This window comes from Scyliorhinus canicula, chromosome 13 (genome assembly GCF_902713615.1).
Source record: "Scyliorhinus canicula chromosome 13, sScyCan1.1, whole genome shotgun sequence".
In the NCBI taxonomy this organism is placed as follows: Eukaryota; Metazoa; Chordata; class Chondrichthyes; order Carcharhiniformes; family Scyliorhinidae; genus Scyliorhinus; species Scyliorhinus canicula.
This window is the reverse complement of record NC_052158.1, coordinates 2,343,308-2,414,752: the sequence shown is the minus strand read 5'-3', so window position 1 is coordinate 2,414,752 and position 71,445 is coordinate 2,343,308. Positions and strand designations below refer to the sequence as shown.

General features: G+C 48.1%; 3 protein-coding genes and 1 long non-coding RNA gene across 4 annotated transcripts in view; 2 read left to right on the top strand and 2 right to left on the bottom strand.

Annotated features, from left to right (window-relative positions):
* Nucleotides 1-346, bottom strand: part of LOC119975959 (histone H2B-like) — a 586-nt gene extending 240 nt beyond the window's left edge. Inside the window, exon 1 of the mRNA XM_038815941.1 lies at nucleotides 1-346. This exon is cut by the window's left edge and continues 240 nt beyond it. Within this exon, the coding sequence (XP_038671869.1) occupies nucleotides 1-338 (338 nt within the window). The 5' untranslated portion in view covers nucleotides 339-346.
* A 25,627-nt stretch (nucleotides 347-25,973) lies between these two features.
* Nucleotides 25,974-32,661, top strand: LOC119976421 (dapper homolog 3-like). Its single transcript, XM_038816947.1, has 4 exons — nucleotides 25,974-27,018; nucleotides 28,799-29,486; nucleotides 31,285-31,336; nucleotides 31,919-32,661. The coding sequence occupies exons 1-4, from the start codon at nucleotides 26,171-26,173 to the stop codon at nucleotides 32,593-32,595; spliced, it is 2,265 nt and encodes a 754-aa protein (XP_038672875.1). The 5' UTR covers nucleotides 25,974-26,170; the 3' UTR covers nucleotides 32,596-32,661.
* An 8,745-nt stretch (nucleotides 32,662-41,406) lies between these two features.
* On the bottom strand, nucleotides 41,407-44,713 carry LOC119975962. Its single transcript, XR_005462839.1, has 2 exons — nucleotides 44,538-44,713; nucleotides 41,407-41,572 (listed from the first exon to the last, which is right to left on the bottom strand). It is a non-coding gene; the product is annotated as an uncharacterized LOC119975962 (long non-coding RNA).
* Nucleotides 44,714-65,183: 20,470 nt separating this feature from the next.
* Nucleotides 65,184-71,445, top strand: part of vars1 (valyl-tRNA synthetase 1) — a 71,642-nt gene continuing 65,380 nt past the window's right edge. Inside the window, exons 1-2 of the mRNA XM_038816946.1 lie at nucleotides 65,184-65,326; nucleotides 69,043-69,434. Coding sequence (XP_038672874.1) covers nucleotides 69,072-69,434 — 363 coding nt within the window. The 5' untranslated portion in view covers nucleotides 65,184-65,326; nucleotides 69,043-69,071. The remainder of the gene's footprint in view (nucleotides 65,327-69,042; nucleotides 69,435-71,445) is intronic.

The following is a 71,445-nucleotide window of genomic DNA, read 5'->3' as shown; positions in this document are numbered from 1 at the left end:
TCGGAGACGGCGTGCTTGGCCAGCTCGCCGGGCAGCATGAGGCGGACGGCGCTCTGGATCTCCCGGGAGGAGATAGTGTGCCGCTTGTTGTAGTGGATAAGATGCGAGGCTTCGGAGGCGATGCGCTCGAAGATGTCGATCACGAAGGAGTTCATGACGCTCATGGCCTTGGAGGAGATCCGGGTGGACGGGTGGACCTGGGTCAGCACCCGGTACACGTAGATGGAGTAGCTCTGCTTGCGGGCTTTCCTTCGCCGCTTGGGCGGCTTCTTGGTAACTTTGCTCAGGGACTGCTTGGACGCCTTGCGGGAGACCCCGCCCTTCACCACCTCCGGCATTCCTGCTCCACTCGAACAGACTGACTGAACAGCCGCTCTCCCCCGCTCTCCTATATATAGGGACCGTATGCTAATAAGGGATTGGGAGGAGAGGCTTTCCTATTGGCCGGGATTCCGCTTCCCACTTCCTCGCGCGGCAGATTGGACCAATCAGAAGAGCACTTCCGGTCGGCCCCGGCGGCACGTGCGGTGAAGGTCTTTTGGTCTTGTTGCATCTTTTGGTCGGAGCAGAAAACGGAGAAATTCTGATGGTGCAGGAGACCCGGAGGGAGAGAGGTCCATTTTAGAATTTAAAGCCTAATCTCTCGCCCCTGTGTGCATCATCAATTCTTAAAAAATCTTACGTGTGTGCAAGTCATTAATTGTATCAGAAATTTGCTGGAAATGCTCATCAGCCGTCTGTAGTACAAAACTGAATGGCAGCAGGGTTTCTTTTATTGCTTCTTTACCAGGACCCACTTATGGCCTGACTTGATTTAGACACTACACCCCTGTATGCTTCACTCGATGCTGGTGTTTCTGCAATTATATTGTGTACCTTATTTCGCCCTATTATGTATTTTTTCTTTTCATGAACTTAACTGTTCAGCTGCTTGCAGAAAAATACTTTTCACTGTATTTTGATACACGTGATAATGAACATCCAATCCAAACGTTCTGCGTTAAATTAAACTTTGTGTAAGAGGTGCTTCTTCGAAGAATTTTTCCTGTTATTTATGTTGCCCCCCCCCTTAAAAAAACAAAATAAGCACAAGATCTGCAGCCAAAGTAAGGAGCATCAGCCTACATTTTATTAGTGACCCATTTAAAAGTAAACCTTCGGACATTACACACACGTTCATCTTTCCTAAGTAAAAACTGGTCACGGAATGTTAATAAATAACTACATTCATTTGACACAATTCCGCTCCATTCGACGTCTTTCAGCTAATTCTTTGTGGAAATGCAAGTGGTTCTGAAGAGAGCCTTTTTTTTAGTTTTGCTTGATTCTGTTAAGTTTTCTCCGCTCCCGGTGCCTCTCTACCTCCTCTTCCCCGCCACCAGCTTACGGCCAAAGGGCCTGGATGCCAGCGGCCGCTTGGGGACTTTTTTCCTCGCCTTGAACGAAGACGTTTTGAGGGTTTTCGGCCCCTTCAAATTTTGAAGCGCTCGCCTGGCCCGCTTCTGGGAAAGCATGCTGGGCCGTCCCCTCTTCGGGCTCTGCTGCAGAGCGGACGACGCTGCCGCCCTCACGGCCGAGTAGCGGCCGTTGTTGGGCCGGCCGCCGTCCAGCTCGTAGCCGGCGGCCGAGACGGTTTTCCGCCTGGCGGCCCAAGTTGCCCGCGGCGCCTGGCGCTCCTTAGTGGCGGCCACCGCCTCCAGGATGTGCTCGGCCACCGTGGCGACGGCGGCCTCTTTCTGCGGGCAACAGGCGCTCTTCTTGGCGGCAACGGGTGGTGTGGGGAGAAGCCGGGGCGCTGGGTCGGAGGACTCAGGGGCGGAGGACTCAGGGGCGGAGCAGGGTGCGAGAGGGGGGCTGGAGGTGCCGCCATCGGTAACTGGCAGCGGCGGTGTCGCCGTGAGCAGGTCCACTTGATCAACGATAGCAGCCTCAGCCATCACCAGCGGCCAGGTCGTCGCAACAATGAGCCTGAGCCACCGCGGCGGCGCTTTATATAGGTGTGAGGAGGACGCGGTGGAGACAACCCGCTGCGCAGTCGCAGTTGCCGCTCCCCTTGACTCCGCCCCCCGCTGTCATCATGTTACCCTCCCTGACCATTAGAGGGACCATTTCCTTTCCCCAACCAGGCGCCCCACAGCCATACAACTCTCCTCCTTGCAATAAGAGGCATTAAATGAATACTTTGCACCTGTCTTTAAAAATAAAAGAAATAAAATAAATAACCTTTATTGTCACAAATAGGCTTATATTAAAACTGCAATGAAGTTACTGTGAAAAGCCCCTAGTCGCCACATTCCCTACATGCCTAATAAGCCTGGCTTGAGACAATTCGCACCTCTTTATCCTGTGGTTATCCCTTTCTGCAGTCGCTCTGTCTCGACCTGTAATGACTTAATTAACTGCAAAGACTCGCATTCAAAGTATCCTCTTGCATCTTTGACTTTGTCTATATATGTGTTTCTGGAACCCATCTCTTCATTCACCTGAGGAAGGAGCTGTGCTCTGAAATCTAGTGATTCGAAACAAGCCTGTTGGACTTTAACCTGGTGTTGTCAGACTTCTTACTGTGCTCACCCCAGTCCAACACTGATTAAAGTCATAGCTGATGGGATAGATGGAACAGGAGCAACCTCGATACAAAACTGGCTGAATAATATGAAGCAGAGATTAAATGTTAATGGATATTTTGGGGGCTGGAGGAAGGTTTGTAATGGAGTTCCCCATGCATTCTTGATTTTTTTCATGTTTGTTAATGATCAAAATCTTGGTGTGTAGCGGATAATTTCAAAGTCTGCTCTGCAGAAAAGTTTTCACAAAACCTGTAATAAATATACATTGTAAAGAGGACAATGTAGTACTTCAAAAGACAGGTTGGTGGAGTGGGCAGATAAATGACAATGTTTAATGTGGAGAAGTGTAATGACTGGAAGACTTTAAGGCTTTTAATCATTGGGCAATTTAAGGGTTTAAAGCCAGAGGTGAAATGAAAATCGCTTATTGTCACCAGTAGGCTTCAATGAAGTTACTGTGAAAAGCCCCTAGTCGCCATATTCCGGTGCCTGTCCGGGGAGGCTGGTACGGGAATCGAACCATGCTGCTGGCCTACTTGGTCTGCTTTAAAAGCCAGTGATTTAGCTCAGTGAGCTAAACCAGCCCCTGGTTGGAGCGTGTTTGAATGCAATGGCCATTTTAAAAGATAATTCCGTTTTGCAGTGTGTTTTCCTGGGTGTTTTAAGCAGCCAGAAGATGAAATTGACACTGGAATGTGTTTTTGTCTGGGCTAATAGACTATGGTTTGACAGGGGAAGTCCCTGGAGAGTTAACTAGCTTTGCAGCCTGCACAGATAATTCGTTTTCAACTTGGGGAAATTAGGTCATTTCTGGATGGAGCCGAGGAATGCAGAGGCATTTTGAAAGCATTAGAGAGGCAGTTTGTGGAGAAACGTTGGAGAGAAGTTGAATTCTAATCTGCCTGATGTTGAGTCCACAATTGTCCCATAGTAACATAGACTGAGATGCATTTTTCTTTCGTCTTAATAATCTTCTTAATAATCTTAATATTTATTATTATTGTCACAAGTTGGCTTCCATTAACACTGCAATGAAGTAACTGTGAAAAGCCCCTAGTCGCCACACTCCGGCACCTGTTCAGGTACACAAAGGGAGAATTCAAAATGTCCAATTCACCTAACAAGCTCGTCTTTCAGGACTTGTGGGAGGAAATCAGAGCACCTGGAGGAAACTCACACAGACATGGGGAGAACTGACAGTGATCCAAGCGGGAATCAAACCCGGGACCCTGGTGCTGTGAAGCAACAATACTGACCAATAAACAGTTGTTGCAGTTCCTCCATGCATTCTTTGAATGTTTGCCATTGCTTATCCACTGTCACCCTTGAAGTAACTCTCCCCAATCTATCACTGCCAACTCACTCCTCATATCTTCATAGTTTCCTTTATTAAGATTCAGCACCCTCATTTCTGAATCAACTACTTCACTCTCCATCTTGCAAAAAAATTATTTCATATTATGATCGCTCATCCCCAAAGGGTCTCACACAACTAGATTGGTATTGGTTCCCTTCTCATTACATAGTACCCAGTCTAAGATGGCCTGCACTCCAGTTGGTTCCTCCACATAGCAGTCAAGAAAACCATCCTGTATGCACTCCAGGAATTCCTCGTCTACATTACTGTGGCTAATTTTATTTGCACAATCTATGTGCACATTAAAATTACCCATGATCACAGATAGTCTCTTATCACACGCATCTCTAATTTCCTGTTTTATACCATTCCCAACATCACCACTGTAGTTTGGGGCTCTATATATGACACCCACTAATGTTTTTTTGCCCTTGGTATTTCTCAACTCTACCCATACAGACTCCACATTGTCAGAGCTAATATCCTTTCTGACTATTGTATCCATCTTCTCTTTAACCAGCAATGCTGCTCCACCGCCTTTTCCTTTTTGCCTGTCCTTCCTAAATACTGAATACCCCTGGGACATTGCAATCCCTGGTCACCCTGAAGCCATATCTCCAATTATATCGTACCCTTTAAATCTATCTGTGTGATTAGGATATCCACTTTATTGCAAATGCTCCGTGTATTAAGGCACAACGCCTTTAAGTTTGTCTTTTTAACATTGTCTTGCTCCCAATATTTTTGCGCTACAGCCTTATTTGAATTTTGTCCTTGGTTTCTCTGCCTATGACTTTTATTATTCATCTGTTTACCTTTCGTTTTTTGTCCTTTCTCCCTCCTTCTCTAACTCCTTACATAGGTTCCCATCCCCATGGCATATTAGTTTAAACCCTCCTCAACCACTCTAGCAAACACTCTCCCGAGGACATCAGTCCCAATCCTGTAATTCATCCACATCCCCCAGAACCGGTTCCAATGCCCCTAGAATATGAAACCCTCCCCCTCACATCATCTCTTCAGCCACGTATTTATTCGATATATCCTGTCATTTCTGCTCTGACTAGCACATGGCACTGGTAGTAATCCTGAGATCACTACTTTGGAGGTCCGATTTATTAACTTCCTTCCTAGCTCCCTGTATTCTGCTTTTAAGACCTCATCCCTTTCGTAACCTATGTCGTTTGTACCGATGTGTACCATGACCACTGGCTGTTCACCCTCCCCCTCCAGCATGTCCTGTAACTGCTCCGAGACATCCTTGACCCTAGCACCAGGGAGGCAACATACCATCCTGGAGTCTCGTTTGCGGCCACAGAAACGCCTGTCTATTCCCCTTACAATTGAATCCCCTATAACTTTTGCACTGTCACACTTACCACCTCTCCCCCCTGCAGCAAAACCAACAATGCTGCAATTAATTTGGCTGCTGCTGATTTTCCCTGAGAGGCCATTCCCCTCAACAGTATCCAAAGCTGTCTATCTGTTTTGCCACAGGAGATGCCTTCACTTCCTGCCTATCTCTCATTCCCTTCCTGCCTGCAGTGTGACCACCTCTCTATTTCTGCTATCCACGGTACTCTGCCTCGCGGATGCTCCACAGTGAGTGTCCTCAGCTGACGCTCCAAATCTGAAACTCCAGCTTCCGGTAGTTGTATCTGGAACTACTTCCCGCTGACTAGGAGAACCGGAACTGTCCTCGACTTGCCGCATGGAGCAAGAGGAGCAGACCAAGACTTTGAGCTCTCCTGCCATGGTTAACCTCTTTAAATTAAATTAAACCTCGAAGAGTACTTTATATTAGATTAAATGCAGTTCTCTATCCCCCTTCTTTCCTTGTACTACCCTTACAGATAGGAAACCAAGGAAGTATTATAAGCGTTGGAAGTTAAGGACTTGCCTTCCTTACCTGCTGCTAACCAATCAGCTCTCTCTCTTGTAGTCACCTGCAGCAGGGCAAGGCTACTCACTTGAGATGAACAAATCAAGGGGTAAAAAGCACCTCCTCCCACCCCGTTTCAAACTCCCAGCTCCCAAATTCCAAACTCATCTTTCATTGTGCCTCAGTTTGGAGGTGTCCTCTCCGTATCACTGGGAGTGAGCTTCAAATCATCTTAAATAGGTCTGAGGTGGGCTGGGATGAAAGTATCTAATAATTTGTGGTGACCCAAAGGAGGTGAGCAAAATATTGCACATTTGATGCAACACTAGATAACACTCTTCATGACAGGCTGGTATGTGGACTCTGCAACAAAGCTGCTTATGGACTCTTAAGTTGACTTAAGAGTCTTTAGGACTCTTAAGTCAACAGTACAAATTGCCACATCAATGGAGCTAGCAGCAAAAGATTCTTCACAGATGGAATCTGGAGCGAAGCTGCACAAGGTGGAGATCGCCATAAACAAGTCTGCAAGAATACAACCTTGGCATTGATGTGCACCAGTTGGATACATGGTGGGGGAATGCTGGAGTTGGGAAAATGTGTGCAAAAAGGGCCATATTTCCAAAGCATGCTGGGCACAGCAAACTTCACCAACACCTAACACGTGGAAGAAAAAGAAAACATCTAAGCATTCTATTCAAGTCTACCAGATTTTTAAAAATTCACCCTTGGAATGTTGGAGTCACTGTCTGGCCGATAAAAACTTCTGAAAAAGTATAAAAAGGTGCTTGAAGACTCACTGGGCTCAATGTCAAGTGTTGATGCCCACCTCAAAATTAAGCCAGAAAGTACACCAAAATGTCTTAAAGCTAGAACTGTACTATACGCCATCAGCCCAAAAGTCAAAGAAAAACTTGAAAGACTAATCCAAACAGGAGTCATGGAACCAGTTACTACTAGTGATTGGGCGACCCCAATAGTTCCTGTATTAAAACGCGATGACTCGGTAAGGATATGTGGAGATTTTAAAACAAGTATAAACTCAATATTGTGCGCAGATCACTATCCACGGCCGCTGATTGAAGACTTGCTTGTTGGACTTTCTGGAGGGCAGAATTCAGTAAAATAGGTCCATCGCAGGTGTATTTACAAATGAATGTGGCTGCAGAATCACAACCGTTACTCACTATCATGGCGCACAAAGGACTGTTCCGCTACAGGAGACTATCTGCACCTTCTCTTTTTCAGAGGCCCATGGGTCAAATTCTGCAGGGGTGGATGGTCGACGATGTTATCTAGATGACATTCTCATCACCGGCTCAAGTGGACAAGAACACTTGAAGAACGTGGAATCTGCACAACCATGTCTGGAATTCTCCATCCGTTTACGCTGGTGGGAGTCTCTGGTCCCATTGGGAACAGAATTCCCCATTCTCGCTGGCAGCAAAGGCAGGGAAAATTCAGAAGGGAGAATCCTGACCCATAATCTCAGAGTTAAAAAGGAAAAGTGTAACTTTTTTAAGACATTCCTAAAGTACCTGGGTCACATCATTGATAAAGATGCCTTGCAGATGATAGAAATCTTAGGAGAGCCATGTCCTCAAAATGTGATGCAACTGAGGTCATTTCTGGGATTAATAAACTTTTGTGGTAAATGCGTTGCAAATTTATAAATGCTATTGAAGCCATTAGGGCAGCACGGTAGCATGGTGGTTAGCATAAATGCTTCACAGCTCCAGGGTCCCAGGTTCGGTTCCCGGCTGGGTCACTGTCTGTGCGGAGTCTGAACGTCTTCCCCGTGTGTGCGTGGGTTTCCCCCGGGTGCTCCGGTTTCCTCCCAGTCCAAAGATGTGCGGGTTAGGTGGATTGGCCATGCTAAATTGCCCGTAGTGTCCTTAAAAGTAAGGTTAAGGGGGGGGGGGGGGGTTGTTGGGTTACGGGTATAGGGTGGATATGTGGGTTTGAGTAGGGTGATCATTGCTCGGCACAACATCGAGGGCCGAAGGGCCTGTTCTGTGCTTTACTGTTCTATGTTCTATTACACACCTTGTTATGTGCCAAATAGGTTGGATTGGATTGGAGATGTTTATTGTCACGTGTACCGAGGTACAATGAAACGTACTGTTCTGCATACAGACAGATCATTCCATTCCTGAAAAAAATACATCGGGCAAACATAATATACACAATGTAAATACATAGTTACCTGCATCGGGTGATGTATACAGGAGTTTAGTATTAATCAGGTCAGTCTATAAGAGGATCATTTAGGAATCTGGTAACAGCGGAGAAGAAGCTATTTTTGAATCTGTTCATGCATGTTCTCAGACTTTTCCTGCCCGATGGGAAGAAGTTGGAAGAGAGAATAACCCAGGTGGGAGGGGTCTTTGATTATGCTGGCTGCTTTCCCAAGGCAGCAGGAAGTGTAGACGGAGTCAATGAATGGGAGGCGGGTTCGTGCGATGGACTGGGCTATGTTCACGACTCTCTTTAGTTTCTTATGGTCTTCGGCCGAGCAGTTGTGATGCAGCCAGACAGGATGCTTTCTATGGTGCATCTATAAAAATAGTTAAGAATCAGTGTGGACATGCAGAATTTCCTTAATTTTCAGAGAAAGTAGAAGTTGCTGTTGTGCTTTCTTGGTGGTAGCGTTGACATTGGTGGACCAGGACAGATTGTTGGTGATGTGCCTTTATGGACGTCATTTTACACTTTTGACAGATCACTGACCCTTGACGACAATCTTCGGGCCGTATGAAGGTGTTCCTTCTTTAGCATCTAGTGGGTTACAGAGATGGTCTTTGATATTATCGGTGCAGACTTATGATATTCACACATGAGAATGCTGATGCTTTGTCATTACAAATCAAGCACAAATCTGAAGAAAACATCATCAACATCCTGTCTTTCTCACACATGGATAATGTACCTGTGACTTCACCTCAAAACCAGAGATACACAAGAACCGATCTTAATAGGAAGGTTATGGAAATGGCTGTAAATGGAACGATGACAGACGTACATCGTAAAAATCCGGACCTCAAGCCTAAACCTCGAGAAGACTTGAGTTGACAGTCCAGTGGACTTTTACTATGAGGAATCCGACTGATTGTTCCTCTATGCTTATGTAAAATAATCCTTGATCAGCTAGATGAGGGACTTCCTGGTGAGGTGAGGATGAAAGAGCTGGCACACAGTTATTTTTGGTGCTCAAATCAAAGGGAAAATGCACTAAACTAAGAAACACTTTGCCATTACAACCATTACATCAATGGGACCAGCCATGGCAGAGATTACATAGACTACACTGCCCCAACTGAGGGACGCATGTTCTAGTAATTATGGATGCACATTCTAAATGGCCTAAAGTAGCGATTATAACATCCACGATGGCAGAACAAACCATTGAGAAGTTGGATTAAATGTTTGCGAGATTTGGTGGACTGGAGCAAAGAGAGTAAGTGACAATGGACCTCAGTTCACTTCCAAGGAGTTTGAAGACTACGTAAAAGGAAATGGTCGGGGCAGCACGGTGATTCTGTGGTTAGCACTGCTGCCTCACGGCGCCCAGGTCCCGGGTCCGATCCCGGCTCTGGGTCACTGTCCGTGTGGAGTTTGCACGTTCTCCCCGTGCCTGCGTGGGTTTCACCCCCACAACCCAAAGATGTGCGGGTTAGGTGGATTGGCCACGTTAAATTGCCCCTTAATTGGAAAAAACGAATTGGGTACTCTAAATTTTAAAAAGAAAAGAAAAGGAAATGGTCTACAGGGAATGAAGTCAGCTCCATACCATCCTTCAACAAATGGATTGCCGAGCGATTCATACAGTCACTTCAACATTCCATCAAGGCATCAAAGGTACATGGTCAAGACAAGTAAATACCTTATTTAAAAAAAAATGTATTTTATTACAAACATGTATCAAAACAGGTTACAGTAAATAAACACCCCGGGAAACATTCCCAACAATCAACTATACAGTCTGTCCAGATTTCTTCCCTTTTCCACCACCGCCCCCCCCCCCCCTCCCCCCACGACGAACGGCTCCTCAAACACAGGCACAAGCATCCGCCACCTTTCTTCAAACTCCCCTGCTGAGCCCCTTAACCCATACTTTATCTTCTCTAATCGCAGGAAGTCGTACAGGTCACCCAAACAGGCCGCTACCCCTGGTGGCGATGCCGACTGCTACTCCAGCAAAACTCGCCGCCGTGAAACCACCTTCTTGATACCATACTGAAACAGCGTACACACAGCAACACAGATTTCACCAGCACTGCTGCTTTTCAAAAGAAAAGTAAGAACAAAGTTTGGCCTTTTGATATAACCTGATTGTTCCGAGATTGTCAAACGACAACAACAAGCACGAGTTGCTAGCAGGGAACAAAACGCGAAATAGAGATTATGTACTCAAGGAGAGGGGGTACTAGCAAGAAGCTACACGACAAATGATAAAAGGGTATCTGCAGTTTTTCCAGAGGAAACAGATCTAATATCATGCACTGTACAGACAGATGAGAACGTTTGGCGATGTCATACTGACTGACTACTCGCTTCACAAAGTGAAATCGCTGAAACTTCCCAGGAAGTATTTCCATCGGAAAATCTAAGCAGTGACGCGTCTGAGCAGAGACCAAAGCCTGGGACAAATTCAGATCCTGTTTCTGAAGAAACCTCAACACCAATGGAGACAGACCCTGAAATACCTTCACAGGGAGTGTTGCCAACAGAAGGAAAAGAAGACACTTCAAAGGTCGAGAGTAGCCAGATTCCAGAATGGTGAATACAACTCAAAGAAATAGACGTCCACCTGAGAGATGGTCTTATTAAATTATATATATGTAAAAAGGAACGTTGCAAAGTAATGTATCCGATGTTTATTGGGGTCAATTTTTCAAACATTAAGAAAAGTTGTCATTAAAAGTAAAGGGGGAGGGGTGTTATGTATTTAAGTAGTACATCCCTGCTGGTGGAGTGTCACGTCGTCTGTAGAGACATCAGTAGTGTTTGCCTGGGCTTCGATTTCTCCTCTCAGACTTGTATGATCAACATCTCATGAATAAACCTTGTATTGTGTTTTCAAGAAACCCAAGTGTGTGGCACCTCCATACTTTTTCTCTTTGCGGTGATTTAAGAATATATCACACACCGTTTGCTTGATGCACCTGCCTCTCCACTTTCATTGACTGGTGTACAAGGTCACCCAGATCCCTTTGTACATCCACACTTCCCAATTTATCAGCATTTAAATAATCCTTTTCCTCTCTGTTTTTCACACCGCAGTGAATAACTTCACATTTAGCCACGTTGTACTGCATCTGCCATGCGTTTGTCCACTCACTCAACTTGTCTTAAATCACCTTGAAGCCTCCTTGCATCCTCCCCACAATTCACCATCCCCCACCCCAGTTTGTGTCATCAACAAACTTGGAAATGTTACATTTGGTTCCCTCATCCAGGTCGTTTATATATATCGTGAACAGCTGCGGCCCAAACACTGACCGCTGTGGAACCTCACTAGTCACTGCTTGACACTCAGAAAAAGACCCATTTATTCCCACTCTCTGTTTCCTGTCTGTCAACCAATTCTCCATCCATGTCAATACATTACCCACAATCCCATGTGCTGTAATTTTGTCCACTAACCTTTTATGAGGGACCTAATCAAAAGCCTTCTGAAAGTCCAAATATATCACATCTACTCGTTAGCCCTTATCTATTCTACTAGTTACATCCTCAAAAAGCTCCAGTAGATTTGTTAAGCATGATTTGCCTCTCATAAACACATGCGGGCTTTGCACAATCTCAATAATTCTTTCCAAATGTTCTGTTGTCCCATCTTAATTTTAATAGACTCGAGAATCTTTCACGCTACTGATGTCAGACTAACTGATCTGTGATTCCCCCCTGTTTTAAATCTCCCTCCCTTTTGAAGAAGGTTAAGAGGAGATTGAATTCAATATCATGAGGGGTTGGACGGACTTGATGGGGGGAAACTGTTCCTGCCTGTAAAAGGATCGAGAATGTGAGGATGCAGATTGAAGGTGCTTTGCAAATTAAGACAGCGAGTGGTTGGGGTGTGGAAAACGGGGCCTGGAAATGAGATGGAAGCAGATTCAATTGAGACAATCAAGAAGGGATTAACATGTAAGGGTTTGGGGAAAAATGCAGGGGAATGGCACTAAGTCACGATGCTCGATGGGAGAGTCGAGGCAGACATGAAAACGAAATGAAATGAAAGTCGTTTATTGTCACGAGTAGGCTTCAATGAAGTTACTGTGAAAAGCCCCTAGTCGCCACATTCCGGTGCCTGTTCGGGGAGGGTGGTACGGGAATCGAACCGTGCTGCTGGCCTGCTTGGTCTGCTTTAAAAGCCAGCGATTTATCCCAGTGAGCTAAACCAGCCCCTCATGATGGGCCGAGCGGCCTCCTTCTGCGCCCTAACAAGTCTGTGATTCTGTGACTCCAATAAAGGGCAAGTTTGTTTTCCTGCTGCCCAGGTGAACCACCAGACCAGGAAAACTGACTTGATATCGTTGCGCTTCGATCATGAGCATTGAAAGATTCTTGACAAGAGCTCATGTGATGGCCCACAATCTCCTGCCCAACCCTGAGGCAGATGCTTCCCCTGGTTAAGCCCATGCAAAGTGACACATGTGCCTCAACGGGTCGGGTGCAGAAAATTGCTGCGCACACCCACAAACGCTAACACGCAGTTAGCAGTGAATCCCTGCTCTGTACTCAACCACTTTGAGACATGGAGTAGCGATGGGCTTGCTTGAGACTGGTGGCATGAACATTGATGATTGGTCAGAAGTAATTGAAGGTTACATCCATGTTAATGCTCTGCCACCATGATGCCACCAACTCGCCCTGTCATTCATAGAATTTACAGTGCAGAAGGAGGCCATTCGGCCCATTGAGTCTGCACTGGCTCTTGGAAAGAGCACCCTACCCAAGGTCAACACCTCCACCCTATCCCCATAGCCCAGTAACCCCACCTAACACTAAGGGCAATTTGGACCCTGAGGGCAATTTAGCCTGGCCAATTCACCTAACCTGCACATCTTTGGACTGTGGGAGTAAACCGGAGCACCCGGAGGAAACCCACGCACACACGGGGAGAACGTGCAGACTCCACACAGACAGTGACCCAGCCGGGAATCGAACCTGGGACCCTGGAGCTGTGAAGCATTTGTGCTAACCACTATGCTACCGTGCTGCCTCTTGTGTTGCACCCGCCCAAATAATTTGGAGGTTGAGCCTTGCACGGTGAACGGTTTGACATTGGGCCTCTATCATCTCCCAATCACTGTGGCCCATCATTTTTTTTTAACCTAAAATCAAATCGGTGCTTTTGAAATTCGGATCTATCATGTGGAGCTGCCGGATACCCACCCTGTCAGGGATGGGCAAATTACAGAGTATTCATGCAACCGGACAATCCAGCAGGCAATTGGCAACAGGACATGCATCATGTAACATACAAGCCTGTGTTCTCCATTTTGATTTTATGTGGCGGCCACGGTAGCACAGTGGTTAGCACTGTGGTTTCAGAGCGCCAGGGGCCCAGGTTCGGGGCAGACATGATGGGCCAAATGGCCTCCTTCTGCACCCTAATAAGTTTGCGTGGGTTTCCTCCGGGTGCTCCGGTTTCCCCCCACAAGTCCCAAAAGACGTGCTTGTGAGGTGAATTGGCCATTCTGAATTCTCCCTCCATGTACCCAAACAGGAGCCGGAATGTGGCGACGAGGGGCTTTTCACAGTAACTTCACTGCAGTGTTAATGTCAGCCGACGTGTGAAAATAATAATGATGATTATTTTTATTACAAAGAAAATATTTGCTACGGTGACCATCAAGTTGTAGCTGCAGTTTGATGAATTGTATCGATAACGTTAATAGAAGTACATGGCGTAAGTTTGATTTTGACATTGCATGAATGCAGGATAGTTCAAATGCTTTCACTACCGTACGTGACGTTCTGAGGTGCCTCACTCCATTTACGAAGACAGGTCATGGTCAGAATGTACATTTCACGTTAGTCATACACCAAGTGGGTTTTAGATCGGTCCAAGCAGACTATGGAAAAAAGGAGAGCTTCGGAAAATGTGTTCCTTTCCCCTATTTTGCCTTTGCCACACATCTCAGTACACAATCCTGGATCTTGGAATGTGCCAGTCTGCCACACTTGGCCGTGGAAAGCTCCTTGCACTGGAAGATCAGCAGGTTTTAGGCAGACTGAAAAGTGTGCTTCATCGAGTTGATATTTTTCTGCAGTGGGATGTTTGCATATGAGTCCTGGGTGTCCTACACTTCAAGTTTCCTTGCTAATTGACAAACCCTAAATGAAATGGTATCACTGGCTGTGCAGTTATGTTTAATTTGATTGTTCCACTTCATTCCCGTTGCTTTGAGCGATGATGATTGACAGGTATAAATTGAGGTTCAGGCCTTCATTGACCACATGTTTCACTGATCTGAAAGAATACATAGAATACACAGAATAAACAGATTCATAGAATGGCAACAGTGCACAAGGAGGCCATTCGGCCCATCGAGTCTGCACCGACGCTCCAAAATAATGCCACCCCCAGGCATGTGGAGGTCAGCCGTTTCCAGACACACATAATAGGTTGAGGATAGTTATTCAGGATAAATATTAAGCCCCAGTTTTATCCATTTTAAATTGTTGATTTCAACACTCTCATAACCCCAGGTCATCTCAAAACATAACACCTTACAAAACAGCATAACACAGCATCATTCAATTTACTAGATTAAAACAAACCCTTCAACTGAATTAATGAATACATTTTTCTAGACAGTGCCCAAAGTCAGGGCAGGATCTATAGCAACAGCATGGCGCTACAAGGTAACATGAAGGCTCTATTGTTATAGCAGCTAAGTCAGCAAAAGGCCAGTTCAAACTGGCCTTGATAACAGCACAATATCGCATTCTTTAACATACGCAACTATGCAGATGTGAAACAATTAGAATTAATGTTGCATATTAAGGATGGATGGCTTGCCATCAAATCAGATGTGTTTGAATCTAACCCAAACCAATTAGGATTATATTGGGGTGTAATTAGATGGCTTAAGACAGATATGAAACAGTATTATATCTTTGTTCGGCCATTTTTTGAAGTTGAAGCTGGAGCTGGGCTGGATGATTAGCTGGATTTCTTTCTCTCTCTCTTTTCCATGAATCATCTATACTTTGATCTGAGTTATTCACTGCCTCCCTGTATTCATATTTCATTTTCAGACTTTGACTTTTAAAGTTATTGCAAGCTGTTTGTCTAAGCAAGAAGATCATTTCTGTGATTCTTTGAAAGCTTCACATTGTCTATGAATTGCCTTTTAAATGACTTTCAAATTGTTAATCAATAGAAGACAAATAAAACAATTCTTATTTGCACCTGAGAAGTTTTAACTTAAATTTCTACTGAGTTCCAGTAATCGCAAAGTGCTGCTGAAACCGAATGGTAGATCTGTCACCCACTCCCCCACCCTTTCCCCGCAACCCCATATTACCATTGGACACTAAGCAGCAATTTATCATGGCCAATCCACCTAACCTGCACATCTTTGGACAGAGGGAGGAAACCGGAGCACCCGGAGGAAACCCACGCTGACACGGGGAGAATGTGCAGGCTCCGCACACAGTCGCCCGAGGTCGGAATCGAACCCAGATTGTGAGGAAGCACTGCTAACCGCTGTGCTGCCCCTCGATGTAGGATGAAAAAAGGGACCAGGCTCCAACAGGAATCTAACAGAGCTGAGACTTGCTGAGGGGGAGATGAACAGCTCTTAGAGGAATCGAAAAAGCAACCGTGACTTGAATCGTAGCCGAGACGTCCGGGTGTCAAAGTCATCATGTTTCCAGTGGTTGCCATGGGAATGCTGACTCCCTCTGCAGGTACCAGAGACAGAGCATGGCAAGCCAATTGTTTGAAAGCTTGACGTGGCTTGGGTGGACACTGTTGTTTCAATCACAGGTTTTGTGTTTGGTCCATTCAAGTGTTAGCTCGGCAAAGATTGGACCAAATCAGTCTCCGGTCTTCGGTAAGTAAAAAGTGCAAAAAGGGATTCCCTGAGCACAGGGATGTGTCGAGTGCACTGACTGGTGCAATGACATCCGGAGCAGACCAGGGGGTGTTCATGTGGAAATCACACTTCTATTGTTACGACCCCCTGTGCTCGTGCACTGCCAATCCCAGCCCCACTTAGCCTAGAGTCGCAACACAAGATGGTTGGGCCTAGGGCACTACCCTGAGGAACTCATTGTTGGCCGGTATGGTAGTTGCAATATTTCCAATTGAGTGTGTGGCCTTCAGCCAACTATAACTTGCCACTCTTCCCCATGGAATACAACGCAGCACGGTAGCATGGTGGTTAACACAATTGCTTCACAGCTCCATGGTCCCAGGTTCGATTCCCGGCTTGGGTCACTGTCTGTGCGGAGTCTGCACGTTCTCCCCGTGTCTGCGCGGGTTTCCTCCGGGTGCTCCGGTTTCCTCCCACAGTCCAAAGATATGCAGATTAGGTGGATTGGCCATGCTAAATTGCCCTTAGTGTCCAAAATTGCCTTTAGTGTTGGGTCGGGTTACTGGATTATGGGGATAGGGTGGAGGTGTGAGCTTGGGTACTGTGGTCTTTCAAAGAGCCGGTGCAGACTTGATGGGCCGAATGGCCTCCTTCTGCACTGTAAATTCTATGATTCTTTCATTGCAGGCACCTGGATAACCGGCTCCTACGCTAATGACCCAATAAAGGTAAAATATTGTGGAAAACGAGGCCTAGATAGAGTGGGCGTGAAGAGGATGTTTCCACTTCTAGGAAAAACTAGAACCAGAGGACACAATCTCAGACTAAAGGGACAATCCTTTAAAACAGAGATGAGGAGGAATTTTTTTCAGCCAGAGGGTGGTGAATCTGTGGAACTCTTTGCCGCAGAAGGCTGTGGAGGCCAAATCACTGAGTGTCTTTAAGACAGAGATAGATAGGTTCTTGATCAATAAGGGGATCAGGGGTTATGGGGAGAAGGCAGGAGAATGGGAATGGAAAAAATATCAGCCATGTCTGTGCGGAGTCTGCACGTTCTCCCCGTGGCTGTGTGGGTTTCCTCCGGGTGCTCCGGTTTCCTCCCACAGTCCAAAGACGTGCAGGTTAGGTGGATTGGCCATGCTAAATTGCCCTTTGTGTCTAAAAAGGTTAGGAGGGGTTATTGGGTTATGAGGATAGGGTGGAAATGAGGGCTTAAGTGGGTTGGTTCAGACTCGATGGGCCGAATGGCCTCCTTCTGCACTGTATGTTCTATGTTCTACCCTGATTCAGGGTAGATCCTGTTAGAATTTTGTAAGATTCTCTGAGATCCCCTCTCACTCTTCTAAACGCCAATGAATATAATCCTCTCCGATTTAGTCTGTCCTCATATGTCAGTCCCGCCATCCCAGGAATCAGCTTAGTAAATCTTTGCTGCACTCCCTCCATGGCAAGAACATCCTTCCTCAGATAAGGACAGCAAGACTGTACACAATACTCCAGGTGTGGCCTCACAATGCCCTATACAATTCCAATAAAACATCTCTATTCCTATACTCAAATCCTCTCACTATGAAGGCAAACATATAATTTGCCTTCTTTATTGTACCTGCTGTACCTGCGCGCTTACTTTCAGCAAACGATGCACGAGGACACCAAGGTCTCACTGAGTATCCACCTCTCTCAATTTGCACCCATTCAAATAATAATCTGCCTTCCTACTTTTGCTACCGAAATGGACAACCTCACATTTATCCACATCTGCCATGCATGTGCCCACTCACTCAGCCTGTCCAAATCCCACTGAAGCATCTCTGCATCCTCCTCACAGCTCACCCTCCCACCCAACTTTGTGTCATCTGCAAATTTGGAGCTGATACATTTAATTCCCTTGTCCATATCATTAATATATAATGTGAACAGTTGGGGGTCCAAGCACAGATTCCTGTGGTATCCCACTGTCTCCGAATCAGAAAAAGATCCATTTATTCCAACTTTTTGCTTCCTGTCTGCTAACCAGCTTTCTATCCATCTCAAGACACCGCCCGTAATCCCATTTGCTTTAACTTTACTTATTAATCTGCTATGTGAGTCTAAATGAACCACATCCACCAGTTCTCCCTGATCAACTCTACTAGTTACAGCTTCAAAGAATTCTAGAAGATCTGACAAGCATGATATTCCTTTCATAAATCTATGGTGACTTTGTCTGATTACACCACTGTTTAACAAATGCTGTGCTATGAAATCCTTGAGAATGAACTCCATCAGCTTCCCTACTTTTGACATTAGGTTCACTGGTCTATAGTTCCCTGCTTTCTCTCTACCTCATTTTTTGAATAGCGGGGTTACATTCGCTACCCTCCAATATGCAGGAACCATTCCAAAGTCCAAAGAATTTGGGAAAATGACCGCCAATGGATCCACTATTTCTCGGGCCACTTCCTTAAGTACTCTCGGGTGATGATTATCCGGCCCTGGATATTTGTCCGCCTTCAATTCCATTAATTTCCCCAAAACCATTTCTCCACCAATACTAATTTCCTTCAGCTTTTCGCTGAAACTTGTGTTTCTCACACCTTCCGGTACATTATTCATGTCTTCCTTTGTGAAAACAGAAGCAAAGTACGAATTTAGTTCCTCAGCCAATTCTTTGTTCCCCGTTATGAATTCCCCCGTTTTTGACTGTAAGGAGCTTTCATTAGTTTTTATTAATCTTTTTCTCTTTACATACCTACAGAAACTTTTACAGTCAGTTTTTATATTCCCCGCTAGTTTACTTCCAAATTGTATTTTCCCCTTCTTAATCAATCCCTTGGTCTGCCTTTGCTGAACTTTAAACTGTTCCAAATCCTCAGGTCTATTGCTTTTTCTTGCTAATTTGTACGCCTCTTCTTTGAATCTAATACTATCTCTAATTTCCCTTGTAAGACTGGTAACTCTCTTTCGCTCTCCGTCGATGCTGCCAGACCTGCAGAGTTCATAGTTCATCCCCCCCCCCCCCCCCCCCCCCCCCACACTACTTTATGTTTCTTGTTATGGAAGGAAGGATGTGAACACGTTGGAGAGAGAGCAGGAGAGATTTACAAAAATGGTTCCAGGGATGAGAAACGTCAGTGATGAGGAGAGATTGGAGAGGTTGGGAATGTTCTCCTGGGAGAGAAGACTGAGAGGAGATTCGGTCGAGGTGTGCAGAAACCTGAGGAGATATTCTTCGCCGCTCGTAAAAGGATCGAGAACGGGAGGGGCACAGATTTTAAAATAGAAGTTGATACACAGGACACAGTTTACAAAAGGAGCAAATGTGATGTGAGAACAAACAGAGCGAGTGGTTGGGGTCTGGAATGCACGGCCTGGAAGTGAGGTGGAGGCAGGTTCAATCGAGACATTAAAGAGGGCGTTAGATGATTATTTCATTGGGAACAATTTGGAAGGGTTCGGAAAAAGGCAGGGGAACGGCATTAAGTCACGATGTTTCTTCTGGAGAGCTGATGCGGTCCTCAAAATTGTCCAGCATTTTCTGTTTTATTTCAGATCCCAGCATCAGCAGTATTTGGCTTTCATTACCGCTACTTTTCTGATGCTTCATTTCTCCCCATTTATGTCTAATCTCCAGCCAGTCATTGTAACATCAATATAAAGGGTTCCTTGACGTCTTTTATATGCTTGGTCATAGGTGCGCAGAGCTGCGAAAAGTCATTTGCAATTTGTCCCTGCCACCCATGGAGGCAAATGCCCACATTGAACAGTCTAACCTCCGTTGCCTGTTACACCCATTCCCCACCCTGTAGTCAGTTTCACCTCATTGGATCGGATGTCTCCAACAGAGATGTCACTAGCTGAACCTCTACCCCATGCAACCTAATCGTTCCAAGAACATGAAGACTTGCCACAAAGTTTTCAGTTTTAAATTGTTACTCATTACTTTTTAAATTTCCTGTTTAAAGGGTTAAAATCCGACCGAGGCAGCTGGTGTTTGGATACCGGACCAGACTCTGGACGAGAAACCCCAACAGTTTTGCAATTTGTGAGGAAAGGATATTTGACTCCCAAGAATAACTCCACTGACACAAGGGGATTTTTTTTATTACAACAAACTTTATTCTTAACACAGGACCAACTATATTAACATTAACGGTTGACCAATTCTTAATGATAAGAGGAAACACTTTAACTTCTAAATTATACCGTCTCTATCTCCAAATGAACAAAGCCCACTACAGGTCAAAAGCCACTTATAAATAAAGTTAGCAAACATAGGGATTTTGCTGTCCTTTCAGCTGCAAGTCCTTCTGTGTAGAGAGTGCTTTCAGCAAAGGAGAAAGATCATTTCAGACCAAAAGCTGAACTGCCTGCGACAGACCTGTCTCCTCCCATCAATTACATCATCTCTATGCCACTCAGATCTTAGGCGAACCCAAGCCTAAACACAACCCCTCAATTATCCCTGTGGAGAGCACCATACATTTGTGCTCTCCCATACCTTGTACCCTTTGGTTCCAGTAGAGATGTTCCATTTCTTTGGACATTGGCACGGCTGGGTACAGGAATTAACTATACCTGAGGCTGTCCCCATCTGAACTGGGCTGTAACCAGGGTTGAAATGGAAAGGATAGATTAAGTGAATGTGCAAAACTGGGTTGGATCTTCAAAGGACAGAACAGGTTACTCACACCCACCTTCAGCTGCTTCATCAATGACATTCCTTCCATCATAAGGTCAGAAGTGGGGATCTGTTCACCACAACTCACGACTCCTCAGATAGGGAAGGAACCCATGTCTGAACGCTTGATAAGTGATAAGAACATCCACATAAGTGCTAGGCAATGACCCTCTCAATCAAGATATAATCTACAGATCACTCCTTGACATTCAATGGGTGGCACGGTAGTTAGCACTGTTGCTTCACAGCTCCAGGGTCCCAGGTTCAATTCCCGCTTGGGTCACTGTCTGTGTGGAGTCTGCCCGTTCTCCCCGGTTTCCTCCGGGCTCCTCCGACAGTCCAAAGATGTGCAGGTTAGGTGGATTGGCCATGTTAAATTGCTCTTGGTGTCCAAAGAGGTTAGGTGGTGTTACTGGGTGAGGGGGATAGGGTGGAGGTATGGGCTTGGGCAGGGTGCTATTTCCAAGGGCCGATGCAGACTCGATGGGCTGAATGGCCTCCTTCTGCACTGTAAATTCGATGATATGTACCCGACTATTACTGAATCCACCATTATCAACATTGTGGAAGTTACCATTGGCTAGAAACTGAACTGGACCCAGATTATATAACTAGCGTGCCTACAAGAGGAGGTCAGAGACTGGGAATCCTGTGGAAAGTAATTCACCTCCTGACACTCCAAAGTTTGCTCCAAGACACAGGTCGGGAGTGTGATGGAAGCTTCTCCGCTTGCCTGGATGCTGCATGTCCACCAACACTCAGGAAACCACTGTCTGGCAGCATCTGAAAAGTGAAGGGAGCAGAGTTAACGTTTGAAGCCCTTTTGGCTCTTGGTCAGAAATGGACTGAGACTGCATTAGATTTCGACTCATTTGGAAAATTATGACCAATTGCTTTATTGGATTGGATTGGATTTGTTTATTATCACGTGTACCGAGGTACAGTGAAAAGTGTTTTTCTGCAAGCAGCTCAACAGATCATTCAGTACATGGGAAGAAAAGGGAATTAAACAGAATTCAAGAAAATACATGAGAATACATAATAGGGCAACACAAGATATACAATGTAACTACATAAGCATTGGCATCGGATGAAGCATACAGGGTGTAGTGTTAATGAGGTCAGTCCATAAGAGGGTCATTTAGGAGTCTAGTGACAGTGGGGAAGAAGCTGTTTTTGAGTCTGTTTGTGCGTGTTCTCAGACTTCTGAATCTCCTGCCCGATGGAAGAAGTTGGAAAAGTGAGTAAGCCGGGTGGGAGGGATCCTTGATTATGCTGCCCGCTTTCCCCCGGCAGCGGGAGGTGTAGATGGAATCAATGGATGGGAGGCAGGTTTGTGTGATGGACTGGGCGGTATTCATGACTCTCTGAAGTTCCTTGCGGTCCTGGGCCGAGCAGTTGCCATACCAGGCTGTGATGCAGCCCGATAGGATGCTCTCTATACTGCATCTGTAAAAGTTGGTAAGGGTTAATGTGGACATGCCGAATTTCCTTAGTTTCCTGAGGAAGTATAGGCGCTGTTGTGCTTTCTTGGTGATAGCGTCGACGTGAGTGGACCAGGATAGATTTTTGGTGATGTGCACCCCTAGGAATTTGAAACTGCTCACCATCTCCACCTCGGCTCCGTTGATGCTGACAGGGGTGTGTACAGTACTTTGCTTCCTGAAGTCGATGACCAGCTCTTTAGTTTTGCTGGCATTGAGGGAGAGATTGTTGTCGTTACACCACTCCACTAGGTTCTCTATCTCCCTCCTGTATTCGGACTCGTCGTTATTCGAGATCCGGCCCACTATGGTCGTATCGTCAGCAAACTTGTAGATGGAGTTGGAACCAAGTTTTGCCATGCAGTCGTGTGTGTACAGGGAGTAGAGTAGGGGGCTAAGTACGCAGCCTTGCGGGGCACCGGTATTGAGGACTATTGTGGAGGAGGTGTTGGTGTTCATTCTTACTGACTGTGGTCTGTTGGTCAGAAAGTCAAGGATACCTCTGCCAGCTGGTATGCGCAGGCTCTGAGTGCACGACCAGGGATCCCGTCCGGGCCCATCGCCTTCCGTGGGTTCACTTTCAGGAAGGCCGATCTGACTTCGGAAACTGTGATGGTGGGTATGGGTGAATTATGGGTTGCTGGGGCACTCGACAGCGGATTGTTGGTTACCTGCTCAAACCGAGCATAGAATGCATTAAGTTCATCGGGGAGGGGTGCGCTGCTGCCAGAGATACTGCTCGGCTTCGCTTTGTAGCCCGTTATGTTGTTTAGTCCTTGCCACAACCGCCGAGAGTCTGTCTGTGACTCTAGCTTAGTTTGATATTCTCTCTTGGCATCTCGGATGGCTTTGCGGAGGTCGTACCTGGATTTCTTGTATAGGACAGGGTCGTCTGCCTTGAACGCCTCAGATCTGTCCTTCAGTAGGGAGTCAATCTTGCGGTTGAGCCATGGTTTCCGGTTGGGGAACGTACGTACTGCTTTCTTTGGCATGCAGTCGTCCACACATTTGCTGATGAAGTCTGTAACGGTGGTGGCATACTCATTTAAGTTAGTCGCTGAGTTCTTAAATATGGACCAGTCCACTGTCTCTAAGCAGTCACGTAAGAGCTCTTCTGTCTCCTCGGACCAGCACTGCACAACCTTCTTAGCTGGATTCTCCCGCTTGAGTTTCTGCTTGTAAGCCGGGAGAAGGAGCACTGTCTTATGGTCTGATTTCCCAAAGTGCGGTCGGGGGATGGAACGGTAGGCGCCCTTGATTTTTGGGTAGCAGTGGTCAAGAGTGTTGTCGCCCCTGGTGGGACAGGAGATGTGCTGGTGGAATTTTGGCAGTACACTCTTGAGGTTGGCTTTGTTGAAGTCTCGGGCCACAATGATCAAGGCCTCCGGGTGTTCTGTTTCATAGTTGTTTATGACTGTGTACAGTTCATCCAGCGCCTTCCTCACTTCTGCCTGGGGTGGGATGTAGACTGCTGTGATAATGGCTGAAGTGAACTCACGAACTCACGTTAAGTAATCCAAGTCTGGTTGTTCAATTGGTATGTGTGTGTATATGTATATATATAGAGAGAGAGAAAGACTTGAAATCCATATATTTTAATCACTGGATCATTACTATATTGTTGGCGAACCCTCAGGTTTTGCAGTGTCGCTGGTGAATTAAAAGGATTGTGAAGCTGTTTCTCATGTCGACATGTGTCCTGTGTGTGTGTGGGACAGTGTGTGTGTTGAAACAGACGCGGGACTATTTCATTCAGTCCATTTGGGTAATAACCTACGAAGGAATCGGTCGGTTATTAATTAGATTGGACGGTGATTTTGAAACGTAACTGCCATTAAAAAGAAAGAAAATAAGACCCGGGTTTACTGGCGCCTTCAGGACGCCCTGAAGCCCTTCGCAGTCAAAGGGATGTTTTCCTTTCAAGTTATGATGGGGAGATGCCGGCGTTGGACTGGGGTGAGCACAGTGAGAAGTTTTACAACAGCAGGTTAAAGTCCAACAAGTTTGTTTCGATTCATTAGCTTTCGGAGCACTGCTCCTTCTTCAGGTGAATGCCTGCGGAATGCCATTTACCTGAGGAAGGAGCAGTACTCCGAAAGCTAATGAATCGAAACAACCTGCTGGACTTTAACCTGGTGTTGTCAGAATTCTTACTGTTCCTTTAAAGTGTAATGGCCAAGTGAGCCGCCTATAAATCCAGATTGACTACCTATTCCAACCATTGAAAAGTTCGATGGAGAATGTTTAATTCCGATCTTCACGTCGAGCCTATTAATCCCCCCCCCCCCCCCCCTATTTCCATGTGTTTCTCATTTGGTGAATTTCCTGCAGCCTTTTAGCCTTGAAATGCACATTTTTATGGGATTTTATCGCAAATGACACACTCAATATTGATTTCGCGCATTCGTGATTGAAATTAACCTTCTTGGCGAGAATCGTCCTTAATATCATTGTATCATTCCCATCGTTCAAATGTTACTAGGTCGACTAGAAATTGCCTTCAAATTTCCAGGCACAAGCCGTGCCCAGAAAGATCAAGGAAATGGGTGGATACAAATCTCGCCAAATAAGCAGGTGGGTGGCGTAAAACCCGGGTAATAATTGATGATGCAGCGACACGGGAATGTGATGCGTTACAGCGTAAAAAAAAAAGCTCCCTTGGCGACCAGGCTGAGTTTCAAAAGCCAGACTAGCTGGTCCGCAAACATCTTTCAAATTCACTCATTGCTCACTGGTCGAAATTCGAAGGGAGCAACAGTTGACACACAGTTTAAAGGACCCAGCACGGGCCTCTGAAAATGGGGTGAGGGGAAGGGTCCTCCATGTTCAATAACGGAAAGTAGTCAGGTCATTTCTGACAAATAAAAAGTAATAAATTAAACTTTTCTGCCTTACCAATAGCAGCAAAGGCTGAGGGGCATAGACGGGCAGATGGGAAGGAACTTTTCCCCTGAATTAGAGGGGGTCGATAACCAGGAGGGGGTACATAGATTTAAGGTCAAGGGCAGGAGATTTCGAAGGGATGTGAGGAAACCCCCTTTTTCACCCAGAGGGTGGTGGGAATCTGGAATTCGCTGTCCCAAAGGGTGGTTAGAGGTGGGAACCCTCACCGCATTGAAGAAGCATTTAGATGAACACTTGGCCACAAGGCTGCACACCAAACGCTGGAAGATGGGATTAGAACTACAGACACAATGGGTCGAAAGGCCTCGTTTTTAAGCTACAAAAATTCTATGAATACAAGATATCAGTCGTTCTTGGACAATAATTTAAAGAAAAAAATGGGTCTGACATTTATGGAAGTATCCAGTTTATTCCCCACCCCGCCCCAATATCTCAGGAAGTCAAACATGTTCCAGGTCAGACACATGTCTATATCACATTGATACATTGACATGGATACATCACATTGATACAGGGCCAGGCATTGAGCTGTTCAAGCGATCCCATTGGCTCTGTGCAGTTTGGCGCCATGCGGCCCCGCTTTGCCGACGACCTGTGTTACTGCGGCCACGCTCGGCAGCACATTTCGGGGCCGGGCGAGCCTCCCGACCGCGGCTTCTGGCCGCCCGGCCGACGCCGGCCACCCCGCCGAGGCGTGGGGCCCCTCCAATCCGGCCCCGCCCGGCGCCTTGCCCCCCGTCGCCCGGGAGGAAGGGCGAAAAGGCGGGCGGAGGGCGGCGTTCCGGGCCCCCGGACCCCCTTCCCAGGGGCAGTGCGGGCGCCGGTGGGCCGGGGGCGCGGGTGGCTGGCCGCCCGGGGGTTGGAGGCTGGCGGGGGGGCGGTTCCGGGGGCTGGCCGGGTGGGCTGGGGTCGGGGAGGAGGGGGTCGAGGAGACGGGAGAAACACAAAATAACACGAATGTGGAGGAGGTGGTTGGGGGGGGGGGGAGGGGCGGGCAGGAGGGGGCGGAGTTAGGGGAGAGGTTGTCACCTCTCCGTCCGCATTGACCCTATAAAAGCGGCTGCCTGGAGCCGGCGCGTCTTCAGTTTCAGCCGCCTTTGGTAGCGGAGGCTGAAGCTGAAAGAGCTGTAACCACAACCCTCTCATTACCGCCTCTGTGCCCGCTCACCCACCCAAATCCGACCCCTTTACCCGTTACAAGACCCTGACCCACCTCCTTATCCTGTCTCCCTCCCTCCCTTTCCATCTGACCTCCACGGCCATGGCTGACACCCAGAAGTTGGAAGATGTGGGCGACTTCACCGTGGAGAAGGCGATCGCTAAGAAGCGGAAACAGCACCACGTGGCGCGCTCTTCGCCACAGCACCGCCGGATCAAGAAGGCGGTCGGCCCGACCGTCACCCAGCGCATCCTGCAGCTGGCAGCCGCCACCAAGGAGCGGCGGGGCATCTCGCTGGCCGCCCTCAAGAAGGCGCTTTCGGCCAAGGGCTACGACGTGAACCGCAACAACACTCGGGTCAACCGCACCGTCAAGCAGCTGGTGCGCAACGGCTCCCTGGTGCAGACCTCCGGGGTGGGCGCCTCGGGCTCCTTCCGCTTCAACCGCTCTCAGACCCGGCCCGACACCCCGGCCGTGGGCATCGGAGGAGGAGGGCTGGCGGCGGCGATCGCAGCGGCCTCGCTGCCCTCGGCGCCGTCCGCCGGGGCGCCGCTCAAGGACGACGGCGGGGCGCCGAAGAAGAAAACGTCGCTCGGAAAAACCGGGCCGGCTTCGTCCAAGAGGTCGCAGGCCAAGGTCTCCGCCCCCGCCGCCAGGAAGGGCCGAGGAGGCGCCGCCGCCAGGCGCAAAGGCGGGGCCGCCAAGCCCCGGAAGGCCACCGCCCGCCGCAAACTCAAAGGCGCCCGGCGACCTTTGGCCGGCGGCCGTGGCAAGGCGGGCGGACCGCGGCCCTACGGCAAGAAGAAGCCACTGCGGGGCGGCGTGAGGAAGGTGGCGGTCGGGGGAGGCATCCGCCGCCGGCGGCCGCCCGCTTCCAAACCCAAGAGGCCGGTGGGGCGCCCGAAGAAATACCCGCCTTTCGGTCTCAAGAAAGGAAACTACGCCCGTAGGTAAAGGGCCGGGACTTCCTCCCCCCTCATCACCCAACCCCCTCCCAGTGGAAAGAGAATTAACATAAATCCCTCTAATGCAAAACAAAAACAACGGCTCTTTTCAGAGCCACCGAATTTTAGCAAAAGGGACCGAAACTTGCAATGAGTTGCTCGGTATGGTTTTGCTGATGTATTGTTGGCACGGTTGTCTGGAAGATTAAAAAAAGATATACGATGTTTCCGCATTTGTTGAAAGCGACAGGTCAAGAAATAAAAGTCACTGAGTAAAAGTCATCCTTTCCGGGGGCAATTTTCTTTTTAATTGTTAAAGGGAATTCAAAAACAAGGGGTTCGAGTCAGGTTCCGCTTGCACCCCGCGGCGTATTTCTCCCACGGTTATCGGCTCGGCTGCCCATCGAACCCCCCCCCCCCCCCCCCTTGCCGCCGAGGTTATGCAGCATTAGGGTCCCCAACATGTATGTTCACCAACAAGTGGCATTGACATGATGGCTTAAATCGAACAGGTCACTCCCACAATTTACTGCCTTTCGCTGGTAAATACACTCCAGATACTGTCAACCACTGAGTGACTCGGGTTGGCTCAATTTCTATGATGGGCAAATATCAGTCGATACATTCAATCACCCTCCTTAAAAGGCTGGGGGCTGACATAATCATACGTGTTTGTATTTGACAGTCAAGGCTATTGAGACGCAACCAGAGCCATAAACCCCCCTGAGGGGGCTGGTCTGAGAGGCTCTTTCGGCCTGTGAGCCATGACACTGGGGGAGAGAGGCAGCCTGAAATCGCCCTGGGGGGGGGGGGGGGGGGCAGTGTGGTCTGCCTCGCCCCTGCCGCCGAAGCTCAGAAACAGGCGAGGGGAAAGAAAGCTCAGGCCGTGTCCAGCAAAGCAATGTAATCCCACCCAACAGGACACCGAATGTGTCCCCCACACACACACTTACAAAAAACACATACACACACCAATGAACAGAATACTAATACCCTATGTCTGCTAAGCTGGCTAGAGAGGTCAACATATTCCCCAAGTCAACTCAATTCTTTCCATTCAAACTGGGCACAAACTGAGTGCTGCTCTGCCGGAGGGGCTGCTACCTCTCGCCTGAGGTATCAAAATTCGAGAGCCCCCACCCATCCCGTCTGGGCTCCTGGAGAGTTGGTCTGGGCTCCTGGAGAGTTGGTCTGGTCTCCTGGAGAGTTGGTCTGGTCTCCTGGAGTTGGCCTGGGCTCCTGGAGAGTTGGTCTGTGCTCCTGGAGTTGGCCTGGGCTCCTGGAGTTGGTCTGGGCTCCTGGAGTTGGTCTGGGCTCCTGGAGAGTTGGTCTGGGCTCCTTGAGTTGGTCTGGGCTCCTGGAGAGTTGGTCTGGGCTCCTGGAGTTGGTCTTTGCTCCTGGAGAGTTGGTCTGGGCTCCTGGAGAGTTGGTCTGAGCTCCTGGAGTTGGTCTGGGCTCCTGGAGAGTTGGTCTGGGCTCCTGGAGTTGGTCTGGGCTCCTGGAGTTGGTCTGGGATCCTGGAGTTGGTCTGAGCTCCTGGAGAGTTGGTCTGGGCTCCTGGAGAGTTGGTCTGGGCTCCTGGAGAGTTGGTCTGGGCTCCTGGAGAGTTGGTCTGGGCTCCTGGAGTTGGTCTGGGATCCTGGAGTTGGTCTGGGCTCCTGGAGAGTTGGTCTGGGCTCTTGGAGAGTTGGTCTGGGCTCCTGGAGTTGGTCTTTGCCTCTACAGCGTCCGCTCCGCTGGCTTAAATAGCGGCGGCGGCGGCTGGATCCCCTTCAGTTCCCTCCAGCGGGACAGACAGACCGACCTTCGACCGAGTCAGAGATTCCCCGGGAGCCCCAGTGATGGCCGAAACCGTGGCGGCCCGCAAGAAGGTGGGGGACAGGAAGCCCAAAGCGCCGCCTCCGCCGCCACCCCCGCCGGCAGCGGCCAAGGTGGGCGGCGGCGGCAGCACCTCGGCCACGGTGACCGAGCGCATCCTCCACGCGGTGGCCGCCGGCAAGGCGGGGCGCCGCGGCCTGTCGCTGGCCGCTCTCAAGAAGATGCTGTCGGCCAACGGCTACGACGTGGCCTCCAACAAGTGGCGGCTGCGGCAGGCGGTGCGGAGCCTGGTGACCAAAGGCTCCCTGGTGCAGACCTCGGGCAGCGGCGCCTCGGGCTCCTTCAAGCTGGCCGCCAAGGAGCCCAGGGAGGAGGCGGCCCGGGTCCAGAAGAAGCCGAGGAAGGAGCCGCCCGCCGCCCCCTACACCATCACCAGCCGGGACCGCAAACCCCTCGCCGCCCGGCGGCCGGCTGCCCGACGGCCTGCCGCCGCCAAGCGCCCCAAGAGGCGCGTCGCCCCCCGCAAGGTGAGGCGGGGCGCCGCCGCCGGCGGCTCCAGGAAGGCGGCCAAGGGCGGCCGCAGGGTCAGGAGCCCCCTGAAGGGCATCAGGACAACGGTGCCCAACAGCAGGAAGCAGCGGGCCAAGCGCAGGAGAGTAGCCAAGCCCCCCAGGGTGCAGGTGGAGGAGGACGAGGAGGAGGAAGGGGGAGAAGAGGAGGTGGAGAGCGAAGCCCCGGCTGAGGAAGCCTCCGCCTCGGAGAAAACCAGCCAGGCCTGCTCCGAGATCCAGGGCAGCACCTGAGGGACGGCGGGGTCCCATTGACCTTTTAAAACATTTCTCAAAAAAAGGCTCTTTTCAGAGCCACAAACAAGATCCTTAAAGAGTTGTGATGGGAGTCATTGGCTTCAGATTTGGGATAAAGTTAGTGGAGCCCCGGGGATGTGTGTGAATGTTTAGGGCGGGAAGATTGCTCACGGCTGCAAACCCGCAGTGCACTCCTAGCTTGTTCTATTTCAGATTCGGGGGATATTATTGCCTCAAACCTGCTCTGCCAGAGGAAATATCCTGAAAGTTAGTGTCAGGTCGAGCCTGGATGGAGTAGGGGGAGGGAGGGTTACGTTTCCAGGAGAGATTACCCAAATTTGACCCGTTTTCGCTTCAATTTAGAGATGATCTTATCGATATTAACAGGGATCAGGGGATATGGGGGAAGGGGTGGAGATCCAGATAACTAACCGGCAAAGATGTGCTGGTTAGGTGGATTGGCCATGCTGAATTGTCCCTTAGGTGGGTTTACTGGGTTACGCGGATAATAATAATCACTTATGTCACAAATCGGCTTCAATGAAGTTACCGTGAAAAGGGTAGGCTGCAGGTGTGGATTTGAGGAAGGTGCTCTTTCCAAGGGCAGGAACAGACTCGATGGGACGAATTGCCTAATTTCTGCTCCCGTCTTTTGGCCCTGTGGAAAGACAGGGCAGTTGGAAGATAAACTATTTCCACCGGTTGGAGATTCTAAAACTAGGGGGCATAGTTTACAAATTATAGCCGGGCTGTTCAGAAGAGACGTGAGGAAGAACTTTGTCACTCAAAGGGTGGCAGAGATTTGGAACTCTCTCCCCATAAACAGCAGTTGCAGCAACAACAGTTGTTCATTTTAAATCTGAGGCAGATGGGATAGACGTTTGTCAAGCAAAAATATTAAGGGATGTGTGCCACATGCGGGTATATAGATCAGCCACGATCTCACTGAATGGCGGGACAGACTCGAGGGGCTGAATGGCCTACTCCTGTTTGTAGGTTTTGGCGGGGAAATCAAGGTTATTGATACTTATTTTTTGCCTCAATTGCAACATGGGAGAGGCGAAGCAGGGGATTGACCGAGGCCGGAGTTAACCTGGTAACCTCCCCCCCCCCCCCCCCCAACCCCCAGGGCTGCTTCTATCGAGTCGGCATTGCGCCTTGAACTGTTGTATTTTAATTTTGTCTTGAGAAGGGTGATTACTGAATGTGTCAATTAAAATTCCCAGCAGGTTCGACCCAATGTCTAAATTGCTCAGACCCAGTTTTTTGGGATGGGGTTCTGAATGCAGGACAGCAGCAGCTACCCCGACCTCACCTGGAAGCAAGAGGCGAGGATGACACAGCTCAGCCTCCCAGGGCGAAACCTTTCTTTATCCTATTCAACAGGAGGGAAGGAGACCTTGGAAGTGACCAATCCAAGTCGGAAATCCGTAACACCAAAAGTACAAACTGACACTTCGGCAATAAGCCACTCACGCCAGGAGCACTGAGAAAAAAAATAGAGCTTCCAGAAAAGCTAAAATTTTTTTTTAAAGTAAGTGACCTGAAGGGATGAAAAAGTCAAATTAAAATCCAGGCCAGAAGGTTATTTTCAGAGTCACACAACACAATGTCTCCAGAGGCGTGAAATCTCCATTTCAATTCGCAGTTGGAAAGGAAGTTTCCATTATGCATATGTGAAACACTACCTGCGTCGCCAGGTAGTGCTCAAGAGGAGTCTAGGTGTTTTTTTGGATTGAACGGAATTGAAATCTGTGTATGATTTTAGAACTTAGAGAGATCAGTTGACTCAGGGTAATAGTTTTCAGCGACCATGTGCATCATATCGAGAGGGCTAGAATACAAGAGCAGGGATGTACTTCTTAGGCTGTATAAGGCTCTGGTCAGACCCCATTTGGAGTATTGTGAGCAGTTTTGGGCCCGTATCTAAGGAAGGATGTGCTGAGCTTGGAAAGGGTCCAGAGGAGGTTCATAAGAATGATCCCTGGAATGAAGAGCTTGTCATACGAGGAACTGCAGAAGTGGCCAAGGCTGGTGGGCGTGGCCAGGGTGGGGGCGTGGCCAGAGTGGGCGGGGACTAGAGAATGGGACGGGGACAATGCCAGTGGGCGGGGACGAGGAGAGTGGGCGGGGTTGGTGAAGGAGGCGGGGTCTAACGATAGCTGGCGGAATGTAACGAGAATTCCCGAGGGCTCCAGTGGGGGGTGGGGCCAGTTCGCTGGTGGGCGGGGCTCAGTGACACATGCCAGGCGGCCGCGTGCCGAGTCCCTGACCAATGGTAGATGGTGGGCGGGGTCGAGCTGCAGGTTGCCTCCATCCCGTCCGCTTTCCCTCCTTATATAGAATGTCGCCGCCGCAGTTGAGCCATATGTGTGAGGGCGACGCGTGCCGACTGAGTGGGATCCGTCTGATGGCCGAGACCCTCCCAGCCAAAGCGGATGTCCCCGCGGCCGTCGCTCCTCCAGATGCCGCCGTCCGGAAGAAGGCCGCCTGCCGGCCCCAGAAAGGCGGCGGTGGCACGACGGCCGTGGCCGAGCAGATCCTGGAGGCCGTGGCCGCCACCAAGGAGCGTCAGGCGGCCAAGCTGGGCGCCGCCGCCCTGAAGAAGACCATCTCGGCCTCGGGCTACGAGCTGGAGAAGGGCGGCGCCAACCGGCCCACTGCGCCGCCGCTCAGCACCTCGGCCAACAAGGTGTCCTCCGTCCCGGGCGAGAGCGGCGCCGGCACCTCCTCGTCCTCCGTCCACCCGGAGCAGCCGGAGGAGGGGCGGCCGGAGGCAGAGGGCGAGGACGGCGCCAAGGGAGGAGCCGAGAGGAAAGCGGCCCCCAAGAGAGCGGCGGCCAAACGGGCCAAGAAGGAAGCGGCCACCAAGAGCCCCCGGAAGGGGACGGCGGCCAAGCGGAGGAAAACCCCCAAGCGGCCGGTGGGGCGCAAGCGGGCGGCGGGGAAGAGGAGGTAGAGGCACCGGGAGCGGAGACGACCTGTAACAAATACACAACACAAAGGCTCTTTTCAGAGCCACTCACACATGGCCTTAAAAACCGAGCTAAAATCATGGGGCGGGGGATCTGAATTTTCTCCTCAAACCACTATCAAACTGCCGGCTGTGTCTTAATTATAAAGTTAATAAAATACATATAATTTGAGGAAGGGTTCCAGAGACTGAAAAAATTCTGATCTCTTACACGGGCGGCCCCTTATTGTCTAGATTGAACCACAAGAGGAAACATAATCTCCACATCCACCCCATCGACAAACCTCAGGATCTTTAAAGGTTTCAATCAAGTCGTGTCTTACCCTTCCAAACTTCAGACACAAGCCTAACCTCCAATTCCCCTCAATAACAGCTACCCTAATCACTACCTCTGTGATTCATGGTAAGAAGTCTAACAACACCAGGTTAAAGTCCAACAGGTTTGTTTCAAACACAAGCTTTCGGAGCACAGCTCCTTCCTCAGGTGAATCCTCTGTGATTTATGCACTCGGACACCCAGATCCCTCTGCACCCCAGAGCTCTGCAATCTCACCATTTAGATATTTATTCTTCCTGCCAAAATGGTCAATTTCACATTTGCCCAAATTACACTCCATTTGTCATATTTGACCGCTAACTCAACCTATCGATATCCCTTTCTGGTAGGAACAATAGAAAAGCTGCATTTTATTTGAACTAGGTGGCACCACTCCAGGGACCTGGGTTCGCATCTGGCTTCGTTCGGGTGACTGAAGTTTACATTTTCTCCCCGTGTCTGGGTTTCCTCCGGGTGCTCCGGTTTCCTCCCATAGTCCAAAGATGTGCAGGTTATGTGGATTGGCCACGCTAAATTGCCCTATTGGGGGACTGGGCATAGGTCAGTGTGGATTCAATGGGCTGAATGGCCTCCTCCACTAGGGATTCAATGATCTGGGAGTCCTGGCAGGTGAATCAGGTAACGTTAGGCAGTAGGTACAGCAAGTGATTAGGAAGGCAAATAGAATAATTCTGTTTATTGCAAGGGGAATGGAATATAAAGGTAATGACATTTTGCTGCAGATGTGCAGGGCCTTGACGAGACCATGGGCTGGATTCTCTGGCTGTGCTGTTCACTGGCAATGGCCGGAGAATTCCCGAGTGCTGTGCACAGTTTTGCTTCCAGGCAGGGCTCTCTCTTACGGGGGGCTACCAGTCAGGGGTGTCTCTTATGTAAGTCTTCCAGGGGTGATGTGAGGGTTTGGTAAGGGTGGGGCGGACAGGAACTGCCTTGTGGGGGGGCGGGGGGGGTGGGGGAATGGTGACTCTCCGAAGGACTTTGGAGGCAACATCCTTAAAGAGTTACCCCCTTGGTCCACCACATCAGGGCCACATTTGCAAATACCTGCACCAATTCTTGCCATTCGATTCCCGGCCCAGAGGACCAGGGAATCACTCGGGCAAGGAAAACATGGTGCCCGGCTTGTTAATAGGATGAAAATGGGTCCTAATGATTCATTTGCATCTTCCCTTTGGTGTGGGGCGCGAACCTCGATACTGCCATCAGTAGGAGACTGGAGCATCGGAATGGGAAAAGTGTCACATGCCAATCCCGTTTTTTTGCCCGATGCTGGATTCTCTGCCTGATTGCGAATCTCCCTTCCAGCATAACGAAACAGAGAATCCAGCCCATTTTGCTGAAGCATGTTCTCTTGGCACTCATCAGGCCAATCGCAAGAATACTTTGTCGGGGAAACTCCAGTGTTACACTTTATGAGAAGAGAGTGCTGATTGGTTGGCAAGTGGGCTCTGATTGGCAGAGGCGTTGCCTTGAAGAATGCAATAGTTGATGGTGATTGACAGAGCATTGTTTGAAAATGTAAACCCGGCAACTTGACTAGATTTCTCATCTTCCCTGTGGGCTCCACATCTGAGGGAGTCAGTAATCTGGACATTGCGTGGACGTTGCAGAGGCTGGTTTAGCATAGTGGGCTAAACAGCTGGTTTGTAATGCCAAACAAGGCCAGCAGCACGGGTTCAATTCCTGTACCAGCCTCCTCGAACAGGCGCCGGAATATGGCGACTAGTGGCTTTTCACAGTAACTTAATTTGAAGCCTACTTGTGACAATAGACGATTTTCATTTTTTCATTCAATCTCTGTTTAAAGAAATTTCTCCTCATCTCTGTCCGAAGTGGTCTACCCCGTATCCTCAGACTGTGACCCCTGGTTCTGGACCCACCCACCATCTGGAACATCCTTCCTGCATCTACCCTGTCCAGTCCTGTTAGAATTTTATAGGTTTCTTCTGAACTCTAGCAAATACAAACCTAATCGACTCAATCTCTCCTCGTACAGCAATCCCACCATCCCAGGAATCAGTCTGGTAAACCTTTGCTGTACTCCCTTCGAGAGGTAGAACATCCTTTCTGAAATAAGGAGACAAAAACAATATTCCAGGTGTGGCCTCGCCAAGGCCCTGTAGAATTGCAGCAAGACATCCCTACTCCTGTACGCAAATCCTCTCACTATTGTTATGGGCCAGGGTTTAGAGAACCCCAAACTGTATCATGGAGTTCACCTGACCCACAACATTTACTAGATTGTGGTATGGGGGGGGGGGGGGGCACACGGCCCACTCTACAGGTGTGGGTACAGCAGAAATGGAAAAGTATTTATTAAAGCAAAACAGTGTCTATTCTATGTACTCAAGTTAACCTTTTTAAAACATACAGTGAACATCTTAGTGACCATCAATTCAGATACAACCCCCAAAGAAAACAACACTAAGTAACCCTTAAGCTTTCCTTTTAACATCCATAAGACGTAATAACACTTTTAACAGAAGCACATCAGGTTTTAATTCACTACTGAGAAAAGTTATCACTCTAAATTCACCAAATGATCAAGAGATAGTCTTTACATGGCAGAGAGATCAACATTACACCTCCTCTGGCTGACTGCAGCTCCAACACTGAATCGAAACCAAAAAAAAACACAGACGCACCCAAGCTTTTTCTGAAAGTGAAATGAAAAGCTGACAGACAGCCCAGCTCCGCCCACACTCTGACATCACTGCAGTAATAAACACCCATTTCTTAAAGGTACTCTTACATGACACTATGAATGCCAGTAGACCATTTACCTTCTTTTCCCCCTGCTGTATGTGCATGCTTACCTTCAGTGACTGGTGTACAAGAACACAGGTCTTATAGCACATTCCCCTCTCCTAATTTATGGCCATTCAGATAATAGTCTGCCTTCTTGTTTTTGATACCAGTGATGACCTCACATTTATCCACATTATACTGAATGTGCCATTCATTTGCCCACTCACTCAACTTGTCCAAATCACACTGAAGGATCTCTGCATCCTCCTCACAGCTCACCCTCCCACCCAGCTTTGTGTCATCTGCAAATTTGGAGATATGACATTTCATTACCTCATCTAAATCATTAATCTATATTGTGAATAGCTGGGGTCCCAGCACCATCCCTGATGTACCCCACTAGTTACTGCCTCCAATTTGAAAAAGACCCGTTAATTCCTACTCTCTGTTTCCTGTCTGCCAATCAGTTTTCTACCCATCTCAATACACTACCCCCAATCACAAGCTCTTTAATTTTACACGCTAATCTTTTATGTGGGACTTTGTCAAACACCTTCTGAAAGTCTAAATATACCACATCCACTGGCTCCCCTTGTCAAGTCTACAAGTTACATCCTCGTAGAATTCCAGTAGATTTGTCAAGAATGATTTCCCTTTCATAAATCCATGCTGACTCTGTCCGATCCTGTCACTGCTTTCTAACTGCAGTGCTATAAAATCTTTGATAATGGATTCTAGACGTCAGGCTTACTGGTCTATAATTCCCTGCTTACTCTCTACGTCCCTTTTTAAATAGTTTTTTTTACATTAGCTACCCTCAAATCTGCAGGAATTGTTCCGCAGTCTATAGAATCCTGGAAGATGACCACCAATGCATCCACTATTTCCAGGGCCACCACCTTCATCACCCTGGGATGTAGATTATCAGGCCCTTGGGATTTATCAGCCTTCAATCTAATCAATTTCCCCAACACCATTTCCCTACTGATATTGATCTCCTTCAGTTCCTCCCTCTCACTAAACTCTGCGTTCCCCAACATTTCTGGTATCTTATTTGTGTCTTCATTTGTGAAGACAGACCCAAAATATGTATTTAGTTTCTCAGCCATTTTTTTTTCATCTATTATACATTGCCCTGTTAATCACTCTCCACACATTTGTCTTCACGTACCTATAGAGACGTTTGCAGTCAGTTTTTATGTTCCCTGCAATCTTACTTTCCTACTCTATTTTCCCTTTCTTAATCAATCCCTTGGTCCTTCTTTGCTGAATTCTAAACTGCTCCCAATCCTCAGACCTGTTGTTTATCTTGGCCAATTCGTATGCTACTTCCTTGGATCGAATACTATCCCTAATTTCCCTTGTCAGCCATGGATTGGCCGCCTTTCCCCTTTTTACTTTAGTGCCAGAGAGGAATAAACAATTGTTGCAGTTCCTCCATGTGCTCTTAGAATGTTTGCCATTGCCTATCCACTGTCATACCTTTAAGTAACATTCCCCAATTCATCATACCAAACTCATGCCCCACTTCATCACAGTTGTCTTTGTTAATATTCAGGGCCCTAGTCTCAGAGTCAACTACTTCAATCTCCACCTTGATGAAATATTCTAACATATTATGGTCACTCTTCCCCAAGGGGTCTCGCACAACTAGATTGCCAATGATTCCATTCTCAATACACAGTGCCCAATCTAGGATGGACTGCTCTCTACTTGGCTCCTCAATGTATCGCTCCAGAAAACCATCCCGCATACACTCCAGGAATTCCTCCTCTATGGTATTGTGGCTAATTTGAATTGCCCAATCTATATGCAGGTTAAAATGACCCATAATTACAGTTGTTCCATTATCATATGCATCTCTACTTTCCTGTTTGATTCCATTCCCAATAGTTTGGGGGTCAGTATATGACGGCGACTAACGTTTTTTGCCCCTTGGCATTTCTCAACTCTACCCATACAGATTCCGCATTGTCGGAGCTAATATCCTTCGTCGCAATTGCGTTAATTTCCTCCTTGACCGGAAAGGCAACCCCACCACCCTTTCCTTTTTGTCTGAATACCCCTGGACATTCATTTCCCATCCCTGGTCACCCTGCAGCCGCGTCTCTGTAATCCCGACTACATCACATCCATTCATGTCTATTTGTGCGGTTATTTCATCCACTTTATTGCGAATGCTCCGCGCGTTAAGGCACAAAGCCTTGCAGCTCGTCTTTTTAACATTACTCGTCTCGCTCCTAATATTTTTCACTGTGGCCCTGTTTGAATCTGTCTCTTGTTTATCTGCCTATCATGTTTCTTATTCCCCTTTCTATCTTTTTTTTTTTGGTCCTTATTTCCACCTCCTCGGACTCCTATGCCCCGGCCATATTAGTTTAAACCCTTGCCAACAACTCCAGCAAATACTTCCCCTGGGACATCAATCCCGGTCCTGCCCATTTGTACTGGCCCCACCTCCCCCTGAACCGACCAATGCCGCCTCCCCTCCCCCTCACACCATCTCTTCAACCATGTATTCCTCCAATGTATCCTGCCATTTCTACTCTGACTGGCACGTGGCACTGGTAGGAACCTTGAGATCACTACTTTAAAGATCCGTCTTCTCAACTTTCTTCCCAACTGCCTATCTATTACCCTTACAATTGAGTCCCCTACAATGATTACACTGGCACACTTTTTACCCCTCCCCTCTGCAGCAGAACCAACCGTGGTGCCACGAGTTTGGCTGTTGCTGTTTTCCCCTGAGAGGCCATCCCCCTCAACAGTATCCAAAGCGGTATATCTGTTGTGCAGGGGAATGGCCACAGGAGATTCCTCCACTACCTGCCTGGCTCTCGTGCTCTGCCTGGTGGTCACCCATTCCCTTGCTGCCTGTGGAATCTGAGCCTATGGTGTGGCCACCTCTCTGTGCTATCCTCTACACTCACTGCCTCCTGCATCCTAACAGTGATCCCAGACACTTGATTTAAAAAGTCTAATTCCTACTTGATCCCAATACTCTGTAACCACACCTAACTTTAAAAAAAATAAATTTAGTATACCCAATTAATTTTTTCCAATTAAGTGTTGTATCTTTTGATTTTGTAGTTTATTCAATTTACGGTTGCCGGTTGTTGTTGAGACATTGCTGAAACTCAGTAGAAATTCAAGTTAAAAACTTGTCAGGTGCAAATAAGAATTGTTTTATTTGAAGTTCATTGGTTACAACTTGAAAATGATTTAAAAGGTTTGTAGACAATTTAATTTTCTTCAAAGAATCACAGGAATTATCTTCTGAGACAATAGCCTGAACACAACTTTAAAAGTCAAAGGCTGAAGTCAAAGTATGAAAATGAAATAGGAATACAGAACTCTTTTCTAATTCTCTTCCTTTACTTTCTCTCTCTCTCTCTCTCTCTCTCTCTCTCTCTGTCTTTCTTCTCTTTGTCTCTTTCCTGTCTCTTTCTCTCTGTCCCTTTCTGTCTTTCTGTCTCTTCTATCTAAAATGGTGGCCAAATCATCCATGGATCTGTACTACTTCATATCTGTCTTAAGCAATCCGATCACACCCCAATATAATCCTAATTGGTTTAAGCTATATTCAAAACACATTTGATTTGATAACAAGCCGTCCATCCTCACGATGCAACGCCACTTCCAATTGTTGCTTATCTGCAACAATTAAGACGTTATGTCATCTCATCATAAACTGTTTTTTGACACAGTCTAAAATGTTTCGGCTTGCATACGTTATGGAATGTGGTTCAGGCTGTTATCACAAGTGGCCTGAAATCAGAACAATGGAGCCTTTAATAATTCCACCTTACAGCCCATGGGATTCAGCCCATGCCCTTGAAAGAATTTGATGTTTTTATCAGTGGTTCTGTTTTTCCCAAACTCATGTCTGAGTTTGGAAGTTGTATGTTTCTTTCATTTTAAAACTGGGATTTAATATTTATGCTTTAAACAGCCCTCTTACCTATATTAAGTGTATTTAAAATACCTGACTTCTACAGTCGCCCCTTTGATAAATCGAAAGATCAAGTGAGATATATCAGAATAAGATAAAAGATATCATTAAAGCGATAGGATAGGTAAAAGCGCAAAGAATAATTCATTCATATTGTCATTGCAGATTTAAACAATAGAATGGAAACTTAGCATTGCAACAAGTATTTCAACAATAATCATTAAAATTCTTAAAGAATCATTATTACAAAATAACAATTAATGAATTAGTCAAATTTGATGCTACAGATTCAGTATTAATAGATTATACAAATAATTGATTGATATTACGGTTAACATTTCAACAAAAGTATTTCACCTCAAATTCATCAATTGGGGGTGCAGTAAGGTTAGTGTGAATCATTCTGACAGTTGGCCCCCTGCGCTTAGCGAATAGTTCTTTGATGCACGTAGCACATTGGTATGTCATATAAATGATGAATCCAGCTGCACAGGAGAATAGGATTATTCTCATTATGGACATTCCTGTGTGTCCAAACCACCCGCAAATTCTATCCCAGAGAGAGAGAACTTGGGATGGATCAAGTTTTTTGATTTCTTTTTGGATATGTAATACCAAATCTTTAACTTCTTCAGAGTTATCAGGAATGAAAGTGCAACATTCTGCACCAATCAGGGCGCACGTCCCACCGTTTTCGGCTAGCACATAGTCAAGTGCCATTTGATTTTGCAATACCACGGTTCGAATTGTTCGCATTTCGTCAGAGATTTTATCTAGGGCCGTGGCAGTGTATTCTGCCACATTTTGTATGATGGTTGTTATTTTATTTAACTCATTCTCCATCCTTACTTCCCAATAGAAAGGAATGAATCTAGCAAAAATTGCATCTCTAAAGGTGATAGAACGTTTTTTTCTTTGAACAGTCATTTCTGAAATATGCAGGAGATCAGTCACATGACGAATGCCAGGTACCATGTATCCTAAATAGCAAGATCCTGACCAGGATCTTGGGAGCCAGGGATATGCTTTATCATCACAAATAAAATAAGTTCCATTATAAGCAGAATATGAGTAAATATATTCTAAGAGCCATTGGTCTTCGAATGTTTTATTATTTCTGAGGTTAGGTATGCCTGTTATCCTTGAGGACCGCATAACTCTTTCTAAGCGGTTGTTAGTACATTTAAAAGCTGTGTTAACATCTACATAGTTAGTACAATTACTATTACCCATTGGTATCCCTTTAGGGTCCTTACTGATGAGGCAAATTGATCCTTTTTGTTTAATATTAGTTGGGAGGTTAAGATGTTGAGGTTTTTTGTCAGGGTTAAATTGAAGTTGGTGCCATCCTGAAAAGGTGTTTAGTGGATAGCCTGCAGATTTCCATAAGTTAATAGATTTTTGGATGTCAACCTGGTACCTCCCATTTTCACATGTATATGCTCCAGAACGGGTCACCACAGAGCGAGGGACACTTTGATAGATGTACCATTCTGCTGTTTCTGAAGCATTAAAGGGAATAGTTAGAAAGGGAATACCCTCCCCTGAGTTAGTAGGGGTTGCAATGCATACCCAACAATTAGAAATGTTAAAGTTTTCAGCATATATCTTAGCTGTGTAAAGGAATGTGTTCTTATTCATTTCTGATACAACATTCACAAAGTCAATCAAATAACTGAAAATTAAAATTGCGGCAAACATTTTACTTGTACGCGCGCTTCACGTGCGATGCGTGAATCCAACTTTTCTTTCCTTTTAACTTAACAGCGGATTGGGTGGTGAGAAGGATTACGAAAGGACCTTCCCACTTTGATCCCAAAGGTTCCTTTTGCAGCTTTTTGACGTACACTTCTTCACCGGGCACCAGGTCGTGTCCACCCTCCGGAGGATCGCCCCACGCAGCCAACACCTGTTGAGAAGCAGAGCTAACAGCATTTGTTAGATTTTGACAGTAAGACAGCAAAGCATCACTCATTAAATGACAGTCTGCTTTCCTCAAGTCAATAGTTCCTGGCAGAGACATTGGTCTGCCTGTGATGATTTCAAAAGGGCTCAGGCCTGTTGTTCTATTTGGTGTTGCTCTAATGCTGCATAATACTATTGGCAAAGCTTGGACCCAATTCATGCCTTCCTGGCTGTATTTAGACAGTCTTTCTTTCAAAGTTCGATTCATACGTTCCACTTGTCCTGATGATTGTGGATGATAAGGACAGTGTAAATTCCAGTTAATGTTTAGTAGTTTACAGACTTCCCTACAAACAGCTCCTGTAAAGTGGGTTCCATTGTCTGAGTCAATGCTAGCTGGTACTCCCCATCTGGGAATAAAGTCTTTGCATAGCACTTTGGCTGTATGGGCAGCTGTCCCTCTTCTAGCTGGAGCAGCTTCCACCCATCTGGAGAATTTATCCACTATTACAAGGACGTCATTGTACTGTTGACATTTAGGAAGAGTGATGTAATCTACTTGTAAGTCCTGGAATGGACTTGCAGGAGCAGGAGCTCTTAATTGAGGCATTGATGTTATAGGACCCAAGTTATTCTTTTGACAGGTTACACATCGGTTTGCTACCAATTGTGCATGTTTTTTGAATCCTTTACCACACCAACTTCTATGGAATCGATCCATCATTTGTTGAGGTGATATGTGTCCCCATGAATGAATTTGTTGAGCTAAGAAGGGCATTAGTGATTGCGGTGCGGCTGGTTTACAAGTTTGAACTTCTCTCCAAATTTCATCATCATACGGTTGAATACCTGATTCTAACCATTTCCATTTTTCTTCCTTTGTACAATCATTCTGCATTTCACGTAAATCATGTAATAAGGTGGTTACTCCCAATTTGTAAATGTGACTAGATTCCTGATGCCAATGAGAGGCACAAAGGGAGGCAGCTTCCCTTGCTGCTTGGCCCGCAAGAGCATTTCCTCTTGCTTCCATAGTGTCCTCATGAGTATGGGCTTTACATTTTAGAACTGATACTTCTTTGGGCAAGGTCATAGCTTCTAGAAGATCTCGTACTTCCTTTCCATTTCGGATAGGTGTACCTGCTGTTGTGAGAAATCCTCTTTTTCTCCACAGTTGGCCAAAATCATGTGCTACTCCAAAACCATATCTGGAGTCAGTATAGATGTTAGCAGTTTTATCTCTTGCCACATGACATGCTTCTGTAAGTGCCTTTAATTCGGCCTGCTGAGCTGATGTAGCTGGGGGCAAACTTCCTTCAGCTAATACTTCGTATGGGCTTGTGACTGCCCACCCAGCTTTCCTGATACCCTTGTCAATAAAAGAGGAACCATCTGTGAATAGGATTAAATCTGGGTTCTGTAGTGGCTCTTCTTCTACTAAGCGTACTTCTTCCATTTCCTCTATTATTTTCACACAGTCATGCACTTCTCTCTCTCCCTTCCCTTGTTACTCGGGAAGCGGGAGCAAGGATGATGGGTTTACAGGACTGGCTTTGTGAAAATATAGGTTGGGAGCTTCCAAAACTGCTGTCCATCTAGTCCATCTAGCTGATGTAACTTGTGACACTCTGTTCATGGATAGTAGAGAATGGACTGAATGTGGACATTTAATGATTAACTTTTGGTCTAGAACAAGTCCAGATGTAATCATTACAGCTCGACATGTAGCTTCCATGGCTCGTAAGCAACTGCCAAATGCTAGTGCCACATTGTCAAGTTTAAGGGAATAGTACCCAACTGGTCTTAACTGATCACCATGTTCTTGAGCTAGTACTGCAGTCATGTAACCATCTCTTTCATGAACAAACATGGTAAAAGGTTTTCCGTTGTTTGGAATACCTAAGGCTGGCGCTGAACACAGGACCTTTTTCAAATTCAGAAATGATTGTTTTTGTTCAGAATTGAGTTTAACTCGATCTTTTGATTTTATGTTTCCTTTTAGAAGATCATTCAATGGCTGGCATAACTGAGTATAAGAATCAATCCAATTTCTGTTAAAATTACAGAGTCCCAAGAAAGATCTGACTTCCTGTACAGTTGAGGGTTCTTTAGCTGCTTTGATGGCAGCTGTTCTGTTCTGAGTAAGTTCCCTTTTGCCTTTGGAAATTTTCTGTCCCAAGTAAACAACTTCTTCCTGGTAATTTGTGCTTTTGCAAAGCTAGCTTTGTGACCATTTGCACTGAGGTGGTTCAAGACCACCCGTAAGTCCTTTTCATGGTCATCTTTATTGATGGAGGCTAACAGAACATCATCTACATACTGAATAATGGTTGAAGGCAGATCAGGCAGTTCCCTGATGTGATTCTGCAGAGCCATGTGGTAAACAGTTGGGCTATTGTGAAAACCTTGAGGTAGTCTAGTCCATGTGTACTGTTGCTGATTAACTGTAAAAGCAAACCATGGTTGTACTTGTTTAGCTAATGGTACTGACCAGAAGCCATTTGCCATATCAATGACTGAAAACCACTGAAGGTCAGGAGTTAAAGAGTTAAAAATTGTAGACGGATCTGCCACTAAAGGAGCTTTTCTGACAATGAATTGATTTGCCTTTCTGTAGTCAATAGTAAGGCGCCATGTACCATTAGCCTTTTTCACAGGCCATACAGGGCTGTTTGATGAACTGTGAATACGCACTAAAATATCCCTTTCTTCAAGTTGTTTTATTATAGGTAGAATACCTTGAATTGACGTTTTGCTAATGGGGTATTGTTTGGTACAAGGTGGAGCTGATCCCATGAAAGTAACTGGGTCCATTTTCAAAAGACCACAATCATTTTTGTCAATTGCCCAAATTGGATGATGTTGTATTTCATCTTTTTTTATGTGTCTAATGGACCAGGTAATTTTCCCATTATTGAAATTGAGTGAAGAATTTAGTTGTGATAAGATGTCCATACCTAGAAGTGCTTGTGTTACCGGACCTACCCATATTGACGCTATCAGTTGATGTGGTCCAAATTCTAAGAGCAGTGGTATAGTCTTCCGAAGAGGGACAGAGTCTCCTCCTGCAGCCAAAGCTTCAATTTTCTCTGAAGTCAGGGGAAAGAAAGCAGCATTCTGTTCAGTAACACAGGTAAGTTCAGCTCCAGTATCAAATAGAAAATCAATATCAATACCTTCCACTCTTAATGAAATATATAATCCATCATTTTTCTGCTGCAAAAGTGCATGTAGAGAGAAATGGAGAGAATCATCAAGAGTGGGGTCTAACAGTTTTTTGAATTATCACACAGAGGACGTCTTTGAGCTGGAGGACAGCTGTTTAACATTTCATTCATAGCATTGTTATCATCGTGTAGAATCCTACGTGGGTACGGTTCGTCCCCATGTGGGTAAGATTTCTCCCTACATGGGTAAGATTCCTCCCTACGTGGGTAAGGTTCCTCCCTACGTGGGTAAGGTTCCTCCCTATGTGGATAAGGTTCCTCCCTACGTGGATAAGGTTCCTCCCCACATGGATAAGGTTGGGAGGTTTTAGAATCCCTGTACGTAAGTCTGGGTCTGTCTTGTTGGAACGTTACCCTAGGTGCATCTTGTTTGTGCGCATTACGTGGTTGACCACGAGGTGGAAATGTATTGTAGTGAAAATTGTCAACCTCATTATCATCTCTCGAATCCATCCGTGGTTTAAGATAGCATTTTGCCATCCAGTGTCCTACTTTACCGCAGTAAAGACATTGTGGTATATTTTCCTTACGTGATTTTAATGGAGCCAGGGTACATGTTTGCCCTGAATCTTGTGGTGGTGTTTTAGTCACTGCTGATGAGCTTGTCCGATTGCGTAAACCGCAATCTATCTGAATGCACCGGTCAACTATGTCTCGGTATGTGCCAGTTTTGGCCCAAGCTGGTAAAACCAAATTCAAGGCATCAGAAACTTCAGGTTTAACACCGGCTACAAAAGCCGTTTTTAATGGATTTAAATTGCTTGCATCCCATGTGTCAGTTTCGTCTGTAAGTGTCATTCCCGAATATTCCATCCAAGTCTGTAAAAATCTGTCCTCAAAATCCTGAATATCTTCATTACTTTTTTGAATGCAAGATGTGATCTTAGACCAATCGGTCCTCGGGGGGCGATATGTTAATAGCCAATCCCTGATTGCTAGCCAACCAGCGTCTAAATTTTGCAAATCGTCTCCAAGGGCAAATTCCACCTCAGTTCTAAGGGTTGAAATTACGCGAGTCCCGAGCATGATAGTTAGAACTTGTACTCCATCAAATGGGTGGAGACTGTAAATGGATTTTAATCTGTTAATTCCATTCCATGTGGACATACCACCCTTTTTAGGATGTGGGAGGTTTTTGGACCATTCGTCAATTTGTGCAGGCTCTGCTGGTTCCTGAGTCCATTGATGATCAAATATGTTTCTAGAGATAGTCTCACCTTCTTCCTCTATTTTTTTGCTTCCAACTCTAACCCGTTTGCGTTTTAAAGGGGCTAGTTGAATTAATTTAGTATTACGCTTTGTAGGAACACTATCTTCGTCTGATTCATTTGGCAGAGGAATTAATTTATTCATGACACTTGATTTCGGCTGTGCATTTGCCAATTGTGCCACTAGGTGGGCTGCTTGTTGAGTTTGTGTTACTTCAGCTGCTGTTTGAATCCAGTCTTTTAGGACCTTGCCGTTTTCAGTGGCATTGTTAAATCTTTTTTTAAAACATATCTTTCTTCGATTAACTTGCAATTATCATATTCAATTCACTCAGTTTTTGATTGCAACCTTTGATATCTTGACTCTACTTCAAAAATTTGATCTTGTAATTCTGCTGTTTGAATAGATAACTTCTGGAGTTTAGAGGTTTTGTTTTGCAATTCTGTTCCAATTTCATCATAATGTTCAAGTTTAGATTCTGCATCTTGCAGTTCTCTTTCTAAAACACATTTTTGTTCCATTACCTTGTACTTTTCAAGTTCAATTCTCTCAGTTTTGATTGCAACTTTTGGTATTTTGACTCCACTGTAAAAATTTGATTTTGTAATTCTGCTATTTGAGAAGATAACTGCTGGAGTTTAGAAGTTTTGTTTTGCAATTCTGTTCCAATTTCATCATAATGTTCAAGTTTTGCTTTTGTATCTTGCAATTCTTTTTCTAAAACACATTTTACTTCAATTAACTTGGAATTTTCAAGTTCAGTTTGATCAGTTTTTCATTGCAACTGTTTGTATTTTGACTCTACGTCAAAAATTTGATCTTGGAACTCTATTTGAACAGATAACTGCTGGAGTTTAGAAGTTTTGTTTTGCAATTCTGTTCTAAGTTCATCGTCCTGTTCAAATTTGGATTTTACATCTCGCAATTCTCTTTCTAAAACACAGTTTTCTTCAATTAACTTGTACTTTTCAAGTTCAATTTGCTCAGTTTTTGCTTGCAGCTTTTGGTTTTTTGATTCCACTTCAAAAATTTGATTTTGGAATTCTGCTAATAGAACAGATAACTGTTGGAATTTGGCATCATCCTGTTCAAAACTGAATTCTGCATCTCGCAATTCTTTTTCTAAAACACATTTTTCTTCAATTAACTTGTACTTTTCAAGTTCAATTTGCTCAGTTTTTGATTGCAGCTGTTGGTTTTTTGATTCCACTTCAAAAATTTGATTTTGTACTTCTGCTATTTGAACAGGCAACTGCTGGAGTTCAGAGATTTTGTTTTCCAAATCAGTTCTAATTTCATCGTCAGATTCAAGTTTTGCTTTTGCATCTTGCAATTCTTCAACAACTGCAATTAGTTGGTCTTTAGTGGTCCTATACTCATGATCAGTTTTATTTTTAGTAATTATCTCTTGCTGTCTGCGTAATTGTCCCATAATTGCCAGGGACCATTTAACACGTTCTGCACTGTGCAATCGTGTGCTTTTTCCCCATGCTCTCTTGATATTATCAAAGGACCACTGTCCTCTGCGGATATTATACTTTGATTCAATTTTTCTTGAGGTTTCACATAGGTCAAATTGTTTACGAAAGAAAGACCCAAAATCCCCCAACATATTTTCAATGGAAACATCTGGTATCCCAGTTCCTCCTTTTACCGTCGTAGGGAGTAAATTTCTGCCTTTTAAAGGGTCTAAATCTATACTTTCAACTGGATCAGCCATAAATTCAACCTTTCACTTAACTTTTTGTGTGTAGGCTGCGTCAACAACCGGCAGCTGATTGATTTAATACAGTCTATAAAAATGTCCTTTTCAGGGGTCGAAGCACTGATTGATGCGGCTTTAAGACTTTTAATGGGTGAAAAAGATATTTCTTACCCCAGTCTAGCCGTGGATTCCGACTGTCTTCCGATCTCTTCCGATTATTCCCGAAGCTTCCGTCGTCGCCTGGTCCTCCTCCGATTTCTCACAAAGCTTTCCGAACCTCTCCGAAGGTCGTATCAGAACTCCTCCCCCGCTGCCTGACTACGCCAAGTGTTGTATCTTAGGATTTGATCCAGTTTTGTTTAATTTACGGTTGCCGGTTGTTGGTGAGACATTGCTGAAACTCAGTAGAAATTCAAGTTAAAAACTTGTCAGGTGCAAATAAGAATTGTTTTATTTGAAGTTCATTGGTTACAACTTGAAAATGATTTAAAAGGTAGTTTGTAGACAATTTGATTTTCTTCAAAGAATCACAGGAATTATCTTCTGAGACAATAGCCTGAACACAACTTTAAAAGTCAAAGGCTGAAGTCAAAGTATGAAAATGAAATAGGAATACAGAACTCTTTTCTAATTCTCTTCCTTTACTTTCTCTCTCTCTCTCTTTCTGTCTTGTTCTCTTTGTCTCTTTCCTGTCTCTTTCTCTCTGTCTCTTTCTTTCTGTCTCTTTCTGTCTTTCTGTCTTTCTGTCTAAAATGGTGGCCAAATCATCCATGGATATACTATTTCATATCTGTCTTAAGCGATCCGATCACACCCCAATATAATCCTAATTGGTTTAAGCTATATTCAAAACACATTTGATTTGATAACAAGCCGTCCATCCTCACGATGCAACGCCACTTCCAATTGTTGCTTATCTGCAACAATTAAGACGTTATGTCATCTCATCATAAACTGTTTTTTGACACAGTCTAAAATGTTTCGGCTTGCATACGTTATGGAATGTGGTTCAGGCTGTTATCACAAGTGGCCTGAAATCAGAACAATGGAGCCTTTAATTATTCCACCTTACAGCCCATGGGATTTAGCCCATGCCCTTGAAAGAATGTGATGTTTTTATCAGTGGTTCTGTGTTTCCCAAACACATGTCTGAGTTTGGAAGTTGTATGTTTCTTTCATTTTAAAACTGGGATTTAATATTTCCTTCTTAAACAGCCTTCTTACCTATATTAAGTGTATTTAAAATACGTGACTTCTACACTGACCCAGCCCCTCCCCCCTGCCTGAGAGCCCTCGATGATGCTCAACGTGCCTGGTCCTCCTAGATCTACCACTACACCTTGGTGTTTGCCCAGGATGCACATCTGAGGTGGGGGCGGTCAGCTATTTACCTCGCCCGTGACCTCCGATGCCCCTGGTAGGCGTCCTTGAAGGGGCTCTGAGGGCGGAGAGCCCCGGCTCACTTGACGATGGCACATGCCCCGCCATGCCGCCCTGTCCCGTGTGCTGACCCCGAGCTGCGGCCTCAACAGAGGGGTGGACCACTTGAGTTCTAGTGGCCACCGTGGTCGCCCCATGGGACGGGTCCGGGTTGGCATTCAGTGCCCCCTCCTTCCCATAGGGTTCACATTGGGACTGAGGAGCAGCTGGTTCAGGACCCGGCTGCCCCTGCATCGTTTGGCTCTGCCAGCAATGGCGGTTCCCCATGGTCCGCACCATCATGTCGATGCCCTCAGTGACTGGGTCACATCCCCTAGTGAACGGCCTATGCTCTGTAGTGACTCAGCCATCCTCACCTGCGACTGGGACAGGCTCTGCAATGCCTCGGCCATTTCCGTCTGAGAGCGGGACATGTCCCGCAGAACCTCATAAAGGTCAGCCTGGTACAGGGTGACATGCCCCAGTGAGCAGACATATTGCCCAGACCCTCAGCCATGGCCGTCACTGACTTCACAACGCCTTGGACCCCATCACTGATGGTGCTGACGTGCACCAGGCTCTCCAACTGTGGTCGCCACCCTGGCAGTGTTGGTCTCTGTGTCTCTCATCGCCGGCTCCACCTCTGTTCTAAGGAAAACAACCCCGGCCTCTCCAATCTCTCCTCATAGCTGCACTTTCCCAGCCCTGGCAACATTCTTGTAAATCTCCTCTGCCCTCTCTCCAGGGCAATGATGTCCTTTCCTGGTGACCAGAACTGCGCACGCAACCCCAGCTATGGCCCAACCAGCATTTTATACCGTTCATTCCAACATTCCATTTCTGCTTTTGTGTTCCATCCCTACACTGCTCCCGGACAAACCATGGCAGATACAGATACTGCACAAATGGAGAGTTGAAAACCGTTGAGGGACTGGGGTCACTAAAACAGGTCACTCGATGACTCAATGTTCAACTAAAAACGAGGTGCAGGAACGACATTACAAAGCTTGCAGCGCCACTCCCGATGTAACATCCAGGCTCGGCCCCCTTGATGTAAACTTACCGCTGTTGCTCTTGTCATGCGAGTGTTTTGTCTTCTCGCATGGCACTCAGTGATGTCACTAGGAGCTGGGCTCTGGCTCTGTGAGCTGTTTCCTGGTTTCACCTTCACATCCGTGGACTCTGACACAACAGAAGTGTTTGGGTCTGTCTCTTTAATTTTCATTTCAAAGAGCTGTTTCAAGAAAGCAACCCGTTGATTACAGCTACCTGCTGTTGTGGCAACTTAAAAGATATAGAGCGGGATTCTCCGACCCCGCGCCGGGTCGGAGAATCGGCGGAGGACGCGTTTCACGCGACGCCTGTCCGCCGATTCTCCGGACACCAGAGAATCGTCGCCATTGGAAAAGGAGATGAAATGAAAAATGAAATGAAACTTGCTTATTGTCACGAGTAGGCTTCAAATGAAGTTACTGTGAAAAGCCCCTAGTCGCCACATTCCGGCACCTGTCCGGGGAGGCTGGTACGGGAATTGAACCGTGCTGCTGGACTGCCTCGGTCTGCTTTCAAAGCCAGCGATTTAGCCCAGTGTACTAAACCAGCCCCTGACGGCACGGTCGGCATGGCACCCCCCCCCCCCCGGCGATTCTACCTAAGTGATGGGCCGAGTGGCCGCCAAGTAAGGCCATGTCCCGCCGGCGCCGTTCTTGTGTGGTCATACCCGGTGGGACCTTGGTGTTCATGCTGCGGGGGGCAGCCTGGTGGGTGGGGGGGGGGGGAAGGAGAATTCGACCCCGGGGGGGGGGGCCTCCACGGTGGCCTGGCCCACGATCGGGGCCTACCGATCGGCGGGCCGGCTTATCCTGGTGGGGGCCTATGTTCCTTCGTGTCGGGCCCCTGTAGCTCTCCGCCATGTTGCGTCGAGGCCAGCGCGGAGCAGGCAACCCAAGCGCATGTGCGAACTCACGCCAGCCGTAGCGCGCATTGTAGCCATGCTGGCCACGCAAAATGGACACTGAGCCAAACTAAAATGGAAGGCAGCAGGGAAGCCTGTTTAGTAAGAACAGACAGCCTGCTCTCAACTAATTAGCATTTTGCAAACAGCAAACCAGTTTTCTGGCCAGGTGCAGATCTCCAAGCCAAAGGTGTTAATGGCAAAGCGCTTAACATTCTGATGAGGCAGCCCAGATCCAGGCACACACAATGGCAACATTTCCATCTCAATGTAGCACTTAATTGGTGGAGCAGACAGGATGGCACCAGAGTAAAAGAATATCGAAACCACCCCCCAACATCGAGGGAAGCCCCGCATTGGAGGATTTCGAAGGTAGCCGTTTGGAAACGTTCCAATCGGTACCGAAAGGTAGAGCCCGCCTAGAAGGGGGCAAGGACATGAGAGAGGGGTATAAAAGCAAATTCCCCACAGAGCCCGGTCTGTTAAACCCGTGCTCCGGCTCTGACTGACATCTTGCATCCTGACTCCAGCCGTTGAGCACCAGCCGCCGAAACCGTAAGTTCAACGCTCGCTACGCGATCCAAGCCCACTAGACTCCCAAGTACCAGAACGCTTGCTGAAGGCTGCAGTGCCAGACCAGGACGAAGGCCTCGTTCTCTGACCTTGCCTGTTCCTGTTAGATAAGTATTCTGTTTGCTTAAGTTTAGTTGTAGCTTAGTCTCTTAGTGTGTGCATGAGTATTTATTATAACTGTATAATAAATATTGATCGTTTGAACTTTACTAATCGGTGTATCGTCTTTATTACTTTGAACTTGACCTTGGAATACTTGTGACGTTGCCTATACGGCAACTGGCGACTCCAGAGCTAAATCATTACATAGAACAGAGCCTAGTAGTGTTAAGCACACGTCGAACTCGGAGGCGTGTTAATACACTCCAATAAACGCGTTTTACGCCCATAGTAAACGTGCAACATTTAGTGGCGACATCCGCCGGGACCCTGTTGTAAGTGGAAACACCACAGTGTCCAGGACCCTGAAATTTGAATTAGAACTCCAAATTGCAGAGAAAGAAAGAGATCACAAGTATTCAAGGTGTTCAAAATAATAAGCGAAATTCGGAAGTGTGTTTAGTGCATGCGTACTAACAGGGCTGTAAGGTAAAACTGAAAGCTTTTTGTTGCGACAAACTTTCGGTAGTTTTGTGATCGGAAAATAGCGTAAGCCGTACCCTTTTCTCGAAACACCACCCCAACAACCCCCTGTTCCAAATTATAAAAAGAGAGTCAGAGGAAATGGCCATGCAGGCAATGGAACGTCTGATGGATCCAGCAAAGTTTGTGGTCGCAGCGACCAGCAGCAGTAGCAGAGTAGGCCAGTGTCCCACGTGGGAGCTGGAACTCCGCAAATATTTACAAGGAAAGGGATGGCCCCTTTGGAAAGAGTTTTGTGCAAATGAGGAGACAGGTCCCGGGAGTATAGGTCATACTTGGTGGGAGAACCTCTCTCAGATACACAAAAAGAATTTAGGTAAAGCACGCAAGCCGATGGCGATTGTGTCCTGTTTGGCACAGTTGCGAGGCGCAGAGGAGGTCATCAGGACGCTCCGGACAGATTTAGAAGAGAGGAATAGGATGAGTAAGGTCGATGTCAGGGACGTCGAGAAAGAAAACCTGGAATTAAAAGGGAAGTTGGCAGAGAAGGATAGAGAGGTGGATGATGCCAAGAGGGCTCACCAGTCTTGTCTAGCTCATCTGAACAGTTCCCAGACCCAGTATGAGAAAGCCTATCAGGACGTGCAACGTGCCGTTCTGATAAGACAGGAATCGGAAAAGCAGGTGGAGGCATTGCAGAGGCAATGTTCCGATCTCAAAGCAGCTTTGAGAGCACTCCATGCTGCAACAACCGAACAAAGACAAAGCACAGTTGACCACGCGAAATGCAGGAAACAGATTGCGGAACTGCAATCTCTGCTTTCGGTGCAGAATGGCTTCCAAAGCACCTTTGGAGCACAGTTAGATGGAGAAAACGCCCCAGATTGGCAGGAATTAAGCGAGACAGCGCAGCGTTATGTTCAGGGAACATGTGCGCCCGCAGCTCAGCAGAAACGACAGGCACCCCAACCCCCCACAGCTCAGATCATAACCGCACCCATGAATCCCGTAACCACACAGAGAAAAGCCGAATCAGAAGGCGCCCCAGACATAACCTACACCACCCCTTTAACAGTAACCCAGCTAAGGGACGCTTGTGAAAAGATCACTCCGTTCCTCCCCACCGCAGACCCCCACCAGTTTTTCGCTAAAGTAAACAGCAGGCTACCATGTACGGCCTGGATGAGAGAGAGCAGGTTAAGCTCACCGTGCTGAGCTTAGACCAGAGTGTAGTAGCAGCCCTCCCCGACCCACAGAACGTGGCAGGAGGCAGCCTAGAGGAGATGCACACCGCCATTTTAGATGCCATCGGGTACAATAGAGGTGACCCCGTAGAAGGATTGAATAAGTGCAGGCAGAAGAGATCCGAACACCCCACAGCATTCGCAGGAAGGCTGTGGATTCATTTCAGCGCAGTTTTCGGACAGCTAGATAGAGCGCATTTAACCCGCGAAAACATGGTTAAGTGGACGCGCACAATTATCTCACACGCAACAGAAGCAGGACAGAGCGCTTGCAATAGTTACGACCCCTCAGAAGAGGCCCATAACGAAAAATGGGTCCTGAAAAGATTGTCCCGCGCTTGGGAGCAATCGCTTCAGGCAAAAGGAAAAGTTAGATCCCCAGAAGAGGCTCAGGCTGCTGCAGATATCCAAGCAGTCAGAGAGCACCAGAAGCCCGCATGGGTAAATGAAGGCAAGAGCAGCCCTCAGCAGAAAGGACAGGAATGCTATAACTGTGGACAGTTAGGGCATTGGGCAAAAGAGTGTAATGCACCCCAGCGATCTCAGAGAGGCCAGCAGACAGGCACTCTGAACCGCAGTAAGGCAAAACCCATCCACAATGTAGCAGTACAGTCAGGACCCACCAATGTGGACGAGACGAACTGACGGTGTTCGGGCTCCCCCACTTGGGTCTGTGACACACTATGGGACTCATCAGGGAGGCCCGTAGTCACAGCAAAAGTCAAAGGGAAGCCCATAGAGTTACTGTGGGACACAGGAGGATCCCGCACCACCATTAACTCCACAACCACGGCACACTCAGACACGTGGCCGACCACCTCCACCATCACACTTAGCGGGTTCACCGGGACACTCGCAGCAGGGACATATCACAGCACCCGTAGCGATCCAGCTAGGGAACATTAGCACAAGGCACCCCGTAGTTTTTAGTAAATCTTCCCCGGACAGCAGAGCACATCCTGGGGATAGATTTTATGAACGCTCATAGCTTGTCGTTCGACCCAGTGAACCAGTGTGTCTGGCGAATGGCTAGATCAGGCAGAGCCCCAGCCACCCTCACAGTAGGAGACTACGCTAATCGGATTAGCGCAGTGGGAGAGTACTCATTCGACCTGACTACGCTCCACACCGACAGACAAATTAAGGCCCTACTAAACAAACACAGGACAGCATTTGCAAGTCACCGTCATGACTGTGGCAGAATGACTGGACAAGTTCATGTTACCGGACAGGACCCCCGACCGCAAAAGCAATATAGATTTCCCCTCGAGGCAGAGGTGGAAATAGAAAAGGTTATAGGTAGCTTGTTGGACCAAGGTGTACTGAGAACTGTAGCCTCCACCAACAATGCCCCTATTTGGCCAGTGAGGAAGCCCGATGGATCATGGCGTCTGACCATCGATTATCGGGAACTCAACAAAGTAACCCCCGCAGTAGCCCCAACGGTAGCTACTAGTCCCGAGACCATGCTCAAGCAGGGTCTCAACGCCAAGTACTTCACGGTATTGGACATCAGTAACGGATTCTGGTCAATACCATTGGCAAAAGCGTGCCAATACAAATTCGCATTCACTTTTAAAACTCAGCAGTATACGTGGACATGCCTCCCACAAGGATTCCACAATTCACCCTCCATTTTCCACCGACAGCTGGCAAGTGGATTAGAAAAATTTTCCCGACCCGAATGTCTGGTACAGTATGTAGACGACCTACTACTGCAGACAGACACAAAGGCAGAGCACATTTCGCTTCTGGCCGAACTCCTGGAACTCTTAACTGAAATTGGCTGTAAAGTTAACCCGAAAAAGGCCCAAATATTGGAAAGTAAAGTGATGTATTTGGGATCAGTCATCACACACGGCAAACGCGAGATCGAATTCAAAAGAATTGATACGATCGTCAAATTGCCCCTTCCCCAGAATGTTTCAGCCCTCCGGTCGTTTTTAGGACTGGTTGGCTATTGTCGGAACCACATAGACGGATTCGCGACAAAAGCCGCCCCACTTTCAGACCTCCTTAAGAAAGGAGCCCCCTGGGAATGGCTTCCGCAGCATACAGGCGCTGTGGAAGAGTTGAAACGAGCCCTTAGTGCAGCACCCGCGCTGCTAGTCCCCGACCAACTTTCACCGTACGCAATCGAGGTAGCTAGCACAGATCTGACCCTCTCGGCCGTGTTGCTTCAGGAACGGCAACGAGCAGCTAAGACCAGTGGCTTATGCCTCCCGACTGTTAGACCCGGTAGAACAAGGATTTTCAGCCTGTGAGAGGCACCTCCTTGCTGTCTTCGGGGCAGTACAGTATTTCTCGTACATCACCGGACTCAACCCCATCACCATTCTAACCGAACACACACCCACACAGTTACTCCTAGACGGTCGACTGAAGGACGGTTCAGTTAGCCAGATTAGGGCAGCTAGATGGACACTACTTTTACAAGGGCGGGACATCACAGTAAAACGGACCCGCACACACACATATTTAGCAGACAACCTCCAATACCCCGGACAGCCCCATGACTGTGAAATTGTAGCTCCCCTGCATAACACAGGACCCTTTTTAGCAAAAACACCCCCCAGGAAGATAGGGAACCCAAAACAAAGCCCCCAGCCCACAGACACGTGTGGACCCTTGAGGATTTATGTAGACGGTTCCTCCACAGTTTTAAATGGTGAGCGTATCACAGGATGCGGCATCTACGTCGAGGACGCGCAGGGGCGCGCTCTCGAAGAGATAGCTCTTAAGTTACCAGGTCACTTAGGCGCGCAGGCAGCAGAGCTAGCAGCCATAGCGTACATAGTGGACCACCCCGATTCTTTCCCCAGCCCAGCAGACATATATTCAGACAGCTTATATGTCTGCAATAGCCTAACAGATTTTCTGCCCCTGTGGAGGACAAGAGGCTTTGTATCCGCAGACGGAAAACCCCTTCCATCAGCCCCTTTACTCCAGCATATCCTAGAGAAAGCGAAGGACAGGACCTTCGGCATTATAAAAGTTCGCAGCCACCATAGGTCATCACCCCCTGGGAATGTAAAGGCCGACGCGTTGGCTAAGGCAGGTTCCAGGAGAGGACACTTATGGACCCCCCCAGCTAGCGCACCAGCTAGCGCCCCTGTGAGCGCAGTCCAAGTCTCACAGACTGATATTAAAGATCTCGTGGCAGCACAGAAACAGGACGGAGACCTCAGGGAGGTTTTCAAGGGAAACTTTGTGCCTGCGTACGAGCACTTTAAACACACACTGACCACACATGAGGGTGTGATCATTAAGGACCAACTTTATGTGGTCCCACAGCAGGACAGGAATCAGATGATTGCCTTGTTCCATGACGGACACGGGCATCAGGGAATTGATGCAACAACGAGGCACCTCAGGCAACTCTGTTGGTGGCCTAATCTCAGGAATGATGTAACGCACTACATAGAGAATTGCCTTATTTGTGCACAGAATAACCCGGAGAGGTATTCTAAGAAGGCACAACTTCGGCATACTCGCCCAGTTAACGGCCCTTGGACAAACCTCCAGATCGATTTTATAGGTCCATTGCCCCCTTGTAGGAATGGCTATAAATACGTTCTGGTGGTCATCGACACCTTTACCAAATGGGTAGAGGCATTTCCCTCACGAACAAACACAGCAAAGACAGCTGCAAAGATCCTGACCCACCACATCTTCACGAGATGGGGTTTACCCCGAAGTATCGATTCGGACCAGGGATCTCACTTTACAGGACGGGTCATGAGGAACGTCCTGACAATATTCGGTATAAAACAAAACTTGGGCAGCACGGTGGCGCAGTGGTTAGCATTGCTGCCTACGGCGCTGAGGACCCGGGTTCGAATCCCGGCCCTGGGTCACTGTCCGTGTGGAGTTTGCACATTCTCCCCGTGTCTGCGTGGGTTTCACCCCCACAACCCAAAAGATGTGCAGGATAGGTAGATTGGCTACTCTAAATTGCCCCTTAATTGGAAAAAATAATTGGGTACTCTAAATTTAAAAAAAAAAAAAAAAAAAAAAAAAAAATAAAACAAAACTTCCACATTGCGTATCATCCACAGTCCAGCGGGATTGTGGAGTGCATGAATCGGACCCTAAAAACGACCCTCAGGAAAATGGTCCAAGAGAATAATTCCACATGGGATTCAGTGCTCCCCTTTGCACTCATGTTCATAAGGAACACTGTCTCCACATCTACAGGATACACACCACATACACTCATGACCGGACGCCCTATGAAAGGTACAGAATTCCTTTTAGGACTGGACATGACAAGCCCCGAAGTGACGGCCCTCACCCACGAAAAGGCAGTTAAAGATCTAGTGGAGACTGTGAGGTCTGCACAGCTCGCAGCCGCAGTCCAGCTAGGGAAACGCCGACAGCAACGTACTGCCTGTTTCAATAAGACCGTACACACCACAGAATTCCAGGTTGGGCAACAGGTAATGTTATCTGTTTATAACCCCAGCAGTTTTTTGGCTCCAAAATATTCCGGTCCCTACTCAATTTCGGACAAAATTAGCCCCTCCGTTTACAGGATAAAGTATCCTAATGGGAAGACCGCGTGGTTCCATATAACCAGTTAAAGGCATATGGAACACAGGCCAACCATGCTCACCATGTCCTGCTGGATGCAGCAGAACACTTCACCCCGCCCACCAGAGACACTTTTCCACCATCCCCCTCACAGACCAGTTCATCCACGGACTCGCCCACGACTCCGCCCACAGACCACTACAGACCACGCCCCGACACGCCCACAAGCTGCCACAGCAGAGACAGCAGGACTGACACTGACTCTGAAGACAGCGACAGCACACAGCCATACAGCCCACACTGCACCAGCTACGACCCCGACTCCAGTGACCCCATGGAAGTCACCTACCTCAAAAATCCAGAACCACCACCCGACCCCGACTACCCCGACAACACACTCGACACTACACAATGGCACAGGGACAATTCCTACAGACTTGTCCGCAATGACGAGAGTGACCCCCGGTCACACAATTCCAAAGTTTCATGCCTGATCCACACAAGGGTGTGGGATCCGGGAGAGCAGGACGACACGGTGTCTGACTCCCGACACGGCAACCCCTTTGTGACCCTGTTCACAGAGGCAGAATCAAAGTGAGGTGTCCAGATGATGTAAGATAGGAATCGTTTGAGGGAAACGATGTCCTTTCTGATGGAACCTGCACGTATGTTTGTCTTCGTTTTATGTTTGTTTGTCTCAGGATTATACATTGTTCAGCTGGAGGATGGACATCTTCTTTTCAGCTGAAAAGATTGTGACCACCTCACATACACGTTAGTTTGTCCGCAGATACTTTTGAGAACTTCTGTTTGATTGGAGATCTTTTCCAAAGTTGTAAGGCCACCCGCCAAATAGCTTGTCCGCAGATATCTCTGAGAACTTCAGTGATGTCCTCAGTTGGAGCATCTCGGCTCCCTTGGTTTTTTAGGTGCCCCTCTATTCGGCGAAATAGAGGCTGCAAGTCATGGTCAACACATTCGTACCCGTTTCTTTCCAGGTTACTCAGGCAGTGGACAAACGGCACTGAGGACCCGCCCTGTCTGAGAACCAACCCTTGGTCAGCCAAGCTCGGGTATGGCACAGCACGCCCTACCCGGGGATTCCATCCAACTCGTACCCGTAGCGGCCCATACGCAACTCATTCGGATGTTTATTTCAAAGTTTGTTTTCATTTTACGTTAGGTAGCCCTTCGGCCACCATCCCACATGCTATTTACATCCGGGAACATTCGGATGGTAAATCAGCAAAGCCTGCGAGACAGCTCGCAGAAGGAAGGATTGTTAGGTGTATGCTGGTCTTTAAATTCGCTTTTTGAAAAAAAAAATGAGGGGAGTCACAGGGTGTGACTTAGCCAGTCATTTTAAAGGGTCAATTGGGTTTTGAAAGACAGATGCACTAACAAGTAAAGGTCTTAAACTGTGTATTGACAGATACTGTGCTTGATCCCAAAGGTTTCAAAGGACGAGACAGAGGTCGAAGCCAGGATTGTCAATACCGGAGGAAGAAGGAAGGGAACGAAGAAGAACAGCAAAATGATGGAAGCCCACTTATTACTGTTTAATGTCATATGTATATGTGTGGAAACAAGACACGTTTCCCCCACAACCCCCACCGTAAATGCTTCAATTACAGCAAACCCCCAGTGCTCAGCTCTGATCAGCGAGGTTCAGACCTGGTGTACTAAATTCATGACGTGGTACTCCATGTCCTATATAATCGAATCACTGTTGGTGATCGCGATCCTCATCATACTAGTGCAGACCCTCAGGTTGAGGAAATGGAAGAGAAGAGCCTCTCGTTCCAACACCTCACCCATCTATAGAGTTCAATCCCCCATCTTCGGATTCCACCAAACCCCTCAACCCCTCACTGATTACAACACTCTGTAAATAAAAATTCAGCCATGTATTATATTGTTCCATACTCGACTGCCGAGTTGGGAAGTGTGATGTTGTGGTGTGAATGGTTAAGATTTTAGAGTGATGAAATGTTAAGTTAAGGTTAAGGTTAATAGTGATAGGTAGAGGTTCCCAGTTGTAGTAATGCATGTCCCTTTGACATAGGGCCAAGTAGAAGTGTTAGTTAAAATTTTTTTTTTCTTCTTCCCATAGTTTAGGAACAGAGTAGAACAGGAACTGGCAAGAGGTCAGAGAACACAAGGAAGGCAAAGTACACAGGTGATCCTTCACAATAGTATGATTGTGAGGATCACAAGGAGGGAATGTAGCCATGCTGGCCACGCAAAATGGACACTGAGCCAAACTAAAATGGAAGGCAGCAGGGAAAGCCTGTTTAGTAAGAACAGACAGCCTGCTCTCAACTAATTAGCATTTTGCAAACAGCAAACCAGTTTTCTGGCCAGGTGCAGATCTCCAAGCCAAAGGTGTTAATGGCAAAGCGCTTAACATTCTGATGAGGCAGCCCAGATCCAGGCACACACAATGGCAACATTTCCATCTCAATGTAGCACTTAATTGGTGGAGCAGACAGGATGGCACCAGAGTAAAAGAATATCGAAACCACCCCCCAACACCGAGGAAAGCCCCGCATTGGAGGATTTCGAAGGTAGCCGTTTGGAAACGTTCCAATCGGTACCGAAAGGTAGAGCCCGCCTAGAAGGGGGCAAGGACATGAGAGAGGGGTATAAAAGCAAATTCCCCACAGAGCCCGGTCTGTTAAACCCGTGCTTCGGCTCTGACTGACATCTTGCATCCTGACTCCAGCCGTTGAGCACCAGCCGCCGAAACCGTAAGTTCAACGCTCGCTACGCGATCCAAGCCCACTAGACTCCCAAGTACCAGAACGCTTGCTGAAGGCTGCAGTGCCAGACCAGGACGAAGGCCTCGTTCTCTGACCTTGCCTGTTCCTGTTAGATAAGTATTCTGTTTGCTTAAGTTTAGTTGTAGCTTAGTCTCTTAGTGTGTGCATGAGTATTTATTATAACTGTATAATAAATATTGATCGTTTGAACTTTACTAATCGGTGTATCGTCTTATTACTTTGAACTTGACCTTGGAATACTTGTGACGTTGCCTATACGGCAACTGGCGACTCCAGAGCTAAATAATTACATAGAACAGAGCCTAGTAGTGTTAAGCACACGTCGAACTCGGAGGCGTGTTAATACACTCCAATAAACGCGTTTTACGCCCATAGTAAAACGTGCAACAGCATGCGCAGACCCGTGGCGCCCGTGTCGGCAGCTGGAGCAGCGTGAGGCTCTCCAGTGCCGTGCTGGCCCCCTATGCGGCGCAGGGACACTGATCCTAGGGGCTTGTTGATGCCGTCGTAAAACGCTCCGGCATTTACGCCGGCATCAACAGGATCAGAGAATCCTGCCCAATGTTTGCTTTCCTGAAGTGTTTCCACCTGCTGGTGAGAGGGGGGTCAGAATCTCAGGAAAAGCCAGTCTTATTCAAATGAGAATGCAGAGAGATGGGCCACGCCCTTAAAAAGGGGTTTTTGGTTTATGGGATTTTGTTTTTGAATTGGAACAGTTAAGGGGAAAGTCATTAAGGGTTATACGTAGATTACTGTGGGGTCTTTATGCTTGTAATTGATAAAAACTCTTGGTGAGTGTGTTGATGCAAATATTAACCAAATTCTGATAATAAAGCTGGTGTTTTGATTGAAGTGTCTCGGGAGACTTGAATAACACCTGAAAGAAAGGCTCTTGTACTCATCATAGCCAAATAAAAAGTTATAGGTCAGGTGAACTCCATAATACACTTTGGAGTTTTTAAACCCTAGTCCATAACACTCTATAGCCAGACATAGGAAGAAGGGAATGTTGTTTGTGCTTTATTTCTAAGGCTGGCTCAGTTTTTGTTTTGTGTTGCTTTCAGTGAGCATACACATGGCCCCTTCCCCCAGGCTTTTCTGCTCATCAGCAATCCGCGATCTGCCATCCTTAGCTGGTCTGGCCTACATGTGACCCCAGAGCAATGTAGTTGACTCTTTGTCTCTGAAATGGCCACACAAGACATTCACTTGTATTAAAACGGACAGACCACCCGGCATTGCCCTGGGCAAACCCAGCCTTGTTCACCCTGCAAAGCCCCCCCTCACTAACATCTGGGGGCTTGTGTCAAAGTTGGGAGAGCTGTCTCACAGACTGGACCAGGGACGACACGGTAGCAGAGTGGTTAGCACTGTTGTTTCACAGCTCCAGGGACCCGGGTTTCGATTCCCGGCTTGGGTCGCCATCGGTGCAGAGTCCGCACACTCTCCCCCGTATCTGCGTGGCTTTCCTCCGGGTGCTCCGGTTTCCTCCCACAAGTCCCAAAAGATGTGCAGGTTAGGTGGATTGGCCACGCAAAATTGCCCTCAGTGTCCAAAAAAAGTAGGGCGGGGGTTACTGGGTTGCGGGGATGGGGTGGAGGTGTGGGCTTAGGTACGGTGCTCTTTCCAAGGGGCAGACCCGATGGGCCGAATGACCTCCTTCTGCACTGTAAATTCTATACTAGTTAAGCAACAGCCTGACATAGTCATACTCACAGAATCATACCTACAATGTCCCAGACTCCACTATCAACATTCCTGGGTATGTCCTGTCTCACCGGCAGGACAGACCCAGCAGAGGTGGGATACCGTCAGGAGGGAGTTGCCCTGGGAGTCCTCAACATCGATTCTGGACCCCATGAACTCTCCTGGCAACAGGTCAAGCATGGGCAAGGAAACCTCCTGCTGATTTCCACGTCCAGGAATCCCCGTCAGCTGATGAATCAGTTACTCCTCCGTGTTGAACACCACTTGGAGGAAGCACTGAGGGTGGCAGGGGCACAGAATATGCTCTGGGTAGGGTTAGGGTTGTGGGGCATTGGAAAACCAGAGGCCATGGTGTTAGGATAAGAGGTAGGAAATTGAAAACCGCACTGAGGTGAAACTGTTTCTCCCAAAGGGTTGTGAATCTGTGGAGTTTGCTACCCCAGGTGGATGCCAGGACAGTGAGTAAATTTGAGGAGGAGATAGACAGATTTTTAATTGGTAATGGGTTGAAAGGTTATTGAGAACGGAGAGGTCGGTGGAGTTGAGGCCAGGATGGGATCAGCCATGATTGAATGGCGGAGCAGACACGATGGGCCAAATGGCCTGATTCTGCTCCGATATCTAATGAACTTGTGAACTTATGAACCATTTTCAGTGACTGAGCTTTCACAGCCCTCTGGGATAGAGACTTCCAAAGATTCACAAACCGCTGAGTGAAGAGATGCCTCTTCATCTCAGTCCGAACCAGAATGGCTTCCCCCCCATTTTGAAACTGTGCCCCCTGGTTCCAGACTCCCCGACCAAGGGAAACATCAAAACCTGAGTCTACCCTGTCTATTCCTTCCTGGATACTACCCCCTTCCAGCCCGCCCCTTAAACTCGAGGTTATTCAAAGCTCTGCTGCCTGAGTTCCAACCTGAACCAGGTCTCGTTCACGGATTACCCTCCCCACCCCATCCCCACGCCTCCCGGCTCCTGATCGAGAATCCCCTCAGTTTTTAAATTCTTATCCTTGCTTTCAAATCCCTTCCTGCCCACCCTCCCCTTCCCAACTCCATAATCCCCTCCTGTCCCAGATCCCTCCGAGATCTCGGCACTCACGCAATTCCAGCCTCTTGTCCATCCCTGATTTTAATCGCTCCACCGTTGGTTGCCGCGCCCTCCTGTAGATCCCCAAGCTCTGCAATCCCCTTCCGTGAATCTCACCACCCTACCTTCCATTCCTATATCTTGGGTGGCACAGTGGTTAGCACTGCTGCCTCACACCATCAGAGACCCGGGTTCTGTTCCGGTGGGTGACTGCGTGCAGTTTGCACTTTCTCCCCACGTCTGCACGAGTTTCCTCCGGGTGCTTAGCGTCCCTCCCAGTCCCAAGATATGCAGGTTAGGTGGATTGGACATGGTAAAATTGTCCTTAGTGTTCAAAGATGAAAAATGAAATGAAATGAAAATGGCTTATTGTCACGAGTAGGCTTCAATGAAGTTACTGTGAAAAGCCCCTAGTCACCACATTCCGGCGCCTGTCCGGGGAGGCTGGTACGGGAATCGAACCGTGCTGCTGGCCTGCTTTAAAAGCCAGCGATTTAGCCGAGTGAGCTAAACCAGCTCCTAATGCACAGGTTCAGTAGGGTTACAGTGGTAGGGCGGGGGTAGGGTCTTTCGTGGGGTTGGTGCAGACTCAATGGGCCGGATGGCTTCTTTTGTAACCTAGGAATTCCATGATTCTTCCCTCATATCATCCCAGGCTTGATGTTAAAATGCTCCCTTTGAGAAGGACCTTGGAACATTTCATTAGGCGCTACAGAATTATTTGCTGTCTGCACGTTTGTGAAAGCATTTGCCCTTCCTCGTTGTCACCAGAGAGACATTTTTTTTAGATTCTGAAACTTTCACTGCTCAGAAGGCCATTCGGCCCATCAGGTCAATGCCGGTCCACAAAGATCTGACTGCATTCATCCCGTTTTCCAGCGCTTGGCCCACAGCCCTGGAGGTTCCGACAGCCCAAGTGAATATCTAAATGCTTCTTTAATTCTGAGCAATACGGTAGCACAGTGGTTTGCACTTTTACTTCACGGCGCCAGGGCCCCTGGTTCGATTCCCGGCTTGGGTCATTGTCTGTGCGGAGTCTGCACGTTCTCCCCGCGGCTGCGTGGGTTTCCTCCGGGTGCTCCGGTTTCCTCCCACCAGTCCCGAAAGACGTGCTGTTTCTGTTAGGTGAATTGGACATTCTGAATTCTCCCTCTGTGTACCTGAACAGGCGCCAGAATGTGGCGACTGGGGGATTTTCACAGTAACTTCATTGCAGTGTTGAAGTAAGCCTACTTGTGACACTACAGGTTATTATTATACCTGAAATCAGGTCCCTTCTCAACTTTCGCTACTCCAAGGGAAGCCTATCGAATTTTCTCAGAGCTTCCTATCCAGAAAAAATACAGTAAGAAGTCTTACAACGCTAGGTTTGTTTAGGTGGATTGGCAGTGATAAATTGCCCTGTGTCCAAAATTGCCCTTAGTGTTGGGTGGTGTTACTGGGTTATGGGGATAGGGTGGAGGCTTGGGTAGGTAGGGTGCCTGTGGTGGATGGTTCCATCAGTGCCCTTCCCAAGAGCCGGTGCAGACTCGATGGGCCGAACGGCCTCCACCTGCACTGCAAATTCTGTGATTCAGACACAAAACTCAGCCCCTCCTCCTCCCATCGCTGCAGAACCGACTCCCGGCCACCAGGGGGAAGGGTTCACCGACGGCGCGGCCTCTGCCTTGTGCCCGGTCAGAGGCGGCAGGAGAAGGGGAGGAAGGAATTATCTCTCTTTTATTCCTCGCGACACCGAGTTGGCGGCAGGTTTGCACTTTTACACTCGAGCCCTCCGGACAGGATAGCCTCCCGGTTCTGATCAGTATATTGCACATCCTCCCCTCCCCGACAAGGCGGTGGGGTCCTGCTGCTGCCGGGAACACGAGGGTGCCAGTGTGTGTCGCCGCGTTCCATTCGAACGTTGACACTGTCGCCGCGTTCCATTCGAACCCTGGGACTGTCGCCGCGTTCCATTCGAACCCCGGGATTGTCGCCGCGTTCCATTCGAATCCCGGGACTGTCGCCAAGCGGCGGCTGAACCGACCGTCCCCCGCCTTCCACCCCACAGTCTCCCGGCTGCAGTTGCAGGTTCCTTCCCCTCCCACCTTCCGGGCTGTGGGGCCCTGCCTGACGAGCCGAACAGCTGACGCAACCGGCTGCAGGACCGGCCTCCTCCCCCCGCTTGTGTCGGCATTCTCTGATTCATTCTCCGAGTGGGAGCGGGAAGAGGGCAACTTCTCCCGTGTTTTAAGGGGAGACGGGGGTCTGGAGGCGATTGCCACAGGAGGCCGAGGTAGTGGTCAAGCCACTGGGCTCGCAATCCAGGGGCCCAGATTGGTGGGGGAGAGGGAGAGAGACACGCACCGGTTCAAATTCTGCCGGGGGAATTTCAATTCAATGAATAAAATCTGGGATATGAAGTTAGCCGCAGTGACACAAACTATCGCCGATTATCGTAATGACCCATCCGGTTCACTAATGTCCTTTCGGGAAGGAAATCGGCCATCCTGACCCAGTCTGGCCGACAAGTGACTCCCAGACCCCACACAGCATAGGCATAGAATTTACAGTCCATAAGGAGGCCATTCGGCCCATCGAGTCTGTACCGGCCCTTGGCAAGAGCACCCTATCCAAGCCCACACCACCCTATCCCTGTAACCCAGTAACCCCACCTAACGTTTTTAGACACTAAGGGCAATTTATCAGGTGCAGGTTAGGTGGATTGGCCGTGATAAATCGCCCTTGGTGTCCAAAATTGCCCTTAGTGTTGGGTGGGGTTACTGGGTTATGGGGATAGGGTGCTCTTTCCAAGAGCCGGTGCAGACTCGATGGGCCGAATGGCCTCCTTCTGCACTGTAAATTCTATGATAATCCTGGCCAATCCACTTAACAGCACGTCTTTGGACTGTGGGGGGAAACTGGAGCACCCGGAGGAAACCCACGCACACACGGGGAGAACGTGCAAACTTTGCACAGACAGTGACCCAAGCCGGGAATCGAACCTGGGACCCTGGAGTGTGAAGCTACAGTGCTAACCACTGTGCTACCATGCCACCCAATGTAGGTGACTATGAACTGCAGGCCCGGCCCCTCCCCCCCCCCCCCCCCAGCTCTGAAATGGCCCCTCAGCAAGGCACTGAGTTCAAGGGCAATTTGGGTGGGCAATAAATGCTGGCCCCAGCCAGTGACAGCCTTTGAACCAATAAGAAGAACTCTGGGGGTGGCTCAATAGTCTTGCTATTTACACTATCCTTCCAAGTTCACACAGCCCGAGAGCAAAACACTTACAGAAAATTACAGCAAGTGCAGCAGAATTGAACATTTCATCGGACAACCTGTTCCATGCTGAGATTTCTTTGTCATGGGTTTGGCAGTGCCAATGTTTGTTGCCCATCCTTAATTGCCCTTGAACTGAGTATCTCGCTCAGCCATTTCAGAGGGCAGTTGCTCTGGAGTCACATGTGGCCAGACCTGTGCCCCCGGGTTACGGGTCCAGGGATATTCCTGCTCCACCACCGTCTCCCTCTGATGCTCTTGGTCAATTGTTACATCTGCTTTGCCAGTTCCCAGGCCAAACTGGCTCTGTTCTGGCCTGGGTTAACTTACCGCCGTGCCTTCACTTATATTCCCTGAAGATGCTTCTTCGATGGGCGGCCGGCACAGTGGTTAGCACTATTGCTTCACCGTGCCAGGGTCCCAGGTCCGATTCCCGGCTTGTGTCACCGTCTGTGCGGAGTCTGCACGTTTCCCCTGGGTCTGCGCGGGTTTCCTCCGGGTGCTCCGGTTTCCTCCCACAAGTCCCGAAAGACGTGCTTGTTAGGTGAATTGGACATTCTGAATTCTCCCTCAGTGTACCCGAACAGGTGCCGGAATGTGGCGACTCGGGGGTTTTCACAGTAACTTAATTCAAGGGCTGGTTCAGCTCAGTGGGCTAGACAGCTGGTTTGAGATGCAGAACAAGGCCAGCAGCGCACGTTCAATTCCCGTTTCAGCTTACCCGAACAGGCGCCGGAATGTGGCAGCTAGGGGCGTTTCACAGTAACTTCATACTTGTGACAATAAAAAATTATTATTATTACAGTGTTAATATCAGCCTACTTGTGACAATAAAGACTAGTATTAATGATTAAATCTGGCCCCTTGAACCTGTCCGAATCTTTGTTCGATGTTGCTCGGGGTCTGACTGTTGCAAAAGAACCCGGGGGACATCACTTGAGGGGTTCCCCCATTTAAGGCAGAGATCAGGAGACATTTTCACCCTCAGAAGGGTTAGTTAGTCTGTGACATTCCCTTCCCCAAAACGTGGTGGAGGCTCTGGGTCATTGATATTCGAGGGCGGGTTGGATAGATCGCTGATCGACTAAACAGAGTCGAGGGTTGGGGGAAGACAGGATAATGGAATTGAGGTTACAATCAGATCGGGAGATTATCAAATGGCGGAGAAGGCTCGAGGGGCCGAGTGGTCTGACTCCTAATTTGTCTGCGTTAAATGCCTCCTCGTATTTCATCACTTTAAAAACACAATATAACTGCCAGATGAGGTTATCAATATCGTGCAAAGCCGGGAGTAATAGGGCAGCACGGTGGCGCAGTGGTTAGCACTGTTGCCTCATGGCGCCGAGGTCCCAGATTCGATCCCGGCACTGGGTCACTGTCCGTGTGGAGTTTGCACATTCTCCCCGTGTCTGTGTGGGTTTCACCCCCACAACCCAAAGATGTGCAGGCTGGGTGGATTGGCCACGCTAAATTGCCCCTTAATTGGAAAAAATGAATTGGGTACTCTAAATTTTTTTTTAAACCACAGGATTGATGACTGACCAATAGGTATCCTTTATGGTAAAACAAACTTTTAATTCAAACACAGCATTAACAACAAAGTAATAGGTTCACAGTTAACAGTTAAAACGGTTCTTAACTAAAAGTAAAAAACAAACAAACTCCGTCTCTACACCTGCCACTGCATTTCTAATGAAGCAACCCCACACAGTTCAAATGCCACTGACAAATAAAGTTAACAATCAGGGTAACTCGTTTCCTGTGCAGACCCTTTGAAGGGAGGAACAACCTGGAAACCCTTCTGTCTTGTCAGACACATCTGTTCAACTTCAATTCGCAGAGCAGGCTGCAAAACTACAGTCAGACTTGGCTCCTCCTGTTAATTATGTCACCTGTATCCCAAGCATATAAGGCATTCTCCAGTCTCCTTCCACTTGCTCAATTGGGACCAAACACAATTCCTCAAATTATCGACACCCCACCCGAAAACCAAAACAACATTCCATGAGCCATTTTTCCGCAAACAAGTAAATGATTAAAATCAATATTGCCTCACCTTTATGACCCCATAAGCTCTAACATACTGCGTGTATGCATTTGAACCCAGGGGTTTTTAACATGAAATATATGTAACAATTTCCTACATTCATCGCACCGGAAAGAATGAACAGTTTTAAATTTCCCTGCTTGTTTGTCCTCTTTTGCAGTTCGCACTCCTGCCTAACCCAGACCCAGAATGGCTTCGTCGGCACTCTACGTCTCGCCTCACCCCCACAACTTCCAGAACGCCAAGGTCCTCGTCGCGCTGGAGTACGGAAGGTCCAAGACGAGGGTGGTAGAGATCAGAGGGCCCGCCGCGGGGGACACCCGCAGCCAATTGGCGATGTCCAGATTCCCGTCGCTGGAAACCGAGTCCAAGCTGTGCATCTACGGAGCCACGGCCGTGGCTCACTACCTGGCTCCGTACAGGATGAGGGGCTCCAGCGGGAAGGAGGCCTCCTTGGTCCAGCAGTGGGTTAACTTCGCAGACAGCGAGCTCCTTCAGCCAGCCTGTGCTTGGGTGTTCCCAGTTCTGGGCTTGCTGAAGCACAACAAGAAGGTAGGGCAGCCGCATGGCATATTTCCTGTCGAATGGGGCTCCTCGATAATTCACTCGTCATCCTGACTGGGAAATATAACCGACCGTTCCTTCACTGACTGTCACTGGGTCAATATTCTGGCATTGCCTCCCTAACAGCAGGGCGGATATGCAGATTGACAGATCGTTGCTCTTGTCAGGGGATTATGGGATATGAGGAGTGAGCAGGAAAATGGTGTTGAATCCTAGGATCAGCCTTGATCGTATTGAATGGGGGAGATTCCCCCATTCCACTCCTGATCCTATTTCTCATGTTCTTGTGGCACACAGCAAAGATGGAGAGAGCCAACAAGGGATCAAATTGTCAGGGCTGTGGAGCACTTGCAGGTCCTCAGTCAATCGACTCTCTCCCCATCTTCCAACTCCCTCCCTATCTCCCAACTCCCTCCTCATCTCCCGACTTCCTCCCATCTCCCGACTCCCTCCCCATCTCCCGACTCCTTCCCCATCTCCCAACTCCCTCCCCATCTCCCAACTCCCTCCCCATCTCCCGACTCCCTCCCCATCTCCCGACTCCCTCCCCATCTCCCCACTCCCTCCCCATCTCCCAACTCCCTCCCCATCTCCCAACTCCCTCCCCATCTCCCAACTCCCCCCCCCCCATCTCCCAACTCCCTCCCCATCTCCCGACTCCCTCCCCATCTCCCGACTCCCTCCCCATCTCCCCACTCCCTCCCCATCTCCCAACTCCCTCCCCATCTCCCGACTCCCTCCTCATCTCCCGACTCCCTCCCCATCTCCCGACTCCCTCCCCATCTCCCGACTCCCTCCCCATCTCCCAACTCCCTCCCCAACTCCCCCCATCTCCCGACTCCCTCCTCATCTCCCGACTCCCCTCCCCATCTCCCAACTCCTTCCCCATCTCCCGACTCCCTCCTCATCTCCCCACTCCCTCCCCATCTCCCAACTCCCTCCCCATCTCCCAACTCCCCCCCCATCTCCCGACTCCCTCCCCATCTCCCGACTCCCTCCCCATCTTCCGACTCCCTCCCCATCTCCCGACTCCCTCCCCATCTCCCCACTCCCTCCCCATCTCCCAACTCCCTCCCCATCTCCCAACTCCCCCCCCCATCTCCCAACTCCCTCCCCATCTCCCGACTCCCTCCCCATCTCCCGACTCCCTCCCCATCTCCCAACTCCCTCCCCAACTCCCCCCATCTCCCAACTCCCTCCCCATCTCCCAACTCCCTCCCCATCTCCCAACTCCTTCCCCATCTCCCAACTCCCTCCCCATCTCCCAACTCCCTCCCCATCTCCCAACTCCCTCCCCATCTCCCGACTCCCTCCCCCTTTCCCAACTCCCTCCCCATCTCCCGACTCCCTCCCCATCTCCCAACTCCCTCCCCATCTCCCAACTCCCTCCCCATCTCCCGACTCCCTCCCCAACTCCCCCCATCTCCCAACTCCCTCCCCATCTCCCGACTCCCTCCCCATCTCCCAACTCCCTCCCCATCTCCCAACTCCCTCCCCATCTCCCGACTCCCTCCCCAACTCCCCCCATCTCCCAACTCCCTCCCCATCTCCCGACTCCCTCCCCATCTCCCGACTCCTTCCCCATCTCCCAACTCCCTCCCCAACTCCCCCCATCTCCCAACTCCCTCCCCATCTCCCAACTCCCTCCCCATCTCCCAACTCCCTCCCCATCTCCCGACTCCCTCCCCATCTCCCAACTCCCTCCCCATCTCCCGACTCCCTCCCCCTCTCCCCGACTCCCTCCCCCTCTCCCGACTCCCTCCCCCTCTCCCGACTCCCTCCCCCTCTCCCATCTCCCAATTCCCTCCCCTTCCCATCTCCCAACTCCCCCCCATCTCCCAACTCCCTCCCCATCTCCCAACACCCTCCCCATCTCCCCCCATCTCCCAACTCCCCCCCCATCTCCCAATCCCTCCCCCTCTCCCAACTCCCGCCCCAACTCCCCCCATCTCCCGACTCCTTCCCCATCTCCCAACTCCCTCCCCCTCTCCCAACTCCC

Excerpts from the sequence above, each read along its gene's own strand:
- LOC119976421 (XM_038816947.1), top strand. The coding sequence starts at position 26,171 with ATGGCTGACACCCAGAAGTTGGAAGATGTGGGCGACTTCACCGTGGAG. Across the intron at positions 27,019-28,798 it reads AAAGGAAACTACGCCCGTAG|CGGGACAGACAGACCGACCT; the intron begins GTAAAGGGCCGG and ends AGTTCCCTCCAG. Across the intron at positions 31,337-31,918 it reads AACACTACCTGCGTCGCCAG|ATGGTGGGCGGGGTCGAGCT; the intron begins GTAGTGCTCAAG and ends GACCAATGGTAG.